Source organism: Medicago truncatula, chromosome 1 (genome assembly GCF_003473485.1).
Source record: "Medicago truncatula cultivar Jemalong A17 chromosome 1, MtrunA17r5.0-ANR, whole genome shotgun sequence".
NCBI lineage: Eukaryota > Viridiplantae > Streptophyta > Magnoliopsida > Fabales > Fabaceae > Medicago > Medicago truncatula.
Window position 1 is genome coordinate 31,049,718 of NC_053042.1, and position 62,607 is coordinate 31,112,324.

Genomic DNA, 62,607 nt, shown 5'->3' on the forward strand with positions numbered 1-62,607 from the left:
GTAGGAGATTATGCACATCGTCCAAAGTGATCGTCATCTGCCCCACAGGTAGATGAAAACTACTGGTCTCGTGTGCCACCTCTCGCAGAGAGCACATATCATGGCATGGGTCACAGTCGAATACCCGGTTTATATCAAATCATGTAGGCCAGACCCCTCCACATGCTCCCAAAACCACCTCAAACCCGCCTCCGGCTTATCAAGCTCTTTCATCCTTTTCCCTGCATTTATACTCTTGTAACCCACTTCATCATACCACATCTGAAATTCAAATTAATTAAGACATTGTTACTATTTTAAATAATTCAAACACTTACGCTACATAATATTAAATAATTATAACGCTTACGCTACGTAATATTAAATAATTAAAACACTTACGCTACATTATTTTAAATAATTAAATCACTTACGCTACATAATATTAAATAATTAAAACACTTACGCTACATTATTTTAAATAATCACTTTAAAACATTTAAAGAATTTTAAACAATTTAAACACTTACATTATGATGGTTCATCCAAAGAGGGTTCGCCACGTGCCTTGCGTAGTCGAACAACAGTGAAGTGGTCTCTGGTCCTCCAGGAAAGGGAGGCCCTCCAACAGGATACGGCGGTATCAACGAAACACGACGACGTCGTGGCTAAGTTTGAGGCTTAGGCTCACCCTCAGGAACTAGATTATCTGCCTCAAGATAATCCTCCACAACATCCTGTGGCACCCCCTCATCATCTCTCACCTCCTCATCCTCTGTCTCGTCCAGCGGCGGCTGAAAAAACATTCTCTCCTCCTCCATCCGATCATATCCAACAAAACCCTCATCCGCATATCCAACATAATCATGCGCTGGTGTCGGATCAACCACCTGGGAGGAGTAATCCACCTGTACCTGTGAGCCCTCTCCATCTATCCTCGGGTCCCTGCGCTTCCGAGTCTTAGGGACATACAAGTTTTGATCCCCCTTTTCTCCGAGCGCTAGCGGTACTCGCCGCTTTACCTTCCCGCATCCTATCTTCTCTAATAACCCGCTGCTGCTCATCCGTATCCCTAGCCATATATGTACAAAACAAATTTAAAAAAACATAAATACGTGGAACAATGGTTCTAACCTAATCTAACTTATGCATTCATCAAACCTAATCTAACTACATTATCCCAATCTAACTTATGCATTCATCAAATCTAATCTAATTACATTATCACATTATGGTTATTCTACATTATGGTTATCATTATGCCAAAATTATGGAGCAATGTTCTAACCCTTACATTATCACAAATTAAACTTAAGCATATATGATAAATTAAACTTAGGCATTCATAAAATTTAATATAACACATTCATCAAACTTTATGTAACATACCACATTATGTCATTCATCAAACTTGCAAAAAAATGCCAAAAAAACAAACTTATAAACATCATAACATATATGCATTTCACAAATATACGGTTATTACTTGCATGTAAATAGGAAGAAAATAACTTACTTGTTAATTACTTGAAGAAATTTGGCTCAAATCCGCGCATTTGAAGTTGGGATGAAGTTGTGGTGAAGTTGGATTTGAGTTGTTTTGAACTTGTAACTATGAACTGGAAGTTTTTTGCGTTCTTAAGATACAGAATACAGCGGTAGTTAACTACCGCTGGGACCAGCGGCAGTTAACTGCCGGCGGTTTTCTCAACGGTAGTTAACTACTGTCAGGGGCCCTAACGTAATTTACTTGTGTGAATGTGAAGTTTCTCATGTCAAAAAAGCAATTTTCTAATCGCTTGTTGTGTTGGCAGTTACAATGGAATAAAGAAGTTCATAAATCTAAAGACACTTTTCTTAAAACTGAAAAATTAGAATTGATAATGTAGATTTTGATTAATTCCAAAATTGTTATAAACTAGATTTTGTTAGGTAAATAAACTAGTATTATTATAAATAAAAATTGATTTTTCACATATTTAAATATATTAATATAAACTAAAATTGCAAGATGATATTTTTTTTTTGAAGAAGCCAAAATAGAATTTATTAAAATCACAATGAGTCCTAACCAGCACAAGAAATGCTAGACAAGGAGTCGTAGGTAACTACATACAAAGGAAAACAAAAGTTGTATCCAAAATCCTCACCCAACATACATAAAAACCCTCAACCATCATCACAAGTTGTCATAAAAAACAACTTCCACCACCTACAATCCGTTACTCCCACACAATCCTCACACAACAACGTCAAGAACGAACACAAACCAAACCTTTGAAAAACCACCGATAACAATAACAATTGAAACAACAACAACCACCTTCACCACAACAACAATCGATCTCACCTTAGCAAATCCACCTTTGCAATAACAACAACAACATCCAGCGCAACAACAAAATCCACCTTCACAGCAGCAACACCATCGATCCACATCGACAAACCACCAGATAACAGAGTAGTCGAACCGGATGAGAATGTTCTGATCGAACCAAACCGTTGAAGACCCACCGGCACCTCCTCACACCACCAACAACCTGTGTTTTTCTAACAGGCGCAAACTCAGCAACCACAAGGAAGAAAATAGCACCGCCGCAGCTACAATATCAAAACCACCACCATCACCTCCTCTTACCACCAAAACCGAAACTTACCTCACCACCATCACCAGGTCACACCACCATCACTTCATAGATCAGGGACAAATCGAAACAAACACAAAACAACTGCCACGAAATCAGTGCCAACAAATACGAAAACCACCCAAAACTGTAAAATGATATCTTATATATGTATATTCTCTAAAACAAGGTTATGAAGTTTCCTAAGATCACTTGTTACAGAAATCAAATATTTCTATTTTTTAACTTTTTAACTCTTAAAAAATTAAATTTACCACTTTTTATTATTTTACAATACAATATTTTAATTTTTTGTCCTCTTAACCAATGTCTTAAAAACACTATTTAACATTTTTCTTTATTAAAATAGTAAATTCTAAGAAAATAGATCTTCAAATAAACTATATGTCTTACTAAACTTTCAAAAATTCGAAGTCATACCGCTTGTTTTAAATTGCTTTTCCTTCCCCGCGCTTAGTTAAGAAAATAAAAATAACACATCGGTTTACTTTCTAAAGTATCAGTACTTTTAATTAGTCCTTGCAATTATAAAAATAAAAATAAAAATAAAAATAAAAATAATCATTAAAATACGATAGTCAGGTCATCTCCAACTAATGATCTCTCCAATTTTTCGTACTTAATGCAAATAAGGTTTACATGAAAATCTTCAGTGAGACTCATTTCTATTTAATATATTAAAATATTATGATATATAATTATTGATAGATGATTACTGATATTTGTTTAAGAAATTTGTGAGAGGTGATAGATTGATGGGATTGAATGCTTATTAAATATCAGTATTAAAAAATTATAATAAATGATGTGTACACGTAAGATCAATTTAAATACTAAAAAATAGATGTTTTCACTATGAATGTTATCAATGTATCATATTTATTTTTTGGGTTTTAACCCTTTTGTTCCCCCTGGAGGAAGTGGGCGTTGGTAATCTGAATTCGATCGTGAGGTAAATATAACATAATAAAGAATTGTTTCACCTAAAAATCAAACCTAAGTTCTCTCAAACGATTCAATATCATACGATGGAGCTAATTAACTACTTTGAGCTCCATTGCCAAATTTTAAATTTCAATGTGTCACTTTAGTTCCAACTGTTAAAATTCTACTACTTAATATGATGAATTATCATTCACTTTAAAGATTTAAATTATTGATTATTTTATATAATTTAAGCACTAATAAATTATAGAAAATATTAACAAAAAATTATTTTTGTCATCTCTTAATTTAATTTCAGGTAATGATATCATGGTTTACCTTTTTATTACGTAGTAGAAAATTACTCACTTTTGTCTTTTTAATCAATTTTCATATAAGTTTTGAATTTTAAATTTAAATTTTATTTTGATATGAACTCTTAGTATCAAATATGAATCCTTCATTGGTGCTTTCATACAAATTTTAAATTTAATGCTTAAAAATACATGTATAAACAAAACAAAATGACCTCAAAAAAAACAATAAACGATGAAATTGTTATTTAAAATTAACTTAAGCCACAAAAAAAAAAAAGTGAAATATTAAAGACTAAAATTGATGGTTTATTAAAAAGAAAAACAGAGAATGACGTTGTACAATAGAGATCACTCATTTATCTATCTTTACATTCTACAACCACCTGAAACTTTACAATCTACAATGAACAACATGCTACTCAAATCCTTAACTCTAACCCTCCATCATCACTCCACCACTCCTTTTCTAAGACCCTTTTACCCTTCCACTCATCTTCCCATTCCATCAAAACCAACAAACCCAATGCATGGTAATTCAAAACACTCTTCAATGAAATGTTCAAACTCTTCTTCAAATTCTATCCACATGCAACCATTCAAAAACCATGAATTTGAACCTGATCCATCACTCACAAATGAAGATCTTAAACCAACTACACCTTCTCAAAGAACATTCTCAGGTCTTGAAATAGCTTCTCTTTGGATAGGACTAGTTGTTGGTGTTCCATCTTACTATCTAGCTGGTTCCTTAGTTGATCTTGGTATGTCATGGTGGCAAGGAATCTCCACAGTTGTTCTTGCCAACATCATTCTTTTATTCCCACTTATTCTTACTGGCCATGCAGGTACAAAATATGGCATATCATTCCCAGTTCTTGCTAGATCCTCTTTTGGTATTCATGGTGCTCACATTCCAACTCTTCTAAGAGCTTTAGTTGGTTGTGGTTGGTATGGAATTGAATCATGGATTGGGGGTGAAGCAATTTTCATTTTACTACCAAATTCACTAAAAGAAATTACATTTTTGTCAAATTCTTTACCTTGGCTTGGTACTTCCCCTCTTGAATTTTCATGTTTTATGGTATTTTGGGTGGCCCAATTGGCTATAGTTTGGAGGGGTGTTGATGGAATTAGACAGCTTGAAAAATATTCAGCTCCAATACTCATTTTTCTCACTTCATGTCTTCTTATTTGGTCTTATGTTAAAGCTGGTGGTTTTAATCACATTTTTTCTTTATCTTCTAGGCTCACAAATTCAGAGTTTTTATCTGTTTTTTTCCCTTCACTTACTGCTAATATAAGTTTTTGGATTACTGTGGCTCTTAATATTCCTGATTTTACTAGATATGCAAAGAGTCAAAAAGATCAAGTTATAGGTCAAATTGGGTTACCTATTTTTATGGGGCTATTTACATTTGTTGGTCTAGTTGTTACTTCATCTACAAAAGTGATATTTGGTGAAGTTATTTCAAATCCAATTCAACTTCTTGGTAGAATTGGTGGATTTACAACTAGTGTACTTGCAATTGTTGGTATAAGTCTTGCAACTTTAACAACTAATATTGCTGCTAATGTTGTTGCACCTGCCAATGCTCTTGTTAATCTTAACCCTTCATGGTTCACTTTTAGAAGAGGTGCTATTTTAACTGCAATACTTGGAATTGTGTTTCAACCTTGGAGGCTTTTGAAGTCTAGTGAGAGTTTTGTTTATACTTGGTTAGTTGGTTATTCTGCATTGATGGGTCCAATTGGAGGGATTGTTCTAGTGGATTATTATCTTGTACAAAAAATGAAGTTGAGGGTAAGTGATTTATACACAAGGAGTCCTTTAGGTGCATACTATTATACAAAGGGGTTTAATGTAGCAGCAATTGTGGCTTTAGTTGTTGGAATTTTACCTGTTGTTCCTGGTTTCTTGCAGAAAGTTGGAATTTTAAGTTCAATTCCTAATGCTTTTGTTGTGGTATACAACAATGCTTGGTTTATTAGTTTCTTTTCAGCAGGGTTCTTGTATTGGATTTTATTAAGTTTGAGAAGGAAACCAGGTGAATCTGCTGTAATAGACCCCCTTTTGCCAGATGCAAAGTAAGTGTAAAGTAGTTAATGGATCCTCTCAATTCATGTTTATATGAACATTGTAGATTTGCATGCATATGCAGATATGCTCAATACACAAACTTTGCAAGACATTTTTCTTTGGATGAAGGATATTTGAGTTATAAGTTATCTTTAATTATAATCTTTCAATAATTTAAAATTTAAGTGAGCTAGGTCTCGAAAAAATTTCATGTATATGGAAGATATAAAGCTACAAAAGTACTTACTTACTATTCTTACTATCCACCAGCCATATATGAGACGATAAAATTTGAATACATGTCTTTGTCCCATAAGTCATAACTCAATTGGCGAAAATGCCGAAATTATTCGGTTGGACCTTATAATCAGGAATCGAATTCTGACACCTCCACTTTGTTTATATGAGTTTATGATGACTTTGTCATTTTTTCCATCTAAAAAAAATTGCAGCTATTGTTATGGACTAGATGCCTACATTTTAACGATATTTGTTTTATTTATAATATTAATTAAGGAAATGCTATAGTATACCAACTATGACAATTTTATTTTTTTTTGAATAAAATATACCAACTATGACAATTATGATCCAAAACCAAATGAAATCTATTTTTTTTAGGGGGGTAAACTAACCTATATTATAAGGAAAATTGTTGTTGACACATATGAAAAGGCTGAGAAACATCAGTAAAAGATGTAAATGCCCCTGTGGCAGTTAACTGCCGATGAATTAAAAACACGGCTATAGTAAACTGCCGTGGAAAATTTCGGCAGTTAACTGCTGAGGAAATTTGTGACTGACAAATTAATTGTGTCTAAAGGCTATTCACATTTATGAATATAAAGAAAAAATGCAATAATTTACATTAATGAATGGTTGATTTTTGTGGAACGGCTACTTTTGTTTTTGGTGGTGTATTTTTTGTTATAACCGTTGCATTTTTAATTGATTTAATTATCGAAAATAATGAGATAATTTAGTTTTAAAGACGTTGACTACAACTCATTCCTTTATTGTTTACAAAAATGCACTATTAATGACATTTTATTTTTGCTAATATATATGAGTAATAAAGACATTGATAGCTAATGATCTTCTTTGATTTTATATATATTTTTTTTTTTGTAATTTGCTTCGTATAAGATTAATACATAACTAAAAAATTTGACTTTTGAAATTAAATATATTAATTGAATTTATTATTTTGTTATTTCAATTTATGTTACAATTAGACATTATTCAAACTTTTCTTTCAAAAAAGAAAAACATTATTCAAAATTAATTTTAAAATTGTACCGTGGTAGTCACAATTAGATTTTTCAAAATAAATATATTAATTGAATTTAATCTTAATACATGCTTTGGTCCCTCAACTTATTTTTGAATTTTATTTTGGTCCCTTAATTTTAAATCGTCTCAATTTGGTCCCATAACTTTACCTCCGTTTACCTAAGTGGTCCCTTATGTTAAAAAAACTAACCGAAGGGACCACTTAGGTAAATGGAGGTAAAGTTATGAGACCAAATTGAGACGGTTTAAAGTTAAGGGACCAAAATGAAATTCAAAAATAAGTTGAGGGACCAAAGTATGTATTAAGCCTAATAAAAATAATTTTAATATCTATACCTACAATTTTAATCTAAATCAAAATAATTTCAATTAAAAACAAAATTTAACATTAATAATAATAATAATAATAATAATAATAATAATAATAATAATAATAATAATAATAATAATAATAATAATAATAATAATAATAATAATAATAACAACAACAACAATAATAATGAAATTAACATATACAAAAGAAATATATTCCAAAATCTATATAACAAGAATTAAAATTTAATTATTGAGTAGAATAATTATTGATCAGACTTTCCTACCTATTGATCGAACTTCAAATTACCACTACTTCTTTCTCCGAAAATCGGATGGTATATTATACTATAACACTTTTTTTTTCTAATGAGTCAAATGTAAAAAAAAAAAATTATTGGATGGTATATTAACTTATTTTTAAATTTCATTTTGGTCCCATAACTTTACCTCCTTTTACCTAAGTGGTCCCTTCTGTTAGTTTTTTTAACAGAATGGACCACTTAGGTAAACAGAAATTGTGACAGTTTAAAGTTAAGGGACCAAAATGAAATTCAAAAATAAGTTAAGGGACCAAAACATGTATTAAGCCTTGAATTTATTATTTTGTTATTTCAATTTATGTTACAATTATACATTATTCAATACTTTTCTGTCAAAAAAAAAAAAGAGATCATTAAAAACTTATAAAAATGTACCGTGGCAGTTACGATTAGACTTTTCAAATTAAATATATTAATTGAGTTTATTATTTTGTTATTTCAATTTATTGTTACAATTAAATCAGTTAAACATGTAATTAATGTTCAATTTTTGCGGCTGTTAACTGCAGAAGTCCGTCTCGGTAGTTAACTGACGAAGTTTTCTTCGGCAGTTAACTGCAGCCGGTTTTTAAATTCCTCGGCAATTAACTGCCGCATGGATATTTACGTCTTTTACTGGTGTTTCTCAGCCTTCTCATATGTGTCAACAACAATTTTCTATTATAAGAGGGTAAAACACTATTAACCCTACCCACATAAGATACGCAAGGTAATTGTTGTACATTTAAAATTGTGGCAATTTATTTTTTAAAATTTTAAAATTATTTTTTCTTAATAAAATATTTACTATTTGTGGAATCCAACCTTATACTGTGACATTCTAGCATGACCCTAAATATTACTCTTGAGTCTCGACGTCCAAGATATCCATATATCTAGGGGTGAAGCTATGCTTGTTTCTGGGCTAGCTTTGGCTACTGATGAAATGTCATCTTACGTTTTTCTTAACATGTTTTTCAATCATTTTTAGTAGGTTTTACCATAAAAACGGATGAGTATTAGAGAAATTGTCTATGATTTTGGGACATTTGTAATGTTTTCTATATTTTAGTATGTAATTCTATTCTTCCCGAAACATAGCAATTCTAGGGTTTTTTATGTAATTCACAAAGAAATCATGCAAATCGGCAAAGTAAGAACATCCGAAGATTGGTGAAGACCTTGGGAAGATCAAGAATTTCAAGAGGCCTCGGAAGACTTTACAAAGAGATGAATTTTGTACCCAGGTCCCAAGACAACTTATATGAAAGCAAACACCCAAAACGACGAAAAAATTGTGAATTTGGGCCCGAAACACAATCACATGCGCCTAGGTCACATTCCATGCACCTGGCCAAAACTGACTTTTCCTACTTTTTTGTAGGTAAAGTCCGGTTTTTGGGCCCAACTTCAGGTGGAAATTATCCCTATAAGTACCGCATTTCTCATTCAGAATTTCTCGTTCAGAACTAGAGTAGTTCAAAATGAAGGCGATTTTAGGAGCTTCCGGAGGAGTTTTTCTATCTTCTCCTTGTTTTTCTAGGCTAAGTTTTTATCTTTTTGAAATTTGTCTTTAGTTACCATGTGTAACTAAATATTTTTAAGCTAGGGTTCTAAGATGAACCTCTATTTATTTTGTTAGATAATTATTTAATTTAATGACGTTTATTTAATTGTTTTCTGTTCGCTATTTAGTTTTATTATGTTAAATTTATTTTCTTAGGAACGCAACCCTAGTTTAGGCACTTAGGTAGTGACAGGGCCCAATATTGATATTTACATATGTCTATCTAGGAAGTAATTAATTAGTAACTAGACGAAAGATATTAAAAGCAAGTTGACCCTAGTTATTAATTAAGGAAACAAGTGACTTCAGGAAGTAAATCAACCTAGTAGAATCATTCTCTTCGACCGTTGGTAAGGTAGACGCTAATAGGGCTGTCCATTTGTTGAACTATTGAAAGGGAGAATGTGCTATGTGTTTCTAAGATTCATAGATGGGCAAACCTTTAGGAAGATCAAGAATTCAATTATGGGAATTTAAGAAAGCCAATTTAAGTCTATGTTTCAATTACCTCTGAGAGAATAAGACCTCTGTGTGATTAACAGGTGCAACTCGACAGCTGGAGGGGAATGATGCCATATCTCTGAGAGAGTAAGACCCCACACGTAATGATCACCGTGTGATCAGCAGGTGCAATTTGACAACTGATAGGTAGTAAAACCCCACAAACTCATTACTTAGATAGATAACGATAAATAATATGAATAAGACTTGACTGTTAAATAATTTCATCAACCAAGTTGAGGGGATTCGAAAAATTCTAACTGTCGCTAACATTTTGCAATCAAAACAGGTAAAATTTTCTCTGTTGCAAATTGATTAACTTTTCAAAACACTAAACCCTTATCTCGTTTATTTTATTTTGTTCCCTAATAAGTAACGCAGATTGTTTGGTTGAAACGACAATTCATGTGAATACAATACTCTACTTATCACTTTATTACTTGGTAAACGATTTGGTAAACTTGCCTAATCCGACCATCAAGAACCTAATCTTTAATGTCACTTGGTTGAAGAATGAGAAGGTTATGATGAGCTTTTTAAAGAAATGAGGATGAGAGAATACTTTGTTTCTTCATAAGTTTGACGAACGATTTGCACCTAAGTATTGTTGCAGGCCTTCACTAGAGTTTCCTCTCGTCCCATTCAGACATAGTTCACCATCTTTCAGATCTCAACTAGTATGCTTTCACTCGAACCCTTCACAAAAAATTGAGGTTGGTCGACGGTACAACCCACAAGAGAATCTTGTTTACTTGTATTTACCTTCTTACTAGCTTGCTTACTCCTTTACTTTACGAATGACAATCTCCCTCTTTTATAGGTTCACAAAAGAGTAATACACATATCAATATAATATTCTTAACACCTCAAGAAAGATTTTTACACACTTCTCCAAATTACTTTCATTTAATGTTGTCTCTCATCGTTTTTTTCTCTATTTTTTGGGTACAGTATGTTATGTCTCTCATTAAAATTTTGGAAAATTTTATGATAAAGTCATGAAAATGACTTTTTTGATAAAGTTAAATAGTTAATCATGGAGCATTTATGTATTTAATCCATGCCACGTCATATTATATGATGTATTGCACATTTGTTCATAAGGTGTGTCATTATATCTTTACTTATTGCAATTGTGTCCCTGATTAAATCAAAATTAAACATAGATTCTCATTCGTGCACTAAGATTGAAATTCCCCTTAATATTTTGTATGATGACTGATTTGTAATAAGGTAAAGTATAGTTTTAGAGTGATCCACCAGCAGGATCCTAGCTGACGTGACATTGATAGTTATATTATTGACTAAACACAATAACTCAAAAAAGTTAATTTTCCGACTACACCGTAGAAACTCCTAAAATTTTCTTTGGATATACTACCTTATTAATTGGAGCAAAGCAAACAATTGATTAGGCGAATGGACAAAATCAAGTTTATAATCCAAAATACTGCTAATCATATCATATATACCTCACTTCACCAAAAGAAAAAAACATATATAGCTTAACTTGAAAACACTTTCTACACCTTTGTATCACTCTATTCATTTGTAGAAACTTTGTTGTATATTTGGATTTGGCTTCGATATTGCGGGACATTCCAGCTTATTTGTTTATGATCACCTGCTACGGAGAATATTCTTTTATTATTTGGGGATTTCAGCTATAATATACTAAATTCCTTAAAAAAATACATTATAATATACTAAATTGGTAACGATGAACAAATTCACATAATTAATTATATCCTTTTCTTTGATCAGTAGTTATAAAACTATAATTACACAAGTTTAAACAGCTGTAATGCATGCATAAGCTTTGTTTGGTAATCCTAATTTCTCAGCCAGCAGAAAATGTATACCCCACATGTAAATTTATAACTATACATACAATATTTTAATTAGCTGTTTATTGTATTTATATGCATGTATAGCCAAAAAATATTTATCTTATACATCATTCGATAAATTTTAATATCTTTTTGTGTATAGTCCTTGCTTGTTGGTATCTCAACATCATGGCAACTTCACCTAGTCACAACAACTTCTTTATTTTTTTTAGATAAATGAAATGAACATAGTTAATAGAAAGGAGGCGAAGTTTCGATCCCATCATCATTTTCAGCTTAACAATTTCAACATTTTTACAAGTTGAAACTCGGACTTGTGAAACATGCTGTCACAAAATTATTTGTAATAATAAAATAATTATACCTTATATCAAAGACAACATAAAATCGATCGAAGATAAAACTCCGTCATCCTAATACATAATTTGATGAAAATAAAACTCATTTGCAATTTGTAAATGACTAGTGAATATGTCAGCCAAAACCAGTACATAGATTTTGCTATGACTTGTGACTAGAAACTATGGCCTTATACCTGTGATTAGTTATTGATGTACATATATATACCTGTGATTGTTTGACAAAATATAAAATGATTGTTTTAGGCAAAAATATAAAATAATAATTGACTACCTTTTGGGCAATAGATATAGCTAATTGTGTGACAATTTGTTACGGTTATAGCATTTGACTTTAATCAATATATTGTTGATGTTTGATTAAGTTTTATGTTTAGGCAACAGGGTTGGTGCATGTATTAGTAGTTGATTTAGTTCAAATCTTATTTAATTGGATCTCTACTTTCTCTTATGTCTTCGTTATTATTACATTAATAATTCAAGTGAAAGTAGTCATGCACGTAATCTAAATTTGCTGAGCTGGTGTTAACTTATCCCAATGACATCATCACCCAAAACATTTTTGAGAGGATCATCACCCAAGTCCCAAACATGTTAACCCAGTTCACATGATAGTGGTTAACAAAATTACGTATTAAATTGAATATGTTTTCCCAATATAATATCACTCTTTTTTTTGACAGGAAATATAATATCTCATATTTAAGATATAACCCCCTCCATCCATGTTACAATGTTTATCATATTTGACCATTTTGCACAAATTAAAAAAAAAGACATAGCTTTAAATAGTTGAATGTTGGGTACAAAAACTAAATCTTATATAAATATTATAAGTTTTTTTTTATAAACTATATAAAAAGGTTAAAAAGGAAACGATACAATATTTTTTAAGAGTTATCTACTAATATAGTTTGAAATAAAAGAAATATATATTAATAAAATAGTGTGTTTCGTCTAGGTTTAAGCTAATCAAATTTGAATATTGTCAAAACAATATCTGAACCCTTTGAATTAGATAGAATCACATACGCCACATAATTTTCTCACAAGAATATTTTTCACATCACTGTATTCGTAGAGTTCGAATTCAATGTCTCTAAGTTGGTTGAGACTCGTGTTATCTCATTATTAAATAGAAAATGCTATTTAATATTTTCTTTCTTTTAAATTTGAAATGTTAACAAATGGGTGACGCTTAGGTTACCTCTTGAAGTAATTTGTAAATTTGTGACTAATTTACCGGACTAGTTCAGGTCGATCTTATGAAGAACAAACGTCTACATCTTGGCAGGCTTGATGCTTGGTGGACTGTGGACCGGTATGGAGGACCATACCACGTGGACTCTCCTTTACATTGACTATTCAACATGTACAACTTAGCTTGATCATTAAGGTCATGTGAGCTCCACCTGCTTAGCTCAGCTTGATCGTTCAGGTCACGTGAGCTCCATTGTCAACATCACTAGCTCTCTAGCAGGTTATTGTCCAAACAACGTTGTACGTGGTCCTCCTCTTGAAGGTGTCTCATAACGTGCCATGTGTCCTGCACGAACAAGTGATGTGAGTTGTTTACCATCGACTTCGTGCGTCTTGTACAGACGAGCAGAGCAAAGAAACATGATAAGCTCCACGCGCCTGATATAGATGAGCCATATGGACTTCAAAGGGTTAATGGGTCTGGACATACAAAGAAAGGCCCATTAGGTCAATAAAGTGAGATCTATAAAAGGAGACACCTAGAGAGCAGTAGAGGGATTAAATTCATTTATCATGAACAATGTATTTTTCATCTAAGTCTTTTACAGAGTGCTCTTGAATTTCCACTTGTAATATTTCTCTGAGCAGCTCAGCTGTTGTAATTGTTTTGTGTTTACATATGTGAACACTTACCAACAATCAATTATAATTAGCTACATAGAATTTGTAAATGGTACCCATAAACTAGTTTTTACTTTTCACTTGTAAATTTACTTATATGACTAATTTTTTTTCATTTATTGTTCGATAAATTGATTTCTTTATAGAGTAATTAGAAAATGTCCTTAGATCTTCATTAGTTATAAGGTTAAATATGTTTTTGTTTTCTATAAATATTTAAATTTTTTGTTTCAATTCCTTAAAAAAAAATTCATCCACACTTTCGATCCATCCTTTTTAAGTCAATTAAATCGAAGGTCAAAAACATTGTACAATACTTTGAAAACATCTTATGAAAAATGAAAGATTAAATCAAAGTTAATAATGTAAATGGGGTCTAGTGAAACTGTCGTGACCCTTCTCCTTCATTCCCCCGTGGTATGACTCTCTTGCTCTTGACTCAACTTTGTCAACTTAATTGTTAATAATATTGGAATATTCTACAATACAATAGAATAGAATAGAACAAGTCATCTATCCTCACACCCACCTGAAGCTGGTTTTTTCAAAACTTGCTACTGTTTCAACTTCCTCCCTACCCCAAACTTCTTCTTCCCTTCAACTATATATATACATCAACATTTACACAAGTTTAACATCCATATATACTAGCTAGCTTTGGTTTTCTTTTCACACCATTTCCCTAGCCTATAATCCCCAACATCCATTATCTATATATACATATTTATATATCCACTCAGGTGAGGACTATTAAAGTTCATTTTCCAATTTTCTCAATGATAGAACACATTTTGAAATTTATCCACATAGACACAACATATATGATAAATCATATATTTTGTTAGAAAATTTATGAAGTGTTCAGTTAAATGACAAAAGTTTGACCTAGTAATTTTAAAAGACATAGTTCAATCGTCCTATGATATTGTTGTAAAATGATCGTTAATGTCAATTTGATTAATATATCTTGTTAGATAAAAAAGAATATATATTAATTTTTTTTTTGTTATATATGTATGCAGTCATGTTCTTAATTTACTTGTATATGCAGGATATATTACATAACATGTCACCTGGAATGACAATATTTAGTGAAGATATCAAAAGGGACGATGATGATATAGAAAATCAATTTCTGAAAGGAGTGAAGCAGCTAGTTGATAATGGACTTCACATGGTACCTAAAAAGTACATACTTCCTCCTTCTGAACGTCCTGCTAAGAATACCGAAGATTCAAATTTTGGCAAACAAAACCTACAGTTACCAATCATAGATTTCTCTGATTTGATTGGTCCAAATAGGCCCCAAGTTCTTCAATCATTGGCTAATGCTTGTGAACGTTATGGATTTTTCCAGGTGAGCAATCAACCACAAAACTTGGTTATAGTTAAACCTTACCAAAATATGTTTTTAATTCTTTTAAATTTGTAATTTGTCGGTAAAGGATACGAGTGCCAACCTAGTTGGGATGTCGACGACTCTCCTTAATACCTGTCATTTCTCCTGGCTTAGCACCAAAAAAAAATTGTAATTTGTCCGTACAATTTTATTTTTTCAGTTTTAGTCCTTATTTTGCATTTATGGAATTAAATGCAAGAAGCCAAGAACTAAAAATCTCATTTTTTGTATAAATTAATGAAAATATGGACTAAAATTAAATAAATTTTTTGTTAGAATTAAATTTAAAATTTTTGTAATTTTATAGACTAAAAATATATTTTACCCTAAAAATATTGCATGTTGCACTATAAAATGCAATTAGAAACGTCTATAAACACTTGAGTTTGTATAATTCAGCTTACTTTATTAAAAAAAAGAGTTGACTTTATAAATATTGATTAAAACTTTCTTTTGTGTTTTGATTGATCATAAAGGTGGTAAACCATGGAATCTCAGAAGATGTTATCAACAACATGATGGATGTGTGTGGAAATTTTTTTGATCTTCCATTTGAGGAAAGAGGCAAGTACATGACATCTGATATGAGAGCAGCAGTTCGATATGGAACAAGCTTTAGTCAAACAAAAGACAAAGTGTTCTGTTGGAGAGATTTCTTGAAACTCATATGCCATCCTCTGCCTGATTATCTTCCCCATTGGCCTGATTCACCCGTGGACTTAAGGTGTGTATTTTGTATCACTATATATAATTAATTAATCATTAATCAATTCAATCTCTACGTGGACAACATTTTTTAATCTATATAATAAGCCCTAGTACTAATTTATTGGAGAGACAATTTGTGTATTATAATTTGTTTAGTGGACAAGTAAAATGGATACCTCATAATTGTTCAAAGTATTAACGAATAAAATGTCACAAACTAAATCAACCAACTTTCTTAAAATATGAGGTCTTATACACTGGAAATGGAAAGTCGTGGGTACGTAAAAATAAACGGCCTTGTTAGATCATGTTAAAGTATATATACAATTTGTGTAAAATTATTACTCCATCCGTTTTAAAATAAGTGTTGTTTTAGCCAAAAAAAAATTGTTTTAAAATAAATGCCACTTGCATTTTTTAATGCAGAATTATTATTTTACTTTAAACCGTGCCCTCTAATTAATTGAGTGAGCACTACTTCTGAAACATTATACCAATAATAAATAAGGTTAGTTTAGTAAAATTGTCATGTCTTTTGACACCATTATCACATTTCTTAATTTGTATGTAAAAACCTTAAACAACATTCATTTTAAAACGGATGGAGTACTAAATTGTCATTCAATATAGATATTTTTTTATATTCAACTACAAATTAGTTTTTTTTAAGATAAAAATTAGTAGTCTAATTAGGTTATGTTTAGTAAAAGGAAATTAGTAGTCTTATTTGTGAAGTTTGAAATATTAAAGGTTTTACATTTTTAATATGATTTTCCAAGCACATTCGTGACAATGATTTAAGAGTTAAGTATGATCTTGTAGAATTTTCCATCCGTTAGTAGAAGAAGAAAATATTGTATATATTTGTAGTAGCACGTTAAAAAAAACTGTTGATATAGCATCACTAGTACGTAATAATATATACATTTATGCTTGATTATTTTACATTTTTGATAAATACATTTATACTTGATAGGAAACTTATATTTTGAGACAATGTTTTTTTGTCAATGAATATATGGACGATGAATACTCTACTTTATATTTTTAATCTATATTGTTGTTTTTTGCCTTTTCTATATCTCTCTGTTTCCCAACAAAGTTGCAACGGGGGCATGATGACATAACACATTTATCTATAATTTTTTTCCTCAACTTACAATATAGTATGTTTGTCTTATTCTTGATTTTTAATTAAAATGTAGGAAAGTGGCGGCTACCTACGCAGAAGAAACCAAACACTTATTTCTAAGGTTAATGGAAGCCATAGTAGAGAGTTTAGGTATAGTTGAATCCAACAAAGAAGAAAAGGACAATCTTATCAAAGAATTGGAAGATGGAAGCCAGCTTATGGCGGCAAATTTTTATCCACCATGTCCTCAACCTGACCTAACCCTAGGCATGCCCCCTCATTCTGACTATGGATTCCTCACACTCCTTCTTCAAGATGAGGTAGAGGGTTTGCAAGTCCAATTCCAAGAACAATGGTTCACGGTTCAACCTATTAATAATACATTCGTTGTTAATGTTGGTGATCACCTTGAGGTATGGATATTCCATTTAGTTGCAAGTTTAATGGAACAATTTAAATACATAATGAGAAAGAGAGAAAGAGAGAGTAGAAAGTAATGAGAATTGAGAGAGTTGTTCCGAAATAAGTTTATACAAATATAATTTCTCTTGCTATATATGAGTCATATGTCATTTCACGAAGAGAAGAGACGTAACAATACAATGTTTGTTTGGTACACAATCAAATTCTTATTATCTTCTATTTCTACCTATCATAAAAACATAAATAATATTTATGGTATCTACACAATATTTTTTATGATAATTATATTTCTAAACACAATTTATATAAAATAAATCATTTTAATTTAACTAAATCAATTATATAATAGCCCTAACACATTTAAATATTAGATGTGTTCCAAAATTTCTAAAAACAAAGCCAAACTTCTCTCACCCCTGAGTTAAAATGTCATGGAAGAGTATTTACAGATCAAACAACAAATAAAATTTATAAATATAAAATTTGATGTATCCTATTTACGTTGCTAATTTTTTGTTGTATTTGTGCTTTTCAGATTTATAGCAACGGGAAATACAAGAGTGTGCTACATAGGGTTCTGGTGAATTCAAGTAAGCGTAGAAGATCCATTGCTTCATTGCATAGCATTTCGTTCAACAGTACAGTGAGACCTTCACCTACACTCATTGACAAAGCCAATCCCAAACGTTATGCAGACACCGATTTTGAAACTTTTCTTGCCTACATTTCAACCAACGAGACCAAGAGAAAGAGTTTTCTGGAGTCTAGGAAATTGACTTCTATCTTACTTGACTAAGAAAAGAATGAACTATTGAAGTCAAAGAAAGAAGGAAAAATAATTATTATTCATATATATTAATTAAAGTGCCACATATTGCACACAATAATTGATTATTTACCTAGGGAAAAATTTGTAGGTGCCTGTGCTTATTTAAAAGAAATTTTGAATTTCATTTTGCTCTCTAATATTTCTTTTTGTCAATTAGATTAGTAGAAAATATTTGATCACAAAAAAAAATTAGTAGCTAAAGTTTTACTCAAGATGAATAAGTGAAGAAATTCATGTTCGAACTTCAACTCTGTATATTGCAATATCTCTATCAACTGAGTTATACTAATGGGGACTCTCATATGTTGTTTTATAATCCATAAATTTGGGTCTAATTTTTTTTGGACGATAAATGAAAAAGTAGTATTATTTTAATGTAAATAAAATTTTGTAACGATGATTCTATTTTTTGCCTTAACCCTCTGGTTTCTAGGGAAAAGGGCGACCCTAGTAATTCGGAGTTCGGTCGTGAGGTAAGGATAATCTGGCCAAAAATTGTTCCATCTAAGAATCGAATTTGGGTTCTCTCAAACGATTAGTCCTTGGTGAATCTCGAGCTCAATTGTTTGGTTAATTTTGTAACTATGGTTAGCATTTACTATTAATGACCTCTAAAAAAAAAACTATTAACCATTAATGAGGATTTTACCAATTTTTAATGTTAAATAATTTGAAGTACTTTATTTTAAGGATAAATACAATTTTAATCTTTTGAAGTATTGTTATTTTTTTAGTTTTTTTGGATAGACAAAATAGCAATAATCATTGGAAATACACACATACAAGTAAAGGATTTATGATTCAAACCCTAATCACGGTGTCCGACCTAACAATTTTGATATTTTATCAATTGTGTTAGGGCTTGTGAACTTTTTTAGTTTAGTCCTATAAAAAGTTTTGTCCATTTTAATTAATTTTCACATTTACAAAATATGGTACTTTTAGTTAGGGGTGTATATGGACCGGGTTGAGTCGATTTTAACCAAATATGATATCCAATCCAACAAAAATCAACGAGTTTGGTCAAAAATCCAAAATTTTCATGTTAAACCGAACCAATCTAACACATAAACCATTGAGTTGATTATTTGGTTAGGCCAATTATCATAATGCATAAAATATTTTTAATATTCCACAAAATAAAAATGACAATTTGTTTCTTGAAAATTACAACACTTAACTAACACGATTTAAAACATTGTAAAAATATTTTAGCACTTCTAAATTTAACACAAAAATATTAAAAAGTTCCACTCCTTGCACTTTTAAGATTGAAATATACAAGTCCTCATGAGCTTAGCTCAGTTAGTAAGGATAATGCATAATATATACAAGGTCTGGCGTTCAAACATCGACCACCACCAAAAAAAGATTAACATATACAAATATTAATTTATACTAGTAAATTGACACCAGAGAAAATCGAATCTGAGAGCTTAAGGAGGAACACACTCTCAAATTTCAAATCAATACCAGTGAATCAACCCAAATAGGTTACAAAAACAAAAAGTTCACAATTTTCTTTCAAAGGGTTTAGTTCATGGGTTTGAAATTGTAAACTTGTTTCCCGAACCAAACCATTATAAATTTAATTTAACAGATTTGTTTGGATTCAATCTAAACCACAAAATATACAAACATAATGCTCCAAATGTGATTGAATGGTCATCGGGTTGATCGAGTTGACCCGAACACTCATACTTGTAGTCCTTGTTGAGGAACTAAAACATGCATTTCAATTTTTTGCACAAAATGTGAGAACTGAAATTTGATAAAACTTTTATGGGTATAAAACTTGACAGATTTATGATTTTATATAGAATATAAAACATAACTAACTTGATTATTTATGATTTTGTAAGATGAAACATAAAATCTCTTCTATTTTTCACATATTACTCTCTTGTCACACTCTTCCTTTCTTATCATTTTTTTTCTTACAATCAATCAGCCATAAAAGTACGTCTTAGTACTAAACATGCACGAGAGGTAGATATGTTTTTTTTATTTTTGTATATATTTCATTTCTTTAATTTTAATTTTAATTAGATTAATTTTTTTAAACCTATTATGTTAGTTTCTAACTCGACCATACTATATGATAAAATTTTGAACAATATGAATAAGATTTTGTAAATGATATGATTGGCTTATTACTCACCAAAGAAATAATTAAAAGAAAACTTGATACTTTATCTTATAGGTATGATAACATAATCCACATCGGCCCGAACAAACCACGACTTTGACCGGGTGCAGGTTCAGGCTTTCCCGATTATCAAAAGTAAAAAATGGGTGTGGGGGTGGTGTTGATATTTTATTTTAAAAAAAGTTGTCCAAATATCATTATTAAATAATATATATTATTATTTTATTTTTTATATATAAATTTTAATCTCCTGTCAATAAAAAATATATTTTTATTTAATTATTTTAATTACTTTAATTATAATAAATTTAATATAATTTTTTAAAATTTTGTATATATGGCAGAGGCGCCCCGTTGATGGTGGGAATGGAGATTGAAATTCCAAAACAAGTGATGGAGAAGCCACAAACCGACTCTTTCATACTTAATATCTGTTTATTATGGGCTTTGCCCTCTTTTGTACCAAAAAAAAAAAAAAAAATCTGTTTATTATGAGTTCATGACCACAAAGACACTCAAAAACTTCACAATACTTTGTTGCCTCGTTTATTTTACCTACCAGATAGTAAAGTTAACTATATGGACCAAGATTTGATGGAAATGAGTCAAGCTTATAAGGTTCAGTTCGAATATGATTAGATTCAAGATCACGGACAACTCAATTTAGCACAATAATTAAAAGATAGAAAAAAATTGAAAGTACCACATGTTCCTTGAATTTTAAGAACAATAAATCTAAATTAACTTTTATTTGATCACAAAAGTTCCGATTAGCCTTAGATGCCTCTTATGTTTGATGGTTCAATCCCTATAAAAAATAAATGAGGTACGTCAACAATAAAGTTTGATATAGTTTTTTAAGTGTGAGATTTAACATAACTAAATAGCTAACTTTCTGAAATAATATGATCCTAAACCTCATGTTATGTTAACTATTTATGGTAGAATATTAATCCTAGCTTTCTTTTGTATTTTGGTCTAACGGACTCTCATGTATCAGGTAAGACTCTTATTTTAATTATAGAAAAATGAGAACCGCTGTCTAAAATGGGGTTCTTATAAACAAAATTAGAAAACTATCCCATGTCCGGTATCGGGGATCGTCAGAGGCGGTCTCAACACACTTGGTTTAACATATTTTCTTCATGGCTAGAATATTCGCCGTCAGAAGATGCCGTATATTGCTTACAAAGTTACCTATTTAGCAACAAACCAAGTGGACGTCCCGGATCAGGAGTATTCATTTCTAATGGCTTTAGAAGTTGGAGGAAAGTTAGGAATGGAAAAGTTTGTTCCTTTCTTAAACATATAGGAAAGGATCCTTGCTCACCACACAACAATGCAATGAAAGCTTGTCAAGATTTCTTGAATCAAGATGGACATCTTAGGAATGTTATTGAAGTGCAAAGTTCGAGTCAAATTCTGAATAATCGAATATGTCTCAAGGCTTCAATTGACATTGTTCGTTGGTTAACAATTCAAGCTTGTGCTTTTACAGGTCACTGTGAAGAAAGCGAATTGAGAAATCAAGGTAATTTTCTTGAATTGTTAAAACTTTTAGCATTCTACAATGATGAAGTTGCAAAAGTTGTGTTGAAAAATTCTCCAGAAAATTGCAAATATACTTCACATCAAATTCAAAAGAGATATTGCAAATTCTTTCTAGTAGGGTGAGAAAACATATTCGTGAAGAAATTGGTGATTCTAAATTTTGCATCGTTGTTGATGAAGCTCGTGATGAGTCAAAAAAGGAACAAATGGCTCCTGTGTTAGGTTTGTTGATAAAGCTGGTTTGATACACGAAAGATTTTTTGATATGGCACGTGTAAATGACACTGCTTCCTTAACTCTTAAGGAAGCGGTTGTTAGCCAATATTTTTAAGGAGCTATTATAAATGCAGTCAAACCAAGGTTGACCTTATAACCGAAGAAATAAAGAATGCTCTCTTATTCTTATGTATTTAAATTGAAGTTGGACTTGCTGGAAATGCTTGAAGCGCGTGTTTCAGTTCGACAGACGTGAATATCGAAGAGCAGTTTGTTTCGGATAAGGTCAAGCAACGAATATTTCCAAGGCACATGTATTCGAAATTCAAATCCAATAGATAAGTGTTGTTAGTTTATAGCAGTTTTAGTTTCAAATTCAAATATAGGTATTTATTTCTATTCGTATATGAAAGGATTTTAAGAGGGGTTTTTCAAAATTTTAATCCTCTTTGCGGAAGAAATCCCATTGAAACGGATCTTGATTAAATCATTAATCACAAATCAAACAGAAACTTAAACACTTTAAGATTCATGTGATTACCTCTTGAAGAGCAGAACCTTTGTAGCATAAATCTTTCTGATCACGAGCAAAGCCTCTACTCAGTCCACACGAACAGAACTTCTCCGAAGACCGGTGCTAGCCAATTCCAACGGAGATTCAGAGAGAACAAGGTTTAGAGAGCGGTGGCTAGGGTTTCACAACTTTTGTGAATTAGGTTAAGCACTTACAAAAAGTTAGTAATGCTTCAACACAAGGGTTCTATTTATAGAATCACTTGTGTGGTCAGCAAGACAACACTTAAATACACCGTACCTTACGGTAGACCGCGTTTCTCTATTTTTCGTAAATTAAATAATAATGTCATATTTAATTATTTAATTACTAATAAGTCTTACCTATTATTTTATAAATAAGTCTCACTTATTTATTTTAGAAATAAGTCTTACTTATTTATTTCTCTCATCTATCTGTCCTTTGTGTGTGACCCTATAGGTTCCCATAACGTTGGCAATAATATTAAATCACATATTTAATACTATAAACAGTGAGCGGTATCTAGCAACACATCACTGCTACCCAAGTGACGAGAATGTCATGTGATATGACAAAACCTTTCCGTGATAATGTTCATGTGTATAATTACCCTTTTGCCCTCATGTCTATATTGAACACAAGACATAGACCGTGTCATCCTTGTCTAGTTCAATATTGGGCCCGTAGACATTTCTCCTGTTATGTAGGAGGGGCAAATTTCATCTAGGTCACTCATGTCCCTCAGCATGATTCATGGAGTACCCATCAACCAACTTTATAGTCATCCTGTTACGGACAACGTTTGAATGGTGACAAAGCACTCGACTCCAACATCTAGGTACATAGTGGTTTCAGGTCGAAGGGTGGAATACACCACTATCACTATGAGAATATCTTATGACACTTTTCATAACTTTTACTATGTAGTATTCTCATGGCGGATCAATCCAATATAAATATTACTCCTAATATTTATATCTATGTGAAGACTTGATAACTCTTTATCCATGATCTGTGAGATGTGATCATCAGTCTACCTACATAATAGTCTTTATGCTTTAATGATATCCCACTTCTCAATAAAGCTTGACTACAAATACTTTGAGAATAGTTTCCTTATGTTTAATGGGGTCTCACAATTAAGTTATACTTAATGTTCCATTAAACGGACTAACTATTCTAGGGACTTTATTATTTTGAAACAAAACAAAATCAATAAAGAAATGCCTTGTTATTATATATTCACAATATATATTTATATCAATATCATGATACAAAGCCAAACCCAACATAGATTGGCTATTAGGGCTTATTCCAACAGTATAAATAGTAGTTTATCGCAAGGGAAAGTGGTCACAATCCTATCATACACAAAACTTACACTCAAATTATCCTCATGGAAGAGAGAAACGAGTCACAAGTTGCACTGTATGAACATGTGTACCAATTTACATCCAATCAATGCAATTTAAGTTCATTTTCTTAAATGTCTTTACAATTTACTTTTTTCTTTTGAAAAATTCACTTATTTTCATTTAACATAATTTCGATTGAATTCAACTGAGTTGAATTCGATTGTTTTGATTACTTCTTTTTATCAAGTTCTTCAAGTACAATAATAAATTTATGGAAAATAACAAACACAATATGTCCTTAAGATTTACTAGTTGATCTTGCAAGTGAATATTTTTAACTCAGCGATTGTTTACCAAAATTCAGTGTAAACAGCGGTATGTGGTATACTTTCTCGACATAACCTTGATGTTTCTAACATTCGTGGTCAAGGGTATGACGGTGCTGGCAATATGAGAGGAGAATGGAATGGTTTACAAACAATTTTTAAGAAAGATTGTCCTTATGCTTACTATGTCCACTATTTTTCTCATCGGTTGCAACTTGCCTTAGTTCTTACAATTACTTAAAGTCTTTTGATTTTATATTTATCTTGCATTTGATGAAAGAAATTATGGGGACAACATATTTGCTTTGTCAAGCCTTGTAAAAACAATCTCAGGATATTGTTAATGCTATGCTTTTGGTTTGCTCAACAAAAGCTCTTATTCAAGATTTGAGAGAAAATGGTTGGGATAAGTTGTTTGTCAATGTGGTGTATTTTGGTGAAAAGCATGATATTGAGATTCCCGACCTCAATGATTGTCATTCAATAACAAGATTTAAGCGTTCTCGCCATGAAGAGAATCAGGTAACAATAGAGCATTATTACAAGAGTTGAATAGTAGATTTAGTGAGCGAGCAATGGATTTGTTGACTCTAAGTTGTGCTTTGTCTCCTGAGGATGGATATAAAGCTTTTGACATTGACACTATATGTACTCTTGTTGAAAAATATTTTCCCATGGATTTCAGTGATCAAGAGAAGATTAATTTGCCATTTCATCTTCTACATTTCATCATCAACTTTGAAAAATTTATCAACTATTCAAGAATTATGCTCATGTTTGGCTGCCACTCCTGCCAATGGACAACCCAAAAAATACTCATTGCTTGATAGGTTGTTGCGTCTTATTATGACTCTTCTGGTTTCTACAGACACAACTGAAAGATCTTTTTCGGCAATGAAAATTATCAAGTCTAAGTTGAGAAACAAGATGGGACTTGGGTTTCTAGCAGATAGTATGCCAGTTTATATTGAAAGGGAAATTAGCGCATGTTTTAGTTTCGAATCAATTATTGATGATTTCAAGTCACTCGAAAAACGTAAAGTACATTTTTAGGTATGTAATAACCGACTTTATATATTATGTAGTTTAAATTTTGAATGATCGGTTTTTGATTTATTACGACTTAAATATGTTGTATTTAATATGATCTATATATTTTAGTTTATTTTTATGGCGAGATGGCGGCCGCCCCAAACTTTTTTGGTTGGCTCCGCCACTAACTATGATCATTACGACGTCGTTAAACCAAACATCAAAATAAACTCCCATTACTAGATTTCGTTACAACATTAAACTAAACATCAAAATAAGTACCATTACCATGTTCATTGCATAAACATTAAATTAAACATCAAAATAAACTAACACAGTAATAAGAAGCATGATACATCAAATGAAGATCACCACCTCTTTGCAAAGATGTTTATCACATTTTCTTGAGACCAACACGATTCTCAAGTACATCAATATAAATTCTGCAATAGAATGAAAGAAATTGATTAAAACATAAATTATATGCACATTAATTAAATGTGAATTACTAAGTATGGTAATTTAAAACTAACCATGTCAAAATTTTAAACATTGCCATATTGTTGACTATCATCAATAAAATCATCTTCAAGTGTGTTGGACTCAACCTCGGGCTCCTCATCAAAAGGTTATTGACTATTGATAAGACATGATCTTCTACACACATCACATGTTTGTATTTTTTTACACGATTGACTTTTACACATCAAATATAATTAATGAGTTAACTACTAAATTGGTCCCTGTCTTTGTACCAAATTCTTAAATTGATCCCTGACTTTATTAATAACTCAAAATGGTCTATGTCTTTGTCAAACGTTTCTCATGTTGGACACTAACTCTATTAGTTGTACTGCATTTTAAGTCATTAACACTGATAATTGTTTTGCATTTTAAGTCATTAACGTACCAAATAAGATCCAAAAGACATTATGCCATTAACCACTAAATAATATCCAAAATACATTGAGTCATTAACACTCAAAATACAAAACAACTAATAGAGTCAGAGACCAATCTGAGAAACATTTGACAAAGACATGAACCATTTTGAGTTATTAATAGAGTCAAAGACCAATTTAAAAATTTGGTATAAATGGACCAATTTGAGAATTTGGTACAAAGGGGACCAATTTGATGGTTTACTCTATAATTAATCGAGTAAATAGGCAATTTCCCCCTTGAAATTGTAAGTTTTGTCAATTACCCCCCTGAAATTAACAAAACTTCGATTACCCCCCTGAAATTGCATAACGTTAATCAATTTACCCCCTCCGTCAAATTTTTCTGTTAGTGACATTTGACTGTTTACGGTTATGATCACATACCCTCCTGAAATTTTGCACTTATGTGCAAAATGCCCCCTGAACTTGAAAATTTATATATTTTTTTTCTTATCTTTGACTTAAAAGATATTAAAGGTATGTTAGTTCATATAAATCTTTATGGAATGTATGTTCATGCAACTATTGGTCATATAAATCTTTATGAAAGGTATGTTAGTCTCATGTGTTTTAAATATATACATATATAGAAGACTTTTTCACACAAGTTGATAATTATGTTAAAGTATGCAGTCATAAGAGTACATAAGTCTTTGATAATTGTATGTCCATAAAGAAAATTCATAGGTTAATATTTGCATAAGGAAGAAGAAACAAGGCTTAGGTTTGTGAGTTTGCAACTTAATTAATGATATAATTTTTATAACGCAGGAAATGGCATATCTATTAGCTGCAACATGTTAAATAGATTGTGTCACAGATCTTCTGCATGAAGCCGGTAGATCGCATTGTCCTGCAAAGTTATGTGATAGATATCAACTTTCTGCTGCTATGACATTCTTGTCTTAGTTTATTTCAAAAGTTTGATATCTTTTTAATGTTTGGTTTTTAGTTTTATCTTCTTTGTAAAAAATTATCTTGCTCCTTGTTGATATATATAAAATATGAATGAAAAGGCCGCACATGAAAAAACTGTTATTTCTTTGGCATATATTCATTCATGTTCTTGTGAATATAATTTTGATGATAATAGGTACAATATACTACTTGAAGAACTGAATGTATGATTTTTGGTAAGGAAAAAAATATAAATTTTTAAGTTTGTGGAGCATTTTGGAAAATTTCAGGGGGGAAGTATTTGATCATAACCGTAAAGAGTCAAATGTCACTAACATTAAAATTTGATATGGGGATAAATTGATTAACATTATACAATTTTAAAGGAATAATTAAAGTTTTGTTAATTTCATGAGAAAATCGACAAAATTTATAATTTCATGGAAAAATTGCCTATTTACTCATAATTAATCTAGACAAAATGCAAGTGGTAGATGCTTTGGTGCATGTGGCGCGACAAGTGCATCGAACCATAAATCATTACTCATGCTTCAAACTTTACCGAACTTCGACCGAACAAATATGGCTCTATACTCAGATTAAGAACACATTCATCGTTTAACTTGCAGAAAACACAAACCAACGTAAACCCAAAAACAATGCCATCATGTTCATGTTCATGTTCATGTTCACTCCCTCTCTCTCATCTTTCTCTCTCTTCCTTCTCCAAAACACCACTCCCACAAAAACGTTATCCACTTCATCCTCGTATCTTAACAAAATCCTCAACTAACAAAAACCCTGAAACAACAAAATCCACTTCATGGGTAAGTCCAGATTGGCTCACATCACTTTCAAAATCCTTAACAACATCAAAAAATGATGATTCCAACATTCCTATAGCAAGTGCTAAGCTTGATGATGTTTCTGATCTTTTGGGTGGTGCTCTTTTTCTTCCTTTGTTTAAATGGATGAATGAGTATGGTCCTATTTATCGTTTAGCTGCTGGTCCAAGAAACTTTGTTGTTGTTAGTGATCCTGCTATTGCTAAACATGTTCTTAAGAATTATGGTAAATATGGTAAAGGTCTTGTTGCTGAGGTTTCTGAGTTTTTGTTTGGGGATGGTTTTGCTATTGCTGAAGGACCTCTTTGGACGGTATTCTTTAATTCTTTGACGTCGTTTCAATTCTGATTATGTTTTATGTTTTTTTTAATAATATTATGTGTTTTGAGAATGATGAAATCGAGTTTTTATAGCAATGTGGGATATTTCGATTGTGCTTTAGAATTTTAATTTAAGCGATAATAATATCATATTGCTGCTTATATATACGAATAGGGATGAGATCAAGCTACTCCCAGACTAACTCTGACCATTGAGTAACTCAATCTATGAATTAACGGAGTAAATGATCATTTTGGTCTTTGAATGTGTCAGGCATTGTCGTTATAGTCCCTGAGCTAACTAACCAAAATTACAAAAACATCTTCGAATTGTCTCTACCAAGTTAGTTTAGTCCTTGAATGAGTTTTTCTGTTAGTTATTTTGGTTCCTGAATTGGTCTTCCATAAGTCAATTTGGTCCATCAAATTACTAGTAGAAGATACACTCAAGGATGTTTTTGTGATAATTTTGATAAATCCATTGACTATAGATAGTGACATCGCCTTGCATATTTTGGAAAATTTGGAGAGATGTAATCTCACCATTGTTGGGAAGTCCGGTGCACTGGAGCTCCCGCATACACATGATCTAGGAAGGGGTCCCACCATTTTGGTGTATTGTACGCAACCTTACCATGTTTTTTACACAAGAGGTTGTTCCCAGAACTTGAACTCGTGTCCTTCCAATCACGTGACAACAACTTTACCGTTGTGCCAAGGCTCGCCCAATCTCACCATTGCTATTTATTTATATTCTAAAGAGTACATTCTAAGTTAAATTTAAGATATTTGGTGAAGTATCATTTAGTTTTGAAATTTTACAAAATTGTGTGTACTTGATCTACTCCATACGAACTTAATTCAATGGTTTCGATTGGCAAAACTTAATGTAAACAATGAGATCTTGAATAGAGTAATTAAACCTCATATTGTAGTTGGTTCTCTTGGGGTATAAAAATCAATTATTCACTTCTAGTTGAATTGGTACTGGTTGAGCTTTTAATAATGGTTTTATAGGTAATTTTGGGCAACCATCAATTTTGTTACAGTTATTGTCTTTTATTTATTAGGCAAGGCGCAGGGCTGTGGTTCCATCTCTTCACAAACGGTACTTGTCTATTATGGTGGATAGGGTGTTCTGTAAATGTGCAGAGAGATTAGTAGAGAAGCTACAAGCCGATGCAGTTAATGGAACTGCTGTTAACATGGAAGACAAGTTTTCTCAGTTAACCCTTGATGTTATTGGTTTATCCGTGTTCAACTACAACTTTGACGCACTAAATTCAGATAGTCCTGTTATTGAAGCCGTTTACACTGCACTGAAAGAGGCGGAGGCTCGGTCAACCGATCTTTTGCCCTATTGGAAGGCAAGTTCTTTTCTCATATCCCATTTGTTATATGAAGTTTGGATTTTCTTTCTGTGTTCATCAAACCTTTTCTGTCCTTGTTTTATTTTTGCTGCAGATTGATTTTCTTTGTAAGATAATCCCGAGACAAATAAAGGCTGAAAATGCTGTTACTGTTATCAGGAAAACTGTAGAAGACCTTATTGAACAATGTAAAGAGATTGTAGAGTCCGAGGGTGAAAGAATTGATGCTGATGAATATGTGAATGACGCTGACCCTAGTATTCTTCGATTTTTGCTTGCCAGCAGAGAAGAGGTATGCTTTATATCTATTCCAAAAGTATACTTTGCTTTTATCGTCGTGTTCTTTGGCGACTGGCTGTATATTCAGAATGTATTATAATATATGTTTGATATTAGATGATATATAAAGTTTCCCTTTTCTGATAGATTATATATCTCGAGTCTTTACCCTTTCTGAATGTTGACAGGCAGTGATATAGATGAACAGTGCATTTGTTTTATGTGAACATTATTAGTTGTTTATATTAATTAACATTCTGTTCAAATTACTCATGCTCAGATGTTGAACATAGCACAACCAAGTAAATTTCATATTTCAATTATTGTTTAAAATGTTCATTTTTCCATTTTTTTTTTTTTTTTCATTATGTTAAATTTTTTAAAAGGGGGACAACCATCTAATTTTCTGATTTAGGAACTTCTAGTTGTGTAAGTTTTCCAAAGGACACGAATTGTGGCTTTTCATGTTCATGTAGTGTTGTTGTGCTTTTTCCTCAATTGTTGAGCTTTGGTTCATTTTAGTTGCACTGCTTCATTAAGTTAATTTCAAATATGAAGGTCCACACCACCATAACTTTCATCCTGGGACATGCCATTTCAGTATGCAATGACAATACTTTGTTTCGTCTTCTGAGTTTTATACTTTACTTTCGCTTTCTTTTGATCCATTCTACATGTTTATATTCTTACTTGGTGGTTGAGTGGTTCTACATGTCAGGTTTCTAGTGTGCAATTAAGGGATGATCTTTTGTCAATGTTAGTTGCTGGTCATGAGACCACCGGTTCGGTGCTGACTTGGACACTTTATCTTCTAAGTAAGGTACCATTTTACTCTTCTTCAGTGTATTTAGTTTTCTTTCTAAATGACAACGCTCTCACAATTTCATCCTACGATTTGTTGGAACAATATTTAAAACTTCAAGCACAATTTGACTGCAAAACCTCTTTCAATTTTTCAATAACGTTAAGAAGCTGCTGTTGTGTATTTTGTTTCTATCGTGTAACATGGAAACTGATTATGCGTCTGGATCTCATGATGGTGATACATTGTTTTGGATTTCCCTTTTTTACTCTTAATTAATCGTCAAATTACAAATCCCCGCCCCCAAAGCTTACCCTTTTGTAACATATGATTGTTAGCATTGAGCAAACACAGAACAAGAGCTCCATTATGGTCTTCCCCCTGTGAATTATCATCTCTCTTCATGCAGGATTCTTCCTCATTGGCAAAAGCTCAAGAAGAGGTAGACAGAGTTTTACAGGGAAGGCGTCCTACCTATGAAGATATGAAAGATCTTAAGTTCTTGAATCGCTGTATTATCGAGTCACTCCGACTTTATCCACATCCTCCTGTAGGTTACTTACACCAATTTCCAGTATGAATGTCTGAGTTTGAAAATATTTTTTATTATCTTGTGTATGAAAGTTCTAAACTTATGTATAGGTTATGCTTGTTAGGCAAAACTTTCGATATGACAAACAGTTTCGTTTTCTATTTTTTAAACTATGAAAGTAACATTTGCTGATATAATGATCGTGATTGCTGGAATTTCTGAAATCCAGTCATTTCTGAGAATTATTCCTTTTTTATCTTCTTTGATTACATATGTTACTATCTTCATTGAAATTACTGGTTCTGTTTAGGAGAAACATATCATAGGCCTAAGTGACAGACTACAATAGTAGACTTGACACGATAACTTGACTCCAAACCTTAAGGAAATTAGTAATTTAGTATATGGGCCTTTACACTTATATTGTTTTTATTAAACCTATTATTAACCAATGTCGAACTTCGTCACTCACTTGAATTTTCAACAGTCTTACACAAAACCTCTCTAGATATAGCTGTACGTTTTAGTCTTCTATACCTTATTGGAACTGACTAGTGAAATATCCTTCACTAATTTTATAGTTTCTGATGATTTTATATGACTTTATGCATCCTTAAGGTATTGATAAGAAGATCTCAAATTCCTGATGAGCTTCCGGGTGATTACAAAATCGATGCCGGTCAAGATATTATGATTTCTGTGTACAACATACATCATTCTTCTAAGGTATTGCTTGATCAATGCTCTTATGTGAAAAAAGGTTTCTTTTATGGACCAAATGCTGCTTCTTGGTTTGAATGTAGCATACCTGTAAGCTTTTTTTAAGAAGTTTGGGAATGGGTTTTTCAAATCGCAGTAATTGGTCCTGTTAAAGTGTTACCTACCGATGTGATTGCAAAAAAAATAATGTGATGCACACCTTATTTCTATCTCGGTTTTGATGTTATTGTTTATTTTCTTGTCATTTTGCTAGATTGAATCTAATAAGCAAGGCGTCGAACATGATTTTTCTCCTTTTAAGATCACTATATTGATATATTGTATTTATTTCATTATGATTTTTCCAGGTTTGGGATAGAGCTGAAGAGTTTTTGCCAGAAAGATTTGATTTGGATGGTCCAGTACCAAATGAAACAAATACAGATTTCAGGTGCGCATTTTGGTTACAGTAAAAATTATTGCACTCCACAAAAGTGGTGTAAATTTCACCTCTGCTCTTGTAGCTAGTTACTTACACAATAAGACTGTCTGGATAAACAACTTAATCAATCATTTATAACATAAGTTCGTTTAAAAATAAGCTTTTATAGCATAAACACTTATCATATACTAAGTGTTTATGTGTAAGTTATTTCTATAACAAAAGATAAAATAATATTAAATTGTTTTTATATAAGCTGTTTTTATAAGCTATCATGGAGAGCTTATGCAAATAAGCTGAAAACAACTTATGGACATGTCATAAGCTGTTTCCTTAAACTCTCTCAAAGAGACTTACAATTGTTTATGTCAATAGATAAGCTCATATAAGTCAATCTTTATGGAATCAAAACATGTTACAGATTCATTCCATTCAGCGGAGGCCCTCGAAAGTGTGTCGGTGATCAGTTTGCATTATTGGAAGCTACCGTTGCTCTTGCAGTCTTTTTACAGCACATGAACTTTGAGCTGGTACCTGATCAGAATATTGGCATGACTACTGGAGCAACAATACATACAACAAATGTAAGATTCTCTACATTTTTCTTCTTTGATATATGTTTTTCAACAAGTGTCTTCTTTAGTCTAAGTTGTTCACTTGCACCAATTTTCTATGCATTGCAAGTCTCACTACATGTTTCCATCAAGGGAGTGAGCAGAATGAAATGCTAAATTATAATTATTTTAGGAGTAATACTCAATTGGGCCCTGAAAAATTTGTAGGATCATATCAATCTAGTCCTTCACATTATCAATATTTGCAAAATGTTATCAGATTTGTACCTCTACCTGTATCTCTTATCAAATATATCCTTAATATTATTTACTCAGTTTCAAATACCTCTCCTACATTGCTAACTTCATTTCATTATAGTCTTTGCAAATACCAATAGAGGGACAAACCTGGTCAACATTTCACAATCTTAGATGTCATTTTGAAACATTTTACGATGGAGAATTATGTCGATATGATCCAACAATTTTTGTGATCTAATAGGATTTTGTTTTTGCAGGGCTTGTACATGAAACTGAGCCAACGGTTGAAATAGTTGACATCCACTTTTTCTTCACATAGGTTGCAAAATTTATTGGCTAATAACTATCAGCAAGATTAAATTATTTTTTTGAGAGAAGCAATATTAAATTCTTATGATGGCTTATTTGTGCCATTTCGTACACCACAAGTAATGTAGTAAATATGCATTTGATAGAAAATATTTCTAACGGTCTAATTATTTATTCATATTTTCTAAATGCTGTAATGTTTTGCTGAATGAAAAAGTGAAGAACTAGTGCACACAAGTTCCACATATATTTAATTTAAGGGATTGGTCTAGCGGTAAAAAGATAAATCTGGAACTCAAACTTTGAAAATAAATTATATTTTTGATAAAATTTAATTATTGAAAAATTAAGCATCAAATTACATGTTGATTTTTCATTTAAAGAATTTCATGCAAAGACAGATTACCTTTATTTTTTGACTAAGAACCAGATTACCTTATTTTATTTGTCAATCTTCTAAATATTATAAGCATTTTCCTTAAAATTGTCAATTGTCTCTATTATTGAATGAATCGACTATTATCATCTTTTTCTTGTATTGCAATGCTCATAAGTTCATCATTTTTATTTCTTCCGTCAAAAAGATAATAATTTTTTTATTTATTCATTAGTCTCGTCAACTTTTCTTAGTAGAATGGCTTAGTCTCACTCTCACCTCTCATGTAGCATTCATATGTTGCCTTGGGTTTCACTTCATTTGTTGTTGGGCATATCGTTTTCTTTTCACTTCATCAAAATATCAGTACAAAAACATTGATCAGTACAAAGCAACTGCAATTAAGTAAGCATATATAATAATACACTAAACTAATTAACCAAAATTAGGAGAAACAAAAATACTCTATTATTATCATCATAAAACACAAAGTCCTCTATTTTAGTGACAAGTAACTAGTACTTAGCACCATGGCCAAATTAACCCATGGACCCAATGCAAACCTACCACATAAATCTTATGGCTATAGAGAGATTAAATTCTCATAATTCTATTCGATTAATTATAATAACGTGTTTTGATGGAAAGAGAAAAGGGACATTCTTTTTTTCTTAACAAGTTACTTTCACATAAGCTTGGCTGGCGATTAACGTTGGATCAAACCGATGTGACACCGAAGCAAACCTGACAAGACAAAAAAAAAACTTACATAAATAACAGCTACATCATATGGTAAGTAACACCTTAATTAATTACTGTATTTAAATTGATATCAACACAAAATACGCTATTTTAAATTCCATACTATAAGCAATTAACGAAACAGACACAAATTGAATACGAAGCCGCCAGCATTACCATTTTCACAAGAGAAAGACGCAAAGCTGTCCGTACGGAATGCACAATATCATATGTTTTGTCAAAATATTACTGGGTTAAGGGTGCTTTATCCCTGTAATATAGGTCATTTTTTCGTTTTTTTATGACCTATTGGGGGTATTCCAAAAAAAAAATATTTTACAGGGGGGAAACAAAAAATAACCTATATTACAGGGGGTAAAGCACCATTAACCCAATATTACTCCATCCGTGTCTGTTTAACTCAGTCCGTTGACCATTTCATACACATTAAACAAAAAAAAGGAGAAAAATGGTTCAAATATTGATACATTCTTCTTTATGATAAATGTAAAGTAAAATATATTGAATGAGAGTGGTGAAAGTAGTACTCCATCCGCTTCATAATAATTGTCGCTTTTGGAGAATAATTTTGTTTCACATTACTTGTCACTCAAGTTTCAATACAACATTAATTATTGGTTTGTCAATAATACCCTTACCTATTTACTGTAGAGAGAGAAATAATAGAATGAAATAATAAATGATTAAGAATATTATAGAAAAAAACTCACGGAATTTCCTCAAAAATAACAAAATTTATTTGATTTCTTGACATTTGTTAATTCCTTAAAAGCTATAAGTATTGTGAAATGGAGGGAGTATTAATTAGAGTTATAATTGGAAAAAAGTAATTAATCTTGTATTGAAAGGTAAAATTAATCAATATTCTTGGGTTGTTGACATGATGGAATTGACTTAAGACATGAGAATGTGCTCCTAGTTAAGGTCTTAAGTTCGATTTTCTATCAATTTTATGTGGATTAATTTACCTTATTTTAAAAAAAAAGGCTCAAGTCCTTACAACGAGTTCCTTCAACCTCTAATTCATACTTATGAAATTTATTATTTAAGTAAGACAATTTTGAAATGGAAAATGCTATTCACAGCGACAAATATCATAGTGAAAATTTTCATACACAGTTGGCAAGTGTTTATTGTATTATGTATTTGTTTACTTCCTATTTTTCAATCACACCTCTTTAAATTGTAGCAAATAATACATTGTGATTGACGGCTTTTTATTCTTAAAGAGATGGTGATATTATTTTTCTAGAGATACTCTACTTGCTCTTTTGAAATATGCTATCTATAAATTAGTTCATACACATTCATACATACAACTATGCACGTAAAGTGCTTCTTCCCTAAAAATGTTCGTAGTTGAAAACCACGCAAGAAAACGAAATGCACGTAAAGTGCTTCTTCCCAAAAAAATGTTCTTAGTTGAAAACCAAAACCAAATAATTTATCTCAAGTGATTAATATATTTGTAGTTAATAAACTTCAGCAAGTAATAAATTGTTTGTTCAAGAGCTTTACACCGGATAAAATATGACTTGAATATATTTATAAGTGGAGGACAATCCCACCTCACAAGTTGACCTTATAAAATTATATTATGTCTAACCACAATTTCTAAAATTGTTTCGAAAGTATACTTCAATTCTAAAAAAAAACATTTTCTTATCAAATTTTATTTACCTCTTAGTCCAATCCCAAATCACCAATACATCATTCCTTGAAGCAAATAAAAAAGAATACCACACAAGAAATTAATCACGATGTTGTCAAGGCAAAGTCTCTATCATCATAGTCCTCATAAATTCTTGTAGTCTATATCCTATTTTTGTATCAACATCCAAATATACACATATTCTTGTTCTAATAAAGAGCCGAATCTTGAACATATCAATTATTATTCTTCGTAAACAGGCTGTTCATTTTTGTTGGCTGGTGGTTGCAGTCAGTAATAAGCTTCAACCTCTCCCATCCTAAAAAAGTAACAACTTTTACTTTCTTATCCAACCACCGAACGACACGTCAGCAAATAAGAGAAAAATAAATTAGTCGTAGCTGTTTCTTTCCGTTTTCACTCTTCCACTCAACACTACACTGTTCATTCTTATGGTTATGTTATGTTATGGATGCACAAACACACAAAACAGTAAAATTAAAAAAATATTGAATCCGGCTGGAGTTGAGTGATTAGTCTATGCAGTTGCGTATAATACCGATCACACTTCCTTTATTATCTGTCGTTGTATCTTTCTCGTGCCACTTTCTGTTTGTTTGTGTTTCTCTCTCCCGCGATAGTTTGAAGGAACAATAAAATAACAACACCCTTCACAACAATGACCATTTAGCTAACTCTCTCTCTCTCTCTCTCTCTAACAGTTGGTGATGGTGGTTGTGGAGAAGATGATCAAAATCGTGAATGTGATCAACGTAGAACTCAATGCACACTCATTTTCACAGAGAAGAATTAACACCGTGTGAAGTGTGAAGAGAAAGTTTTCAGAAAGAAAGAATGTTTAAGCTTCATAAGCATAGGTCTGCGAAATCAAGTGACAGAATTGAGTTCAGAATTTCTCATCTCAAAGCACTTCAGGTTACTTCTTTCACCTTTTCAATTTCAATTTCGTCTAGTTCTTCGTAATTTTGCTTTACGTTAATCAATGAACGGTGGTGTTATTTTGATTATGTAACCGATCATAATTTGGAAATTAGAAATGAAAAACATCGAGTGCTGAGTTTGGAATAGAGGAATTACAGTTTACATTGAGTTGTAACGTGCTTCAATTGAACTTTTATGAAATCGAAGGTTCGGATTTCGGATCATGGTGTTTTGTTATGAATATAGCTGCATTAGCATTTTTTTTTTTATGGAATGCAGACCAATGCTTCATGCATATTCAGTTATAAGGACTAAAATATAATAGAACAGAACCAAATCATAAAGTTACTTGCGTTTAAATGGTTAAATATTAAAAGGTATTATTGCATAATCAATTCACATATAAGTGCTTTTATGTATATAAATTATTTCTATAATAAATTACAAAGTCAAACTGATTTTATATAAGCTATCTGGAGAGTCTTGGAGAGCTTACGAGAATCAGCTGAAAATAACTTATGGACATGTCATAAGCTTTTTCCATAAGCTCTCCCGTATAAAGCTTGTTTGGATTGACTCATTTCAGCTTATCTATTGGCATAACCGCATAAGTTTTGTGAGACTTTTTGGAAGAACTTAAGAAAACGACTTATGACATTGTTCATAAGTTTTTTCAGCTTATTTTCATAAGTTCTTCAAGATATTTAATGAAGATAACTTATAAATTATACGAAAATAATTTAAATTTATTTTATCTGTTGTTGTAGAAATAGCTTATACATAATAAAGTCAGAAGTCAAAAGTCAAACTTTTTTTATATAATATATGATAAAGTCAAAAGTCAAACTGTCTATAACCTCGTATCATAAGCTATCAGGAATCAGCTGAAAATAACTTATGGACATGTCATAAGCTGTTTCCATAAGCTCTTCCCATATAATCCCTCTGTCTTTAAATATAAGCAAAATTGACTGTTTAGGTTCATTCATTTAATGATGTATGTGTCTCATAATGTAGACCACATACATCATTAAATGAATGAACCTAAAAAGTCAATTTTGCTTATATTTAAAAACGGAGGGAGTAAAGCTTGTTTGGATTGACTGATTTGAGCTTATCTATTGGCATAAGTTTTGTGAGACTTGTTGGAAGAACTTAAGGAAACAACTTATGACATTGTTCATAAGCTGTTTTCAACTTACTTTCGTAAGTTCTTCAAGATAGTTTACAAAAATAACTTATACGAAACTAATTTAAATTTATTTTATCTTTTGCTGTAGAAATACCTTATACATAAACGCTTATCATGATATGTACTTATGCTATAAGCTGCAAATAAGCTATTTATCCAAACGTTCTTATCGTCTCATAGGTTCTTTGTGTGAGTAGATAAGCTCAAATAGACCAATTCAAAGCCTAGGCTTAAATTTTGTTTTAGAACTGCACAATCCAAATGCTTTTATGTTTGAAATGAAATTTTGTGTGGCTACAAAAATAAAGGGCTGATTGTGTAAAATATCAAATACTAATTGAATTCTAATGTTAGCAGGTACCAAAGGGGTGGGACAAACTGTTTGTTTCTGTTGTCTCTGTAGAAAATGGTAAAACAATTGCAAAGTCAAGCAAAGTCACGGTGCGAAATGGAAGTTGTCAGTGGTCTGATGTTTTTGCAGAATCTATATGGTTTTCAAGAGATAATTTGTCCAAGGAGACTGATGATTGTATTCTCAAGCTCATTGTTGCGATGGTACTACTATCACTATTGCTGCTTCTTTTACTATTATGCATTGCAGTCCTTTTGCTGTTAACTTATCGGTTTGAAATAACTTCGCTTGGATAATTAAATAAAAGATACCATTTAACAGGGATCATTAAGATCTGGAATCCTGGGAGAGGCCACAGTTAGTATGACCAGCTATGCGAGTTCAGATGCAGCTGTTCCACTTTCAATCCCGCTAAATAAGTGCAACCATGGGACAGTTTTGAATGTGAGTTAGACTACTGAGCTATGTATTATGTGCATAAAAGGCATTTTCTGTCAAATTTGAGGGAAAACTACACTGAAAAATAAAAGACCTTGTGCTTAAAAATATAGTCTTATGTGTGTAGTCAGATAGATAGATAGATATACACATATGTATTTAGGTAGGAATGCTATTGCAGAAAAATGCCATTGAACAGAGTTTGAAATTCAGTGGTTATGTATTTTGCAGGTAACAGTGCAGTGCCTTACACCAAGAAAAAAACCCAGGTTTGTAGTGAAGGGTGATCTTTTATATAATAATTATAATGTCTATTTTTACATTAAATAGTGATCAATTGCAAATTTTCAGGGATCAAGAATCAAGGGAAACAAATTCTCATTTGAAGGCTATGAGTGAAAATAATCATGAAGTGACTGTCAAGTCAAATGGATCTGATCAGAGTGTTGAATCTTCCTCTGTTGGTGATGTGGACTCTACCTTATCATCACCTGAAGAAGTTGAGACTATGGTAAAATTGCAACATTCTCCCTTATCTTCAGTGTTCTGTTGTACATATGGTTCAAAATTCCTGTCCATGCATGCATATTGGTACATAATAATTCTGTGTCTATAACTATATTGCATCCAGTTAGTAACACCTGTAGCCTTATGTATGCAAACACTACCTTTTTTGGGATAATTTTGAGTGGAGATGGTAACTGCATTTCATCCTTTAGGTCCTTAAAGTAATTCAATGTACAGAGTTGTCTTCAATCAGGGTCTAAGAAAAAAGAAGTATTTCTTTATGCAGAGCTATCAGCTTGCACATCTCCATGGTAGTGTCACTGTTAGTCTGTCTGTCTTTATCATGATACTAACACTAATACACTATGTACCTTGGTTGCAGGCAGAAAGTCTTCCTGGTTCTGTATCAAATTACAGCTATAACTCAGCTGAGGACTCCACAGGAAAGGGAAATTTCTCCACATACATGAGTGATGGGCAGAGCCGGACGGGAAGACAAGATTCAACCGGTTCCCAGAAAAGTGTATCCCATTACGACTACCCTGTTAATAATAACTCTTCTCAGTCGAATCGTTCATCGTTCAATTCCCAAAATATGCAAGATACCGGTGCATCATCTTACAAGAAGACCAATGGTTCTAATAACAGTCTTGAAGCTACAGAAGACACAAGTGAAGAGTTACGAGCAGAAGCAAAGATGTGGGAGATGAACGCCAGAAAGCTGTTGGGGGACTTGGAGATGTTGAGGACAGGATTCTCAGATCAATCCAAAAAGATGGAAGGTCTGGAAATGGACCTTTCAACAGCATATGTAGAACGTGATAATTTGAAAAAAGAAGTTGAGCAATTAACATTGTCATCAGGAGATCCAATAGTGAGACAGAAAACTTTGGAAGATTCAATATCTCAAGGTGAAAGTATTCCAGAAATTGAAAACGCTCTAAAAGATGAATTAAAGTTTCAGAAAGAATCCAATGCCAATTTGTCTTTGCAACTAAAGAAGAGCCAAGAAGCAAATGTTGAGCTTGTTTCTGTTCTTCAGGAGTTGGAAGAAACCATAGAACAGCAGAAACTTGAGATAGAAAACCTTTCATCATTACCCTCAAAACTCAGTGCTCTCGAGAAATCTTTCCAGGTAAGTGAAGAAGGAAACATGATCTTAATTCAACAAATAGAACAGTTGGAAGAATCAAAGAAAAATCTGCTAGCTATGGTGCAAAAACTGGAAGAGGCATCGGAGAATAAAATTCACGACATTGAACATGCAAAGATTCCAAACAAAAAAACACTTCAAGATATTGAAATTGAATATGAAATCGAATTATCTGCTAAAGAGGAAGAAATCTCAAGTTTGAAAGCAAGACTGTTAGACTCTGTCCCAGAAACCTGCAATGGAGGAGAGACTGTGTCAAGAAATGTAGGTGATGCAGATCTTTTGGAACAAATCGAGGTATTGAATGAGAAAGTTCAGGAACTTGAGATGGACTGTAATGAGCTGACAAACGAAAACCTTGAGCTTCTATTCAAGCTGAAAGAAGCAAAGACCGATTCAAAAGATGGAGGTGCATCCAAAGATCTTTTGTCAAATATATTCAAAGATCAATCTTTTTCTAGCTCCGAGTCTGTAGCAAGCAACAATTTATTTAGAATATTTCATTCAGAAGACATGCTCCCGGAGGAAAACACCAAGAAGATTAGTAATGATGGTCATATTTCGATTCGAGAGCTTGAGACTTCTAAATCAGCACAAGAAGTCAGAATCACAGATCTGAATAATGAACTAACTGATGAAACATCTGAGATGGAAAACCTTGAGGTCGAACTAGAGAACGCTAAAAATCAATCTGCTAGGCTCCAAGAGAAGATTGCGGAGATGCAGTCTGAGATGGATTCTTCCATAGAAGATTTGGAACAAAAACTAAAGGAAACACAATTTCATTGGTCAGAAGCACAAGAAGAATGTGAATATCTCAGAGGAGAAAATCAGCAGTTACAAATTACCATTGAAAATCTTGAAGAAGAATGTGATTCATTTGAGAAGCTAAATGGATATTTGAGGCAGCAAAAGTTGGAGTTAGAGGAGTATTGCTCCCTTATGGGAGCCAGGTTGAGGGAATCAAGTGAAAGATTTGATGATTACTGTGAAAGAGTGGGACTCCTAGAAAAGAAGTTTGCTTTGATGCTGGAAGAGATTACATCAAAAGAGAAGAATTTAACCTCAGAGATGGATGGTATTTTGGATGAAAATAGGAAACATATGGATCAGGGTCAAAGCTTATTGAATCAGATGCAAATGGAGAAGATTGTGGAAATTCAGAACCTTAAACTAGAAATAGAGAATCTCAGTCTGAAACTTTCAGCAGCCTATGATGAAAAGGAGAGAATAGCTTCCAATGCTTTGCTTGAAGTATCCACATTACGTGCTGGTAAAGCCAAATTGGAATTCGCTTTTGGAGAAGTTCAATCTGAAGTGATTTTGTCGAAGAATGAGGTAAATGTGATGCAGACTGAATATAAACAGAAGTTGAAAGACCTAACAACTGAGCTTGCCGATTTCAAATTTAAAATGGAAACGCTGATGGCTGAACATGAAAAATTGTCAGAGCTGGTGGAGGACTACAAATCGAGAGAACTGAAATTAAAAAGCACTATTAATTCCCTTGAATCAAAACTTACAGACACTGAATATGAAAGACAACAATACATGGATGAATCTAGAAATTCGAAGGTTCAGTTGCAGCAGACATGTCAATTTGAAAATGAGATTATGGCTCTCAAGAGTGAGCTTAACACTTCCAATACTGAGAAAGAGAGACTAAAAGCCTCATTATGCTTGAAATCTGAACTATGTGAAGATCTGAAGGCAGAGAATACATCATTTGAACGAAAGATGTCAAGCTTGGAGAAGGCTGCATCAGAATTGGAGCACTGCAAGAGAACTAGAACATCCCTTGAAGAAAGGCTTATGCAGTTGGAAAATGACTTGAATGCAAGAGACGCAAGATGTGCCCAGGAAAAATCTAAGCTTCAGGAAAAAGCTCAGGCCCTTGAAGAAGAATTGAAACTGATTAAGGAACAAAAGCGAAATCAAGTTTCAAAGCTAAACAGGAAACCTGTTAATGATGATCAGAAGGCCTCAAAAGTTAGTATCTCTTTTTCAGTAATTGCATGCTATCATTGTGATGAGACAACTAATATGTTCTTTCTTTCATTTAGCAGAATTCTATTATTAAGAATACCAATCAAGTTCGCAGCAATAGGAAAAAGCCATCTTTAAAGAATGACAGAGAAATCCTGAAAGATCAACAAGACCCTTATAACAGCAGGAAACATCAGACTGAGGTGATATGTTTTGAATTTTTCTTATTTTGTTTTACCTCCTTGTCAAAGGTTGCCAAGTGTATTTTGTGGCTTCAGTGTTGTGGCCCAAAGAGATCATGTCAAATAATTGCAATCTAACTGGAAATTAAATATTTTTGTTTGTCTCACCTTTTTCTTCACAGGTGGAAAGTGAGCATGGACTTCTTGATGAAAATGTTCATGTAGTTGAAGTAGAACCTGTATCAAAGACTCAATTGCTTGAGACTGCAGTAGAAAAAGCAAAAGAAGCCATTGACATATATGAAGTTCAACTTAACAGGTCAGAGGATCACATTGCATGTCTTCAAAGTAAACACCTAAAAGCTTTTGGTCTGCTTGTATGACTCGTTATTCTGTTTCTGCTATTATTTTATTTTGAGACAATAACAAAAACCTTTATCACTAGGTGGGTTATTTTGAATCACTTTAAGAGGATATTTCCAGTCTCTTGAAAGAAAGGATGTTTGAGATTGGAATATATTAAGACACTTGTAGTTGTACAAATTAGGACAAATTTATAAGTATGAAATTGCTTTTGACAATTCTAGCTTATTAGATATATGTCTGTCCAGAATGTTTAAGGTTAAGCCAATAGGCTATGGGGTATTTTGCTTGCAGCGATCGTTATCAGGTAAAAGCACCATGTAAAAGTTTGAAAAGTAAAAGAAAATGTGAATTACAAACGATGATGCCAAATTTGTGATTAATTATCTTAGTATGGTTTTATACTTTCCCCAGTAGAAAAACTTATCCAAAAGGAACTTTTTTGAGCCTTAACAATGGAGCTTGGGAAGAAAAAAAAAAAAGGCTGTGATTTCAGTCTTCCCTCAATGTCCAAGACCAGTCTACCAAATAATGTCTAGTTCCTCCATAAATGATTGTGTTTTTTACATATACAACTATAGGATCCGATTTTCATTTGGTTCAGTTGGTTGTTAGTGAGGCTTGTGTTTTATTCTCTTTAGCAATTGGTGGGGTTTAGAACTAAGTTCGATCGACACAGTCAAAGTACACATGGATAATTCATTTAGGGATATCAGAAGATCTGTGGTAACTCTGCTGCTAACTATTTAAAGCCAATTATAAAGCAGCAAGGTATATCCATGATATACCTTTAGTTTAGGTCAGCATCAATCTATAAATCAGGATTGCAGGAATTCAAAACATCAGAGAGAAAAATCCTGCTTAAGTCATTTGTATCATACCTTTGATTTTAGGTCATGCATTATTGCTCTACAAAGTCATATGTGTTATAAAATTTCTTGTGTTTTTATCCTGCAGGTCATCATCTCAAGGCCGAAACAACCATGCAAATGGCCCAGTAAAATCAATAGTTGAAGAAGAACAAGTGACAAAGGAAAAGTTTGAACGTACAAAATCAATACTAGAGGAAGAGTTGAGAGATATTCAGGATCGTTACTTCCACATGAGCCTTAAATATGCAGAGGTGGAATCTCAGCGTGAAGAACTTGTAATGAAGCTCAGGGTGGCTAAGAGCAAAAAAGGATGGCTCTCATAGAACTATAACCAGTCTTGTTTTAATATTTTATGCTGAAAATCTCAGGTTCCTTATAACACGAATTTGAAGTGCCACATAGTTTTAAATCTGTTATAGGATGTATAGTAGTTATACTTTTGAAAGGGATCGTTGGTTAGAAGAGTAATACTGAAACCATAACGGTCATCGTAAATATCAGAAATTTTGAAAGGTAGATATTAACAAAGAAAATGATATTATGATTGTCTTGCAGCCATACTAAGCTCTTTTATGCGCACTTTATTTATTTTGTACACTTTATCTGGCATCCCTCCATCCATGGAGCTATATCATCTTCACTATATCGAACTAACTAAATGTTTTCTGATTCTCATGAGACGTTCAAACTCGACATCCCAACCCAATATCAAATATTAGCACTTATGCGAGACCCCCAAATATTTCATCTCATGTATATATGTGATAATTTGGTGATGTGATAGAAAAAAAATATTGAGAAAAAATAAGATGTTGAATGAATGTAGAAAAATAAAAAATGTATATTTATCATGGCTGATCTTGTTAAATGAGGATGACGAATTTTGTCGGCATCACTCACATCTCTCATCATGTGCCATAAAATAATACAATTGTTTTGACGGAAGTCTATTGTCGCAAAATAGACTTCAATTATAAAAGAAAGTATATTAAATGAATAGTTTTTTTTTATTTTATACTATTTTCAAAAAGTTGTCTTATTTCAAAATGAACTCACTTTTATAAAAAAAAAAAAAAAAAAAAAAAAAAAAAAAAAAATCGTTAATTAAGCCATATAAACCACATGTCCGATTAATATAATTAAGTCATGTAATGTTACCCACTAATGTCTTATAAAATAAGATTAGTCTATACCGAGTTTTACTCTCGTTTTAAATGAGATATCACAAGTAGATGGTGAGATTGGCCTCCAATTAATTAGTTCATAAGTTGGATACCTAATTTTTTATTTTTTTTTAAATAATGTCTTGCAAAAAATTTAAAGGCTAGCACAATCTGATGTGCTTAATGTATCACAGACAATATTGCTTTTAGACAAACCTTATTCCACAATGAAACCACTTATTTTTGACTTATGAGATGATAGTCTTTCTCCGTCCCCAAATTAATTAATTACATAAAGACTTGTCTCAAAATGCCCTTCAAAGACTAATAATCCTTTTGATGAGAAAGCAATCTTTACGCAAGCAAATAGATTACAAAGCTTTGATCTAAAATGTGGCAGAGCAAATAATATTGATCGATGATGATGCTGTTGTTGTAGCCAAGATTATGAAATGTCACTCACAGTATAAAATTATAAAAGTTATGTGAAAGTTTGACACTGAACGGCTGCAAGCAAAATACGTGTACTCAATAAAACAACTTCATGTTTTCAAAGGTTAAAATATTCAACGGCGTCTGCCTAGCACACATAAAATTAGTCATTCTTTACGTTCTTCACCTGAACCACTTTAGGGAAGAGATAATTTTGATGGTGCACAAGTGAAACAAATTTTATGTAGTTTTTACCATTAAGACAATTAATTTTATAATTAAATAAAATAAAATATGATGTGACTTTTTAATTTCACAATTATAGATTGGTTAATCAGGTTTGCCGAGAACAATGAGTTGTATGTTGTAACGGCCGAGGTTTGGAAAACAAAAAAGCTATCCAACCTAACTGGCTTATTAGGGGATTCAGACAAATTGTTCAAGATGCTAGCCTAGTTGATGTTCATATGGAGGGTTATCCATACACTTGGTTCAAAAGTTTGGGTACTCCTCATGCACTTGAAGAGAAATTAGACACGGCATTAGCCAACAATACTTGGATGTAGATGTTTCCAAATGCCAAATTGAAAAATCTTGTTGCTCCATCCTCTCATCATTTTCCTATTTTGTTGGATAGAACACCGGTGGAACAACCGCATAGAATTAAAAGATCTTTTATATTTAAGAATGCTTGGAGAATGGAAGAAGGTTTGGATGAGGTGGTTCAGAATAGCTGGCTCGGGAGTGCGGGTAATAATGTCATGAATAAATTATCAGTGTGTGAGAGGAACTAATGCATTGGAGTAAAACCCATTTAACAAACTTCAGATTGATATTGAAGAATATCAGAATCGCAGTTGGGAAGAAGCAGTGATGTTAGTGGAATTCAGGATGAAGTCCAGTTCGAAAATTTGAGGAAAAAACTTAATCATATGCTTGTTCAGGATGATATGTACTAGAGATAGTGAGCAAAAACACACTGGTCTCCGGATGCAGACCTGAATATGAAGTTTTTTCATGCTGCAGCCACATCTAGGAAGAAAGTTACCATATAATTTCTCTTGAAACTAATGAAGGAATTCATATAATATATGAGAGGGGGATGTGCTCCATTGCGAAGAATTATTTGAAGAACTGTTCGAAGGAAATGAAAGTGTTCGTTCTCCAGTCGTCAATCTGTTAAATCTGGTCATCGATAATGAAGACAATGATCAGTTAACAACTCCGTTTTTTATAGAAGAGTTTAAAGAAGAAATGTTTTATATGCAGCCTGACAAATGTCCGGGACCTGATGGTTTCAATCCTGGGTTCTATCAACACTTTTGGTCTGTGTGTAGAGATGATATTTATGATGAGTGTTGTCAGTGGTTGAATGAAGGACAATTTCCTCTTTCCTTGAACCCCATAATTATAGCTTTAATCTCAAAAGGTAGAGAGAGAAAAAACTATGAAAGATTGGAGACCCATATCATTGTGTAATGTTCTCTACAACTTAATATCAGAAGTCCGCAAACCTTCTGAAGAAAGTGTTACACAAATGCATTGCCGACTCTCAATCAACTTTTGTGCCTTGTAAATCCATTCTGGATAATGTTTTAGTTTTTTTTTTTTTTTTTACTAAGGATAATGCTTTAGTTGCCATCAAGTTGGTTCCCTATATGAAGACAAAAAAGAGCGGTAATGAGAAAAGTGTTGCATTAAAGTTAGACATCAGTAAAGCATATGACATGATTGACTAGTCTTTACCTCAGAGATGTTAGACAATGGTGAATTTGTGATAAAAAGATTCTTATCACCCTAGATGTTAGATTTCTCACGACCGTTTAAACTAAGTTATGACGACCTTGAACATATCCTTTGAATTCGGATACAAACCAATTGATTGACAAACTTTTAGTCTGATAGATGGATTAATCAATCAATGGATTTGGATTCAATGAATTTGAATTTGATGGATAAAATTGTGCCCCTTACTCCCTACCATTCCAATTCCTAAAAGAATCAATCCCAACAAAAAATTATCCTTATTTCAAAGAGAAATTTGTTTATCTTCTTCAAAACTTGAGATGTTTGATGGTTTTTAAATCCGTAAAGTTTTCATGATAGACAACTCATGGGTATGTCAGATCTGTTGGTTGATGAAATAAATTGATTTAATACAAATCTTAATGTTATTTTATTTTAAATCAAAATTATTAATTTTCTAAATATGTTTAAAAAAAATTATTCTTAATCGTTCTTTCATTGATTTTGATAATTGAATACTAAAAATATATTTTGCTGTATAAATAAAATTAAGTGACTTTCTTTACTTTAATTTAAAAGACTAATTTACTACTTCATAAAGGTTAAATATATTTTTTGTTCCTATAAATATTCAAACTTTTCGTGTTAATCCTCTTAAGTTTTTCCTTCAACTTTTGCTTGTTTTTCGTCAAACTTTTAATCTCTACTTTTAAGTTAGGATATGTATACCCTTTAAATTTTTGAATGATTTTTTGTATAAATGTTTAGAACTTTATAAGGGGAGCCAAAAATAAATTAGAATACTTTAACCAAACATAAATTAAATATGAATTTTTAAGTGCTAAAAACATAAAAAATGATATTTAATTCATGTTTTGTTAAAAAATTCTAATTTTTTTTAAGAGATGTTTTTATAATATTATAAGAGAAATGCTAACATGTGCCCTCAAGATACATTTTAGTATCTTGACCATTTTCCTCCGGTTGCGCCCTCCTTCCCTCTTTTAGGATTTGAAGGGGAATGATGTATAGCGCCTCCCATATTTGTTTCCATCATGTTGCAATCGCCTCGCCTTGCTTTTCAAACATTTTCACTATGTCAATCAATGCTTTCAACTCTAAACCGCTTTCGGCCCCAAATCACGTTTACCCAAAAATTATATTATCTCATGAATCTCTTTCGACCCCAAATCATTTCCACCCCCAAAAAGCTTTCACCCTCGTGAAGCTCTCTATTGTTCCAAAGATTTCTTTGGTTAATCGTCTTTCGCCTCTTCTGGATCTTGTTGATAGGGATACCATCCAAGTACCCCCCCCCCCGGAAAACCACCACGATAACGTACTATCCTACAATCAATCGGTTTTCATTAAATGTTTAAGATGAACTTTTGCGAGATCAAGTGGAACCGTGTCTGTAGCGAATGCAATTTGTCGTAACTGGATAAGTTTTAAGAACGTGGAGTCTCATCTCTTCTATGTCCAAGACTGACGGAGGAAGCGATTGATTCGTTGAATGCTTGGATACACAAATTGGCTTGATGTCCCTAAGTTATGTATTGGTTTCTAGTGTAGTTGATTTATTTGGTTTGTATTTAAATTTTATGTCCTTCTCAAGAATGGGGAATGCCCTTGCAGTGCACAATAAATTTGGTGTAATGGTTCTTTCAACAAATGAATGGAGTTCTCATTTCTTCACTAAAAAAAGATACATTTTAGTATACCAAGAAATTATAAATTGAAAACCGTGTCAAATTATTTTTCAAAAAATAGAAAATTAATTTTTATCAATCATACTTATTATTTGCGGAATTCGTAATAATAGGGCACATGTTATGTTAGCATGACCCATATTATAAACATTGCCGCAAAATTCATTCAATATTTTGAATGATACACATAAACTAACCGAAAAGCAATGCTCAAAAACATATTTGTTAAATCTTTACAAGAGATTCTAAAATGAAAAGTTTGAGTAAAATTTTATAGAGATGTAAAAAAAAAACATATTTAACTCTTCCAAACTGCTAAATCTTTACAATTTCGAATAGGAGGGAAATGCTTATTCCTCTATCATATTCGTTACCCCTTCTGAAGTTGAGGGAGCATTTAGCAGCCATATCTTTTGAAACAACGGTTGAATGACGAGTATGATCACAACTATAATAAAAACATCAAGTGTATAAAAAAGGAGAAGACACGTGATGGCAAAATCACAAAAGGTGTTTGTCATATGTGGAACAAAATTGTAGCAAGAGCATATCCTATGGAAGATGCTAAATTAGGAACCTTATTTCACTTTAATTTATATACCCTTTAATCAAAAAGTCACCACACAACCTACTTAAGTCATCATTCCTTTCTATTCATGTCATTAAAACCAACAAGAAAAATCCTATAACAACCAAACCAAGCTACCATTTCAAACCCTCTTTCATTTTCACTCCATCTCAAACATGTAACATTACTTATACACCTCTATCCTTTATGGAACCACATGGGATAGAGGAGAAGTGGATGGTGTGTGTAATGGTTTCCAATTTTCATGCTCCTTTTCTTTCAAGATTATAAGCAATATGTTAATGATTGCTGGGAATGAACCTTCTTTGTTGATGGGATTTTCTCTTTGGAAAGGGCAACTTCGATCCTTTGGCATTTTTCAATTCCTTCATCACAATTCACACTCTTGTGATTTGATGGAGCTTTCATATGGCAACACCCCTATTATGTAATAAGTATTGTACTCTCTTCTTTTCTTATAGTACCCTTTTTTGTTTGTGTGTTGTTGTGTGACTTCAATTTTCAATTGCAAGCTATGTTTGTATAATATGCCTACTATAGACTATAGAAGGTATATCCAATAAATGTACGTTTCTATATGCCACTGGCCATATATTCTATTGTTGTTGTTTAATATTAACCAATGTGTATCTAGATCTCTAAGCATGTTTTCTTTGCTTTTTTTTTTGTTTGTTTGTTGCATTTTACATAACTACGTAGTTATTTACTCTATACTACCATGGATATGAATCTTCAGCAAGTGTACGGATACGGACGTTACAAAGTCATTTGAGTGAGATTGATCAATCTCACATCAAATGACTATGGGATGACTGTATTAGTCACATTCTATATTGGATAGAATATTAACCAATGTGTATCTAGATTTCTTAACATGTTATTTTTGCTTCTTCTTCTTCTTTTGTTTTTTTTTGTTTTTGTTTTGCATTTTACGTACTTATTTACTCTATACTACCGTGGATATGGATCTTCAACAACGGTTGTACCGACACAGTCATTATAAAGTCATTTGATGTGAGACAAACAAACTCATCAAATAACTTTGTGATAACCGTAGTAGTCACGTTCTATATTGGACAGAATATATAACAAAACATATGAATCTTATGAATTTAAAGTGCCCACTATGTAATGTGGTCAAACATGTTCTGTTACCTCTTTAGGAAACAGCTAGCATCGTCCCTTCTTCCATCGGTGCTTCATGTTTCTAACTTTCTCCTCCATGCTCAGCGGAAGATCATTTGAAGATTTGTTTTTTATTAAGTTGGGAGAACTTCTCTTTTCTTTTTCTTTTTTTTCCTTTTAATATATGTTCGAAATAAAATCCATTTCAGGTTGGTCTACGGGTTGGTTTGGGATCTTGTAGTGTACTCTTCTTGAGGTTGATTCCTTTTGGTGCCAATTATGGTGGATAAGTTCATGCAGAACTTTGTTCGGGTTTTAAACGGGCCCCGCAAGTGGACGGTGGGATTGGTCCCCTCAGATTAGTCGATCTTTGGATCGGATATCGAGTTTTCAATATATATATTTGTGTGTGTGTTCGAAAAAAGATGATCAAGTCACTTAAGTGTCTGCACTAGATTGTAGATCGTACTCCCTCCGGTCCTATTTATAAGAGAATTTTGGGTCAACAAAAGTTGATGTATCTAGTTAAAAATTCAGTCCAAATACATTCACTTTTGTTGACCTAAATTTCTCTTATAAATAGGACCGGAGGTAGTATTATGTTTTTATATTAGAGATAACTCATCCTTATAAAATTAATTTTTAAGATGAGGGTGTCGCATTTTATAAACTCATACTCCAAGGCTATTGAATTTGGTGTGCGGATAGTCGGATATATAAATGATAGATGGTCTGATAGATATACTATCATATTATATTTTTATATTGAATCTAACTCATCTTATCTTATGAATATATCTCACCTGAAAGGTAAAGAGTGTTAATCCAATCTTTATAAACAATGAGCATATTATCTTTATTCTTGGTTGGACAAGGCCACTTGGGTTTTCCCCAATAGGTTGACATGTTAGCTGCATTTGATATTCAATTCATTAGTCAATTTTTAAGTCAATGATAACAACTTTTGTTGATTGGTCAGGTTCTGGTGGTAATTGCAAATTTCTGCAGTAGCTATTGGTTGATACTGATTCAAAACACAAACTATATATATTTCATTAATCATTAGTAATAATGAGGGAAAGTGGTCCCATGTAATTTCAGCGACTCTGCAGTTGCGTCCAAAACTTTAATCTATAGTCTAACTGAAATTTGAGAATAACATTGTGTTTGCTATGCAATTTTTAAAGGAAATGTTAAAGAGTGTTTTTAGGGTATTCGTTAAGAAGATAGAAATAAAAATTTTGTATTGAAAAATGATGAATTTGACTTTTCAAAAGTTAAAATATAGTTGAATTCAATGTAAACCTACTACTTTTGGTTTTCCTAACAAGAGTGTCCTAAGAACACTTGTTAGCATAACTCATTTTTAAATGTCTACTATTTGAAGGGTTTTGCTAACCGGTGCCCTCAAGGCAATGGTTAAGCAATCTATAATTAGAAAATAATATAAGTTTTGACTTTTGATTAAGTAATAATTACACTATTTTTGATAATTTTTTTTACTTGTTTTGGTTGTTTAACCAATGTCTTGAGGGCACTGTTTATCATTCTTCATATTTGAAAACTAATTGATTGAGTTCAAATGGTTAATCGACTGTTCCCGTGAGTTTAGCTCATTTAGTAAGGGATAATGCATAATATATGCAGGGGCTAAGGTTCGAACCTCAAGACCCTACTTATTCAAAGTGAATTTCTCTAACCGTTAGACTATTCGACAAAAAAATAATAATGGTTAGTCGACTAAAGTAGATGAAGAATCATTTTGAAAAACTCGAGTTCAAATCTTGCCTTGAACAATCTTTAACCAGATTCTATATACATCGTTACCGAATTTCATATTAGTAGGACTATTTTTCCGTGAGTATCAAGGGGGTTAGGACAAAAATGACTATTATTTGGTCTACCTATTTCGACATATAAAGACATTGTTTTGAGACGCTTAAGTTACTCTTAAGTTCATTGTTAGTTTTACTTTCTTGTTGAATCTTATCAGAATAATATGTAGAGTTCTTTTTTTAGTGGCAAAACAATATGTAGAGTTGGGATGCTCTCCATTTTTAAATGAAATAGAGAGATTCATTTGAAGATGGATAAATACAAAAGTAAATAGTTGATCTCAAATAAGGAGAGAGTGTAACGCATTCTTTGAATTATTTGTTTTATTTGATTATTTTTTAATGAGTTTAGAATATATTTATATGAAATATGAATTTGAAATGGAATATAGTATTGATAGGTCCAGAATTGGTCTTAGGTGTAAACAGGAAAGTTGTAGGTATGGATGTTAGCTTTCTAATACTGTTGGTCTGACGTCAAAACGATTTATAGAACTTGAATTATGGTCAAATTACTGCATGTAGGTCACAGTGAATTTTTATGAATTTCAGCACAACTTTGTCCGAATTTGAAATGAAAACTGGTATTGATTGGTACAAAATTGGTCTTAGGTGTAAACACGAAAGTTGTAGGTATGGATGTTAGCTTTCTAATGTCGTTGGTTTGACTTCAAAATGATTTATAGAACTTGAGTTATGGTCAAATTACTGCACGTAGGTCACAATGAATAATTGAATATGATTGATGAATTAGTATATGTATGTATATGTTTGTGAATACTATATTGTTCATGATTGATGAAGTGTTATATAAATGTATATGTTTATGAGTATGATCTTGTTTATGATTGATGAATTAGTATATATATGTATATGTTGCGAATACGATATTGTCCATGATTGATGAAGTGTTATATGTATATATGATGTTTAAGTTGATGTTGATGATGAAGTTCCAAATTATTGGATTATATAAGAGTTTGTCGATTTAAGATGTTTAAGAGGTCTAGTCCATGCATTAGCATTTCATTGTTGGGGGCTGGATGCCCTGTAGCCTTTGCTCAATTAAGTTGAGGGCTTGATGCCCTGGGAGCCTATTTACGCTCAAATAAGTTGAGGGTTTGATGCCCTGGGAGCCTATTTACGCTGAAATATGTTGGGGGCTTGATGCCCTGGATTGGTACCACATGCATATAAGAGATCTAAGTTGCATAATCAAGTTGGAGTCGCATTTGTCGAGTCAAAGACTGTTTAGTTATTGAATAAATTCCGCTGCGAAGTATTAAAGATTTTGTTATTGAATTTTAAAGGATAAATAGTTATTTATTCAGTTTATGATTTTAAGAAAAGAATGTGACATTCCGTTTATGTGAATACTCTGATTATTTTTATGAAATTTTTATGTTGGGAAAACGAGGTGTTACAGAGATGATCCTCTCCATTTATCAAAGAAATAAAAATCTTTGTTATGAAAGAGAAAAATACATTAACGAGAATTTCATGTGTTTTGTCTCTTATAAATTAAGTTCTCACCATAAAGTGGATCCGACCATCAATTTTTTTTTTAAAATTTCTTTATGTTTATTCTATCTAAAGAAGACTCCTAAACTTTTTGAGTTTGCTTCATTTATCTACCTTTTATTTACTATTTATTTATGATAGAGATATACAAAAGTAATAGATTAGTAAAACTCATTTTAATAAGTGGATTCAATTAATGGATCCTACTAATCTTATGCTTGTGACTACTTTCATAAATTAATAAATTGAAAGTAGATAAATGAAGCAGACCCGAACTCTACGAAGAATGTTAATATTTTGTTTTTGTTTATAAATATTGAAGATTGGTCTTTTAGATTAATGAATACAACGTCTCTCTTGTTTATGAGCCTTTCTTTTTTTAATAACTTTCATATATCGGAAAAAATGTCTAATATTTTTACTATAATTATTATTGAAATGTATTTTTGCGTATATACATGTTCAATATTGTTTTTTCATACGAGAAGAAAAATTAGTTATATATATTATGAAACTCTTTGAATAAGAACAAGAATAAAGAGAAGTAGAAAGCAAAAAAGAGATAAAAATATTTTATTATTCTCTTGTGATGTATAATTGTGTTACATATCAGTTTTATTTACATAGAAGAACAATAACATGATTTTGGGAGAAAGTACAATGGTGTGAACTCAGAGAGAAGTACAATGATATGACTTGAGGTAATCGTATAGTATGATCCAATAACTCAATTGACATTCGCTTATAATGTTCATAACACACAATGGTAGTACACTAATAGAGACTCTTTTAATAGACCCCACATGTACACCTCATTTATTTATAATTTTGTAATAAATGTTCATATTAATGATTCACTGACTCCAATGACAATACACTAACAGAGACTCCAATGAAAAATGCTTAAATAGGTGACACTAACTTTACATAATTATACAAAAGTAATTTATTTATGAAATTACAAATTACCTCATAAAATATTACTTCTTTTGAAAGTGGAACCAACTTGTATATATTTTATTACTTCTTTTAAACGTGAGACCTGTTAGTTGTTCAGGAAAGAGAGTCCTTATATAGTTGTATGTTACTTAATATGTACTCATTTTTCTTCCTCCAATGGGGGTCCTTAACAATGAGCGGTCCTTGTTAAGTAAGAAACCCCCATTGGAGATGATCTTAGATGTTCATCGAAAATATGACTCATTAAACACTTACTATAAAGAAAATTATGTGAAAAAAAAAATTAGTGACAGAAAAAGAATACAATATCATTTTGTGTGTCTCCTTAAAAATCTTACCAGTAATACTCAATGAGAGAAAACCATGGTTAAGGAAAAAAGAATGCATAACATGTTTATCTTTCCCCCTTATAAAGACAATTATATATGACGCGAAGAAGGTCAAATAATATTTTATATTAGTTACTCAAAAGTTTTACTTGACGGTGACTTTGTAGAAAGATCTGGTTTATCTCCAATATACCCTTCTCTGAATTGACAATGCTTGTGATATTGTCTTCATATTGAATTGTTGAAAGAGTCACCATATAGAACAAGAAAACCATAATTTTTTTTTGTATGTGTAAAGTCATAATCTATAATAAAAGAGCATTCTAAACTTCCTTGATATTGTTATTTCTCTAATATATAAATTGTATGCTTAACTTTGTTAAGATATTTGTTTTTACTAATATTGACAAAAATAAAATACCATGAAATCTATATGATTAACAAAATACACGTGTCATCGTTTGAACTAAGATATAGTACTTAATGACCAATTTAAGATGTGCGTCATTTTCTTGAGGACATGGGTCACATCAATTGTCATCACATTTATTCTACTACATAATCAAATGGAATTGTCCATATCAAATTATTTTAACACATTTCCTATATAAATTTTTGATGCACAAAATCTCATTTAAATAATAAATTTACAAATTCGAACAAACTTTGCGCATCCAACATATTTCATTTCAAACTTTTCTATAATCATTATATTTTAGAAAATCTCCAGGAGCTCTTATAATATTTATAATGTCATCATAAAGTCGATTATAAAAAACTTATTTCCAAATCTTTAAAATGGATGTAACAAAAAAAAACATTAAAATGGACAAAAATGTCATCTCTTCAATATCTTAAGAAAATTAACTATTTGAGAGACTTTCGTATAATCATTCATTATAGAGTGAAACATACAAATACATTGTAACATATCTTTCATATAAATTCAATCCTTCATATGTTATTGAACTTAATAAAGTAAGAAAAAGTTCTTGAATTCATTTTAGGTGAATATTCCCTTAAAAATAAATGATAGACATATACCTCATTTCCGGTGAATATATCATACTATATATGTATGTATTTTATCAATATAATTATCTTTCACGCAAAAAATTATAGATATCTAATTAACTTCACATCTTCAAGTGTGCAGAATACAAGTCCAAAAAAATCCTCTTTATAAAACGAGCTCGATTTCACTGGAATCGTCTCTTTCCATTTGCATATGTTTTCTTTATCTATAATCTTTTTATAGACTTTAATTCATGATCTTCATTCTTGTTAAAAAAAAGATTAATGATCTTCATTATCACTTATCATGTATATATAGTGCTATCTTATATGCAAAAAAAAAATGTCAATGTGACTTCATTTCAATTTTCTCTCATTTCATTCATGACATAATGTATTTAGATCTCTTTTTCCATAAATTTTAGGTATCTGATCAGTTCTCTGAGAACTGAAAAAATCAACTATGTCATAAGACTCTTTTAGAGTTTCTATTACCTCATTTGAGTCATCTTTCATTTGTCCCATTTTCTTCTTTGATGATTTTTATATTTGTCCCCTTTTCTTCTTCGATGATTTTTATATTTGGAAATTATTGGTCTACTATGTTTCAGGCACAATTGAGACTCATTTGCAATATTAGATTATCCGACAAGGACATCTATCCAAAATGTAACACTATTCTTCCCATGAGGAATATTCTATTGAAGAGAAAAAAAAATAATTTAAAATGTATTCAAAAATAAATTATTTAAACTTTTAATTTGGAATATACGATTTGATCAAGTTTAGAAACTAGTTGCAAGTTGTCATACCCCAATTTTTAACCTAAGATCACATTTCATTTGTCTTTTGGCCCGGAATTGTTTGCCTTTTTAGGAAAAATTTCGGCAGAGACGTATTTTAAATACCTCATTTTTTGTTCATTTTTTTTACCACTCTTTTTAGTCATTTTATTCTAGTCCTTTTCGTTATTATTATTATCATTATTTTATTATGTTGTTTGTTTTTATTTTTATTAAAAAAGGCATAAAATGAAAATTCATCAAGAATAGTCTACCAGAACGTTCTCCAGAACGTTCTGGTCGTACTGCGAGCGAAATAAAGTGACCTCATTATGTCCCATCAAATATGCCATTAGATTACAGCTGCACAACACCACACGTTTTGCTTCAAAAGTGCATGGAACTAAAAGAACATTCTTGAGAACATTCTGGTGGAACTTCAAAGGGATAAGAATGACATCATCATGTTCCCTCATGTTGCCACCAGATCACAACTATTTTTTCATCACATGTGGTTGTCTCAAAAAGGAAAGGAACAACAAGAATGTTCTTAAGAACATTCTCCATGTGGCAAATTTTACAACTTGGACACTCTTGCTCTCAAAGCAACAAAGGACAGCACTTGTAGCTTTCAAAGAAGTGCCAAACAGCTGTAAAAACAAGTGGCCTCCAAACTTATACAGCTTGCATTCACGTGTCCACCTTTTCTCTTTGCAAATTGGAAGTTCCAGAACGTTCTGCATGAACAAAATTCACTTTTTTCTCATTCTTGCGCTCCAAGCAACAAAAACATAAGCACATGGGCTGTTTTTAACAAGGAAAACACAGCTGTTTTTGTCTGCGAAGCTCCAAGTCTTTCACCTCTATAAATACAAGCATACCTCAATGGCAAAAGGGGAGGCTTACACACAAAGAATTGAATCTTTCTCAAAGTGAAGGTGTTCACTACTTTCAAACAAAGTTTTTTTTTCTTCTTTCTTTCTTTCTTTTCTTTCTCATCACCATCAACAAACAAACACAAAACAACACACCCTCATTACCAAAACAAACAAAAATCAAACAAAACAACCCTCTTTTTTTTTTTCTTCTTCTTTCTTTCTTTCTTCTACTCTCCCACAAAGGTATATCATCTCCCCTTTCTTTTCTTTCCTCCTTTTTCTTTTTCTTTTCACTTTTTCCTTTCGTTCATGCTCTCTCTCTCTCTCTCTCTCTCTCTCTCTCTCTCTCTCTATATATATATATATATATATCTTTTAATTTATTTTTCACTAAAATACACACCTCAATCCAGAGTGCTCTGGTCCAAAATTAACTGTTAATATTATATTCTCCAGAGTGCTCTGGTCCTAAATTAACTGTTAATATTTTATTTTTGTTTAATTTAATTATTCTCCAGAACAATCTGGTCCTTGTTAATTAAATTAATCCAGAGTGCTCTGGTCCTAAATTAACTGTTAATATTTTATTTTTGTTTAATTTAATTATTCTCCAGAACAATCTGGTCCTTGTTAATTAAATTAATCCAGAGTGCACTGGTCCTATATTAACTGTTAATATTATATTTTTGTTTAATTTAAATATTCTCCAGAACAATCTGGTCCTTGTTAATTAAATTAATCCAGAGTGCTCTGGTCCTTGTTAATTAAATTAATCCAGAGTGCTCTGGTCCTAAGTTAATTGTTAATATTATATTTTTGTTCTCCAGAGTGTTCTGGTCCTATATATATTAAATACTATTTATTTTGTTGAACTAACGTAAACTAACAATCTTTTCTTCACACCCACACACTTTTATTTTTTATTCCTCTATTAGTTTAATTTTCAGTTATTATGCAAAAACAACAAAAACATTCAAATATCCAAAATTCACAAAAAGAACTTTTCACAATAAACCTTGATCTTAAATCAAGTGACCGTCTTTTTATTTTATTTTTCTTAATCAAATTTCAAATCAATTCTAATTCAACTTTAAGTCAGTTTTCTTCAATCTAAAAAACACAAATCAATTCCCATTTGCCACTTGGCTTTTTATTTTCAAAACCTTTTTTCAAAATCTAATAAAAAAACTTAACCAATCAAACGTCAATTTCTACCTCGAACTACGAGGTTTTGATCCCTCACGGGTACGTAGGCAGAGGACCTTATCCTTCCAAATCAACTAAAAAACATTTTTCTTTTTTTCTCTTCAATTAAAATCAATTTTCTTTTCTTTTTCAACTCATCATTCAATTCCATTTTCATCTCTTTAAAAGCAAGCAAGTTTAAGCACAAAAAGTTAAATAAAATCAAGAGGTACTCGTAGAGTACTACGAATATTTAGGGTGCTAATACCTTCCCTAAATATAACCAACCCCCGAACCCTAAATCTCTTCAAAATGGGTGGTTTGGAACTTTTTCCCCTTAAAAAAAAAAATTGTTCAGTCGTGAGATAAAAAGTGAGTCAAAAGCTAATCAAATGGCCTTGACATCCGAAAAATGGCGCGACAGAAATGGCGACTTCACTGGGGACCCCCCCTAAGAGGGTTGAGCCTAACTTGACTTTATTTAAATTTTGTGCCATAACTTGCTTACAAATCAAAAAAATAAAAGATGGAAATATGAGTATATATATGTTCTTTCTTTTTCTTTCTTCTTTTAAACGGGAGTGGTGAGATAAGTCCTACACCCGGGCTTGAGGGAAACATTAAGATAGGATGGTGATATAATCAAAGTGCTATTCCAAGAGTAATCTTGAGTGTTAGTACATGTGATAATCCCGCTCAATGGAGGTTCTTGGAAGTAATACTATGTTGACATGAGTAATCGTGTTTGACACTATTATTTTCAAGTAACCGTCGAAGTTGAGGACCATTAGTTACCTTTAACCCATCTTGGCCTTTTAGGACGTAGTGCGGTGGCTAATCAAGAGTAATCTTGAATTAGTTGATACGCGATACTACACCCAAACGAGACTTTCCTACAAATGTCATTGGATCAAGAGTAATCTTGTAACCTGATAATATTTGGAAGTGGTTGTAGACTTTGGGAACTTGGTAGAACCCGTGATACAGGTACAAATGAAACCATAGTCCTTACCAAATGGCGTTATACCCTTGACTCCATCGTTATGGGCCTTAAACCTCGCCATGTTTTCACCGTTTGTACAGCATAATCATGCATACATGCATTCATTCATAAATAACTTTTTTTTTCTCTCAACAAAATATCGAAGGACTAAAACAAATCTTTTGTAAACATCATAGGTATGAATCCTATGACAAGAAGCACTAGGAAGTACTATTTCCGAAACCCGGATTTGTCAAACCTAAGGGAGCTAGGGAAAAGGGTGACTAATCCGGGAGATTTTCAAAATCGCCATGGAAGACTGCTTAACCTCCTCGAGACGAAGGTGGTACAAGGGATCCTCGATACTTTGGTCCAATTCTATGACCCTTTATTGCCATTGTTTCACTTTCCTCGACTACCAACTTGTCCCCACCCTCCGGACGAAGAAACTTAAATAGGGGCATCTGTCATACCCCAATTTTTGACCTAAGATCACATTTCATTTGTCTTTTGGCCCGGAATTGTTTGCCTTTTTAGGAAAAATTTCGGCAGAGACGTATTTTAAATACCTCATTTTTTGTTCATTTTTTTTACCACTCTTTTTAGTCATTTTATTCTAGTCCTTTTCGTTATTATTATTATCATTATTTTATTATGTTGTTTGTTTTTATTTTTATTAAAAAAGGCATAAAATGAAAATTCATCAAGAATAGTCTACCAGAACGTTCTCCAGAACGTTCTGGTCGTACTGCGAGCGAAATAAAGTGACCTCATTATGTCCCATCAAATATGCCATTAGATTACAGCTGCACAACACCACACGTTTTGCTTCAAAAGTGCATGGAACTAAAAGAACATTCTTGAGAACATTCTGGTGGAACTTCAAAGGGATAAGAATGACATCATCATGTTCCCTCATGTTGCCACCAGATCACAACTATTTTTTCATCACATGTGGTTGTCTCAAAAAGGAAAGGAACAACAAGAATGTTCTTAAGAACATTCTCCATGTGGCAAATTTTACAACTTGGACACTCTTGCTCTCAAAGCAACAAAGGACAGCACTTGTAGCTTTCAAAGAAGTGCCAAACAGCTGTAAAAACAAGTGGCCTCCAAACTTATACAGCTTGCATTCACGTGTCCACCTTTTCTCTTTGCAAATTGGAAGTTCCAGAACGTTCTGGAGAACGTTCTGCATGAACAAAATTCACTTTTTTCTCATTCATGCGCTCCAAGCAACAAAAACATAAGCACATGGGCTGTTTTTAACAAGGAAAACACAGCTGTTTTTGTCTGTGAAGCTCCAAGTCTTTCACCTCTATAAATACAAGCATACCTCAATGGCAAAAGGGGAGGCTTACACACAAAGAATTGAATCTTTCTCAAAGTGAAGGTGTTCACTACTTTCAAACAAAGTTTTTTTTTCTTCTTTCTTTCTTTCTTTTCTTTCTCATCACCATCAACAAACAAACACAAAACAACACACCCTCATTACCAAAACAAACAAAAATCAAACAAAACAACCCTCTTTTTTTTTTTTCTTCTTCTTTCTTTCTTTCTTCTACTCTCCCACAAAGGTATATCATCTCCCCTTTCTTTTCTTTCCTCCTTTTTCTTTTTCTTTTCACTTTTTCCTTTCGTTCATGCTCTCTCTCTCTCTCTCTC

The 62,607-nt window shown here is 32.0% G+C and overlaps 4 protein-coding genes across 5 annotated transcripts; all 4 read left to right on the forward strand.

The window, feature by feature from the left end:
* The first annotated feature begins 4,171 nt into the window (after nt 1-4,171).
* LOC11423113 (purine-uracil permease NCS1) lies at nt 4,172-6,070 on the forward strand. The gene has a single exon (XM_003590389.4). The coding sequence runs from the start codon at nt 4,194-4,196 to the stop codon at nt 5,952-5,954; it is 1,761 nt and encodes a 586-aa protein (XP_003590437.1). The 5' UTR covers nt 4,172-4,193; the 3' UTR covers nt 5,955-6,070.
* Nucleotides 6,071-14,564: 8,494 nt separating this feature from the next.
* LOC11423112 (probable 2-oxoglutarate-dependent dioxygenase SLC1) lies at nt 14,565-18,637 on the forward strand. The gene is made up of 5 exons (XM_003590387.4): nt 14,565-14,747; nt 15,059-15,364; nt 15,883-16,130; nt 17,320-17,659; nt 18,205-18,637. The coding sequence occupies exons 2-5, from the start codon at nt 15,074-15,076 to the stop codon at nt 18,463-18,465; spliced, it is 1,140 nt and encodes a 379-aa protein (XP_003590435.2). The 5' UTR covers nt 14,565-14,747; nt 15,059-15,073; the 3' UTR covers nt 18,466-18,637.
* A 9,361-nt stretch (nt 18,638-27,998) lies between these two features.
* On the forward strand, nt 27,999-34,163 carry LOC11429551 (carotene epsilon-monooxygenase, chloroplastic). The gene is given in 10 exon segments (XM_003590394.4): nt 27,999-28,272; nt 28,274-28,660; nt 29,739-30,035; nt 30,133-30,330; nt 31,036-31,137; nt 31,529-31,669; nt 32,270-32,377; nt 32,719-32,801; nt 33,214-33,376; nt 33,865-34,163. Coding segments are annotated over 10 exon segments (1,617 nt in total). The 5' UTR covers nt 27,999-28,170; the 3' UTR covers nt 33,901-34,163.
* A 2,973-nt stretch (nt 34,164-37,136) lies between these two features.
* Nucleotides 37,137-45,250, forward strand: LOC11425600 (nucleoprotein TPR). Of its 2 annotated transcripts, none has more exons than XM_039827421.1 (9): nt 37,137-37,641; nt 39,197-39,394; nt 39,513-39,635; nt 39,861-39,898; nt 39,981-40,140; nt 40,519-43,278; nt 43,353-43,478; nt 43,640-43,776; nt 44,778-45,250. In XM_039827421.1, exons 1-9 carry the CDS (start codon nt 37,561-37,563, stop codon nt 45,013-45,015), a joined length of 3,861 nt encoding a protein of 1,286 aa, XP_039683355.1. In that variant the 5' UTR covers nt 37,137-37,560; the 3' UTR covers nt 45,016-45,250. The 2 variants fall into 2 exon arrangements, with proteins under 2 accessions (XP_039683355.1, XP_003590443.2); XM_003590395.4 differs by having other exon boundaries at nt 37,142-37,641; nt 43,356-43,478.
* The last annotated feature ends 17,357 nt before the right edge of the window (nt 45,251-62,607 follow it).

Excerpts from the sequence above, each read along its gene's own strand:
- LOC11423113 (XM_003590389.4), top strand. The coding sequence starts at position 4,194 with ATGACGTTGTACAATAGAGATCACTCATTTATCTATCTTTACATTCTA.
- LOC11423112 (XM_003590387.4), top strand. The coding sequence starts at position 15,074 with ATGTCACCTGGAATGACAATATTTAGTGAAGATATCAAAAGGGACGAT. Across the intron at positions 15,365-15,882 it reads AACGTTATGGATTTTTCCAG|GTGGTAAACCATGGAATCTC; the intron begins GTGAGCAATCAA and ends TTGATCATAAAG. Across the intron at positions 16,131-17,319 it reads GATTCACCCGTGGACTTAAG|GAAAGTGGCGGCTACCTACG; the intron begins GTGTGTATTTTG and ends ATTAAAATGTAG.
- LOC11425600 (XM_039827421.1), top strand. The coding sequence starts at position 37,561 with ATGTTTAAGCTTCATAAGCATAGGTCTGCGAAATCAAGTGACAGAATT. Across the intron at positions 39,636-39,860 it reads ACCATGGGACAGTTTTGAAT|GTAACAGTGCAGTGCCTTAC; the intron begins GTGAGTTAGACT and ends TGTATTTTGCAG. Across the intron at positions 43,777-44,777 it reads TATGAAGTTCAACTTAACAG|GTCATCATCTCAAGGCCGAA; the intron begins GTCAGAGGATCA and ends TTTATCCTGCAG.